Genomic DNA, 72,089 nt, shown 5'->3' with positions numbered 1-72,089 from the left:
ACTAGGGTTGTACTTTAGCATATTATTATTATTATTATTACTTACTCAGCCACAACCCTAGTTGGAAAAGCAGGATGCTATAAGCCCAGGGGCTCCAACAGGGAAAATAGCCCAGTAAGGAAAAGAAAAAGGAAAAAGGAAAAATAAAATATTTTAAGAAGAGTAACATTAAAATAAATATCTGCTATATAAACTATATAAACTTTAACAAAAATAAGAGGAAGAGAAGTTAGATAGAATAGTGTGCCCGAGTGTACCATCAAGCAAGAGAACTCTAACCCAAATAGTAACTTATCATTGCTAGTTGTAAAAGTATTGAAAAAATATAATAATTCACATTTCACGTCTTTTGTTATAAAACTCACAAAAAGAATCAAATAGAGGTTAATATAATCACTCTACCTTACAATATTCTCTGCAGGTTTATTTTTTATTTTTTTTTTTTATCTTTTATTATGAAAATACAATTACATTTTCTTAACATACATTTTTTTCCTTTTATAAAGAAATATTTCCTTAACAAATTATATTTTACATTTTTGTATATACATTATAACATCTAATATATGATAGAATTACATTTTTATTTTATTATTTTCTAAATATGTTTTCAAGTTAGAAACATACTGATTTGTGAAAATATTTTTAACATGATTCTTATATCCAATAATATTGACATTAAATGTATTTAACAGTTTAATCTTTATACACTTAATAATTTTCTGTTCAGCACTTATTCCCAATTGTCTTTTATTAAGAATAACGTGATGGCCGTTTCCTAGTCTTGTCTTGTGTGGTTGTGTGGCTTCCTGTGTCTTTAGGTTCGTTTTGAGAAGCCTCAAAATCTCAGGTAGATGAAGTCTAGAGATTTCACGGGTCAAAGGGAAATCTGGAAGGATTTGAAGAAGAGAATTTTTGAAAGTCCTCAGAATTTAGTGTGTTTTGGTGAACAGAATTTTTTAAATTTATAGAATCTAGAGTGCTTGGATGAACAATTTTTAAAATCTTCAAAATCTAGACTGCTTCGAAGAACAGATTTTTTTTTTTTTAATCCTCAGAATCTAGAGTGCTTTGAAGATAATTTTATAAAACTTCAGAATATAAAGCGCTTTGAAGAACAAGTTTTGAAAATCCTCAGAATCTAGAGTGCTTCGAAGAACATAATTTTTTTGTAATCCCTAGAAACTAGAGCCATTTGAAGAACAGAATTTCTGGACAAGAGAGAGGACTCAAACTTGATTAATTGGACCGTCTCTAAATCACAGACGCACTCACAAACCACACTGAGTGGACGGAGAACCGCGTGTGTGCGTCTGTGCGTGAGCCAGATAATGTTCAAGACGAAGTTAAAAGGTGGGGACAGGGCAAGAAGAATGCGCTCTGTAAGTGGTTGGGGAGTGTAACATGAGATAACAAATCCTTTTTGGGTGAGGAAGAGAGAAGAAAAGAGAAGAGGGAACGAGTAGCCATCGCTTCACACATGAAGAATGGGACTAGAGATTTGCACTTTGCTAGGGGGAATGTGACGGGTTAGCTCTCACCGTAAATCTTATATTCTAGTTTCGGATTTTTAGTCCTATAACCTTCTTCGGGTAAGGTTGGAAAAGTATAGATGGTGTTAGACAAAGGAAAATGTATTAAGCTATTTACCTTGATTAGAAGACGGCTTCAGAAAATAAGATAGAAAACATTTTACCGCTTCTTGACACACACACACACACACACACACACATATATATATATATATATATATAACAAATGCAACCGTTAATAGTCAACTGCTGGTCAAAGACCTCAGACATGTCCCTAGTACAGGTAATGTCTGTGTTTTGGCCATTTTCATGTTTATTTATTTCCTTATTTCCCTTCCTCACTGGGCTATTTTTCCTGCCGGAAGCCCTTAGGCTTATAGCATCCTACTTCTCCAACTAGGGTTGTAGTTTAGGTAATAATAATAATAATAATAATAATAATAAATTTCTCCTAACAACGTTCATTTTGGAATCAGAATACTGTACAGCACTTAGCGTCAGCTTAAAGTTACAATCCCACTGCAGATAGCAACTGAAGCCGTTCCTACAATCGTAAAATCACGCTAAATTAAGTGCCAACTAACATATTGTGTAGTGTGTGATTTTGGGGCATACACGTGTTTACTAGCGTGGTATATAAACGGAACTCTATTGGCCTTGCTATCTGTAGTATTATGGCTTTGACAATTTATCCTCTGTGCTTACTGGACCTGTTATTAACCTGAAACTTGGGAAGGATCATGGACAGGCAGAGAATTATGTTAAATGGTAATATTGATATAAGGGTTGTGGTGCCCGATGTGGTAACGTCTCTGACTGGTGAACGTTAGACTGGGGTTCGAGTCCCGCTCAAACTCGTTAGTTTCTTTGGCCTCTGCAATCTCGCCATCCTTGTGAGCTAAGGATGGGGCGTTTTGGGGAGCCTATAGGTCTATCTGCTGAGTCGTCAGCAGCCATTGCCTGACCCTCCTTGGAAGAAGCTTGGATGGATAGGGGCTTGGGTGCTGATCATATGTATATATAGTCAGTCGCTAGGGCATCGTCCTGCTTAATAAGGCAGTGTCACTGTACCTTGCCTCTGCCATTCATGAGCGGCCTAACCTTTAAGAGAAATATACTACCTAATTTCTCTTCCTCTTGTTTTGTTAAAGTGTTTATAATTTGTATGGGAAATATTTAATAATGTTACTGCTCTTAGAATCTTTTATTTTTCCTTGTTTCCCTTTCCTCACTGGGCTATTTTCCCTGTTGGAGCCCCTGGGCTTATAGCATCCTGCTTTTCCAATTATGGTTGTATCTTAGCAAGTAATAATAATAATAATAATAATAATAATAATAATAACAAAATAGGTAAAAGTTTATAATTTTTATTAATATCCTGTTAATTTTACAATGTCGAAATGTGCATAAATCATTGTATTTTTTAAAGTATTTATTTGCCTAAAATAGTAAGTGAAATAATATGTATATATTTGCCTAAAATGGTAAGTGAAATAATACGTATATATTTGTCTAAAATAGTAAAGGAAATAACTATAGATAAATAAATAAAAGGCCAAGTTTTGCGTTAACAAGCAGTTTGAAGACCAGTCTAGTAGGTGACTTTAGGCAAACGCTCAGTCAACAGTTCACTCTACAGTAGGCAGTCGTTCAGTCCACTTCTCAGTTTCCAGTTTACAGTGCGTTTAAATTTTTTCCCAAATATATTGACGATTCATCTGCTGTCTGTTAAACGCATCATCACTTCAAGGAACAATTGAAAAGACTGTATCAGATAAGTATGGTTTTCATTTCCGAAATACATGTTGGCCGAGATTGATTGGTAATATTTCGGTAGAGTCCCACCCAGCACCATTGCCGCTTGCCAATACATAGCTTTTAATTTTTTATTTTTTCGCGAACGAAGAGTGCATAGCTGAGCAAAATACATTACTCAATGGAAATATTACTGAAATGTAGTGGTTTTTGCTCCGCCGTTCACTTGCATCGCTCGCTAAAAAAAAAAAAAAAAAATCAAACTCCTATATACTGGTAAGCGGTAATGGAACTGGGTGGGATTCTACCGAAATATTATCAAAAAGTTTTTCTCCAGGTGATATCTCCTTGTTTATGAAGCATACGAGATCGGAGTAACTTTTTGTATTATATGCAAAATACCATGTTTGTTCCTCTCTAAGTGTGGTTGGCAGACCAAGCAGTTAATTTTGTAACTGCGATATAAGATTTATTTCTTACGTTGTAATTTGGCGAATATTGAATCGCAACAATCCATTGTGTGTACTTCGTACTTTGGTTGACTGAATTTAGGTTACTGCGCAAGCGTAGTTTGCATTAGTTTTTGGCAACTGTGCTGTTTTATTGAATATTGTGATCATGGCAGGCTTTTTAACCAACTAAAGGATGAAAAGTATTTTTTGTATTAAGTTCCCAGATTGTATTACAAAGTCTGTTATCTATTTCCTTCGCAAAGTTGGTTAGTTGCAGTACGAGTAGGCTAGGTGCTAGTGGAACTGCACTTTTGATTTTCAACTAGAATTTCCCCAGAATATTGTTGGCATTTTGTTCCTTATATCATTTTTAGAATTGTTAAATTTATAGGCATGAGATGTTACTCACACACAAAAAAAAATCTTACTAAAAATGGTTCAAAACTTTTTAAAACCCAAAACTCCTATTTGAGAAGGAATAAATCCTAGCCTTATCTTCATTAACCCTAGTCACGTTCTGACCTAGCCTTGCATACAGTAAATTGTAAAGATGGAAATAGATTTTTCAAGACTATTTCAATTCACAAGTTTTCTTGCATTTATTGTCTTAAATATTATTTTGAGGAATTTATTCGAAATTTATTTTCCTTTAGTTAAATGAAGATAGATCTACTGTCAATATAAAAGACAGGGTAATATTGCTTTTTAGATAGTCGGTTGTTGCTGGAGGTTGAAACACTCTAGACCAATATGCCATACAAGGATGCATTTCACTATAGGCCTACACATTTCCCTACCCAAAAATTTTCCATGTTTATTAAGAGACAGGTCTGTATAGTAGCTGAAAGGGTAAATATTGTATGTCAAAATATTAAGTTTTAAACAAAGCGATGAAAGTAAATAACAGGAATATATAGTAATTGGAGAAGACACACTTGTCTTTCAACTGTTATCCCATGCAAATACAACAGCAACTAGCATAGCCTGAACCAGTGTGTGTTATTTGATCACGTGTGCGCTATCTGTGAATGACATTAATGCATCCTAGAGCATATTGGCCTCAGGGAAACGACACATTGTCAATCGAGGGACATTGGTGAGCATGGTAATACTGTCACTGGCTGGGTTCCGTAGATAGAGGGAACCGGCCATTGAAGAGGACTCTCTCTCTCTCTCTCTCTCGACAGAAAGGGATTTCGGCAAAGGGGTTAACCGACCCTCTGCCAATAATCCCCTTTCTTTCGGACAAAACATTTAATTATCACCGAAACCCCAAATGCTTTGGACAAACGTCGGTATCACCGGCATAGCTGACTTAATAGGGGGGGGGGTGTAGAGCGAGTTTGAGAAGGGAGGGACAGAATGCGAACTAATCTCATCCCGTAGACGGGGATTTCAATGTGTTCTCACTCCTGTCAGGCAGTTGACAGGAAGACGCCAGGAGGACGTGAGACTATCTCATTGTTTCCCCACTGTCTCATCCTCCTTGCGTTTCCCTATGTCCATCGACGCCTCTGTCCTTTTTCCCATCGATGGTGTGAAAACTAATTACCTTTCGGTTCTGCAGTGGCTGACAAAGGCCTCCGTCCCTCTGCTGGCTCTCACCTGCCCATCAGTTCATCCTGCAAGCTTTCCTTTTTTCGAATTTAGGATTCCATTACCCCTCGCAATCAACATCCCCTTTTTAACTATTCCCATCATCTGTGATATACCGCAGTTTCTCTCTCTCTCTCTCTCTCTCTCTCCTCTCTCTCTCTCTCTCTTATTTCTTTCTTTTTTTCTCTTTCTTTCTCTCACTTTCTTTCTTTCTCTTTCTTTCTTTCTCTCTTTCTCTATTTCTCTCTCTTTCTCTATTTCTCTCTCTTTCTTTCTCTTCTTAATTTCTTTTTCTCTCTTTCTTTCTATTTCTCTTTCTTTTTTTCTCTTTCTTTCTTTTTCTCTTTCTTTCTTTTTCTTTCTTTCTCTTTCTTTTTCTTTTTTTTTCTTTTTCTCTCTTTCTCTCTCTTTCTTACTTTCTCTTTCTCTCTTTTTCTCTTTAATTTCTCTTTCTTTCTTTTTCTCTTTCTTTCTCTCTTTCTTTCTTTTTCTCTCTTTTTCTCTCTTTCTTTCTTTTTCTCTTTCTTTCTCTCTCTTTCTTTCTTTCTCTCTCTCTCTTTCTCTCTCTCTCTTTCTTTCTTTCTCTCTCTCTCTCTTTCTCTTTTTTTCTCTCTCTCTCTCTCTCTCTCTCTCTCTCTCTCTCTCTCTCTCTCTCTCTCTCTCTCTCTCTCTCTCTCTCTCTCTCTCCAGCAGATTTTTTCAAAAGTAACACGGTAAACGAATTAAAGTTATGATTATAATAACTCTTAAGCAAAACTAATTCGCTCTACCTAAGACCAAATGTAGTCTCCCCTGGATGTTTTACTCTCTCTCTCACTCTCTCTCTCTCTCTCTCTCTCTCTCTCTCTCTCTCTCTCAGTGGATTTTTAATTAACACTAAACGAATTGATATTTGACAAGATCGTAAAAACTAAAATTCGCTCTACCCACCTAGACCGTGGCTGTACATAAGTCCACTGGTTATATTTGTCTTTTGGACATTAAATCTCTCTCTCTCTCTCTCTCTCTCTCTCTCTCTCTCTCTCTCTCTCTCTCACATTATTTGGTCAGCACTTATCACCGAACCCTCTCTTCCCGCGTTGTGGGCCCCACCTCACCTAACCCACTCGGCTGTTCCATTTATTTGGAGGGAAAAGGTGCTATTCATTACCGTTAATTGATTAAAAGGCAATTCACAGAGAAATCCCCTTGCCGTGCACAGAGGTGGGTGGGTGGGCGGCGGGCGTGGGGTGAGTGGATGCGAGTGATTAAGAGGTGTGTGTTTGGGGGAGAGCAGTTCACAATTATTTGGATGAAATGCTCAATTATGCTAACTCTCTCTCTCTCTCTCTCTCTCTCTCTCTCTCTCTCTCTCTCTCTCTCTCTCTCTCTCTCTCTCTCATTTATCTTAATCTTACTATTACTCTCACTCATTCTTTCTTTCAATATTACAGTTTCTCTCAATCTTCCTTTTTGTCTTGCTTTCACTCTCTCTTCCTCTTATTTTTTCTTTCTTAATAAATAACATTTATCACGACGTGCAAGGGGTGACTTGCCTGTTATATATCACTAATTGTTTGGACAGCATGATTGAAGCAAGGTAACTGGAACAGAGTTTAAGTGGGCGTTGTTGATCATGATAGTGTACATATTAGAATATGCTTCTGTTCTTTACAAAATTGCTGCTCTGAAAGACCGAAATTTTCCGTTTTTTTTTTTTTTTTTTTTTTTTTTTTTTTTATTAATCTGACCACTTTCTACGTAGTAGGAATGTCCAAGTAGATTTATCATGTTTCCTTTATAATCCTGTTTTCGTTGTCCACTAAACTTCTAATGTTCTTGTATATTATCTTTTCATTTAGGTACTTAATGTTGGAAATTAATGTTTTACTTTTAACATGGTCTTAAAATCCACGGAAAGAAATTTGTTTGAACAAGTAGTTAACGATTTGAAAATGCTGTCCCCTAATAAAGGTTTGTATCGTGTGGTTATGTAGTACTTTGAGCTGGAACAGATATTCAATATTACTAAGGTAAAGTAATAAATTATATTTCTTGGGGGTGTCAACTGACTGATTTGTTGTAATAGCGTTTTAAGTTTTCAACCGCGAGACATATCTTGCTTAAACAAGCGACCAATGGACAACTAGCAGTAGTAAGTTTACAAACTTAGTCATACATTTGAACACAGCTGTTTAATTTTAACAAGGATAAATAGTAAATATTTCTTGGTTTGTCGACTAACTGATTTATTGTAATATCCCCCTTTCTAGTCTTCAACCTCCAGACATTTCTAGTAACAAGCGACCATTGGTAAACCAGCAGTAGTAGCTATAGTCTTACTTTCGAAGTGTTTCGAAGGTTTTCGGATCTGTAGACTGTATCAATTGTCAGTTCAGCTTTCGTTATGTTCTCGGCAATATTCTTTGTCTAATACCTTTGGTATAATGAATAGCTTTTAATTCTTATCTTATGAAAGTAACATGTTCATAAATATAAGTAAGAACGCTTCATGACAAGTCTAGACTGAGTAGAATTTAAGTTTTATCTGTTCAATGCAGCTGTGACCATACACACACTTTAAGGGCCGTTTTCATCGTCGTATTGGCTTATCAACTAAGCACTACAGGACCTACAAGATCTGTTTGTTGTATACATGATTGTATATTTAGTTCCACACAGCATATACCACGTCAGTTCCCAAGCCCACATTACCGAATCCTTTAATAAGCCAGAAAGTCTACGGTTTCTTCTTATGAAAGCCTAAATATCTTCAGTCTTTCGGGCGTCTAGTGGGAGCTTGTTCAATTTCATGAACTATGTTGTCAAGAATGCAAATGGGCAGAATATTTGAGTAGTTCGATATAAAAGGCATTAGGGTGAAAATACCAGACAAAATCTGGCTAGAATTTTTTAGGGTTATGGTGGCCAATGTCGAGACGTCCCTGGCGGGTGAACGTCAGACTGGGGTTAGTTTCTTTGGTCGCTGCAACCTCACCATCCATGTGAGCTAAGGATAGGGGTTTTGAGGGAGTTCATAGGTTTGTCTGCCGAGTCATCATCAGGCAATGCCTGGCACTCCTTAGTTCTGGCTTGGGTGGAGATAGGCTTGGACGCTGAATCATATGTATATATGCTTAGTCTCTATGGCATAATGCTTGATAGGGCAGTGTCAATGTCCCTTGCCTCTGTCATTCACGAGCGGCCTTTAAAAGGACACTTGGAACAGTAGATATATATTTTAGATTCGAGGAACGGCAATATCACAAGAGGAATAGCAATGGAAACCAAAGTAGTCCATTAAGTAAAAACACAACTTAAAGCTTACGTATTTGATATGACTCGCTACTTAAGATGCTATTATAAAAGATTGGTTAGAATAAGTTTGGAAGTGCTGTACTATTATTGTTAGCTGTTTTTCTCTGTTGGAGTCCTTGGGCTTATAGCATCATGCTTTTCTAACTAAGGTTGTAGCTTAATAAGATACACATAAATAACCCAAATACAGCTTCTCAAATTATATTGAAAAGGGGTCGCTATGTTCAGTGGAAAAAAATAGCCTTTGGTCGCCCAATTAAATTTTTAATTACTTCTCTTATAGTTTGTTTTTTCCTTTCCTCACTGGACTATTTTTCCCTGCTGGAGCCCTTGAGCGCACAGCATCCTGCTTTTTCTAACTAGGGTTGTAGCTTAGCTAATAATAATTAATAATAATACCTGCTTATTTCTACTAGGGTTGTAGCTTAGCAAATAAAAATGATGATGATAATATATAATGATAATGATTATATAATAATATGCAGTACTGTCTAATCATGCATACGAGAATAAGTTAACCGCTCTCCCATTCACGCGCTCGTGCGCGCTCACAAAGGCCTAACGAGGCCTATGTTTTCCTCATTGTCCTCTACATTTGCTTCGAGCGTCAATCCTTCTTTCCCCTCCAAATTAAGAGGGGAAACGAACGACGAAATTTTTGGTCTCGGTTGATAAGCATTCGTAGTTTACCTTGCGGCAAATAACTTTTATTATTCGCTGCGATTTTTTATCTTTTTTTCTGGCTGACGGTCATAGCCAGAGGCTGAGTTTGCTGACACACCGGGAGGTATCGTCCCAGTCACCATTGTTACCGGATTGTGGGATTCACAAGTTCCTCTTGAGACTGGTGTAAATAAACTTAAGAGTTTAAATAAATAAAAAAAATAATTAGAAATACTAGTGTAAGACTTATTTTCAATGATAATTTATATATGGTGTAGCATAATTTGTATCAAACCTGATTAAAAACGCTAATCATAGTTTGGAAAGATAGCCGCTGAAATTATCCAATCTGGCAACACTGCCCGTCACCCGTTAGGACGAAACCAGGAGTCATGGAGTCACCCTCTGGCTAGAGAAGATATCCCCCTTCTCTGCCGGCCGTGTATGGGAATGAGGATAGAAGATGGAGGGGAAGGGGAGGGGCTGCAAATTAATGGGGGGAGGGGATGGTAAGGTATGAAGGGGAAATAGAAATGGGGGCGTGAGCCATAGGCGTACGAGGAGGGCGTGATGATTGGTCTAAGGGAATGGCGGTATGGCGTTCTATGCCTAAGGGAGTTCAAGCTGTATTCAGTTACCTCAATTTCCTCAAAGTCGGATAGTTGATGATAATCTAACTCTCTCTCTCTCTCTCTCTCTCTCTCTCTCTCTCTCTCGAGAGAGAGAGAGAGAGAGAGAGAGAGAGAGAGAGAGAGAGAGAGAGAGAGAGAGAGATGGATATTACTAAAAAACCGGAAACTTCACTTACTGTGGGTTGACTAGATGTGGATTTGTGGTATCCCAGACTTTTTAAGGAAATGATTTTCTAGGACTTTCATTCATTGTCTTCGCCAAAATCTAGGATATTTGGAAGGATGTTGTTGTGATAAAGTTTACACTAAAACTACTGTATCAATATTGACCAAACTTGGTACTCATGATAGGTATGACCCAAGGATGAATCTAACATTTTGGGTGTAGTACAGCATAAGTATGCAGCAATACTTTGAAAATAATCGCAATGTTGAGTAAAGAAATATTTTTTTTGTGAACATTATGCACAAAAGTATTTAAACTATTTCAATGAAACTTAGACGTGTAGAGTAGGGCCCTAGAACAAATCAATTAGATTCTGAATGAAATTAATCAGTTGAAGTAAGCAGTGGTTAGGAGTAAAATAAGACAGCTTAGCGTGATGAGGGCATGGTTTAAGTGCAATGGCAATAAAATTATGGAGTAGTAATGTACCTTTTAATATTTTTTTTTTATTATTAACTCTTCAAATAGTTTCCTTAGTATTTTATATAACCAGGGATATGGAAGCTCTGTAGATAATTCTGTAGTAAAGATAATTACCACTTAACGAATACCATGAAAAGTTATATTCAGTGTTTTAGTTTATTTTTCGACGCCATTCAATCCCTCTCCACTGGGCAGATTATCCTCGAAACCTCTCCTGTTAACAGGTTTAGTGCCAAGAGAACCTCAAAGGTATAGCCCTTGAGAACCTCCGAAGGGAAAAAAGGTACCGGTGTATACCGTTGACGGTTTGTTTGTTGTCTCGTCGTCGCCATCAACGTCTACGTAAATACACGGATCTTTTGTCTGAAACTTTCACCGAAAACGGCATTATTGATGTCTCGGCTCGCAAGGCGGTTTGTTGTTTTGTGTAGAAAGTCTCTTGTTATATACAGAATGTATGTATGTACATATGAACTTCTCTTGATAGAGAAGAAGCTTTATATTTAGTATGCTTTTTCTTTTGATGAAGAATAAACTATATTTAGTACTTCTCTTTTGAGGAAGAACCTGTATATATATAGTACGACTTCTCTTTTGAAGAACCTGTATATTTAGTACGACTTCTCTTTTGAAGAAGAAACTGTATATTTAGTACGATTTCTCTTTTGAAGAAGAAACTATATTTAGTACGACTTCTCTTTTGGAGAAGAAACTGTATATTTTGTACGGTTTATCTTTTGAGGAAGAACCTGTATATTTAGTACGACTTTTCTTTTGAAGAAGAAACTATGTTTAGTACGCCTTCTCTTTTGAGGAAGAACCTGTATATTTAGTACGATTTCTCTTTTGAAGAAGAAACTATATTTAGTACGACTTCTCTTTTGGAGAAGAAACTGTATATTTTGTACGGTTTATCTTTTGAGGAAGAACCTGTATATTTAGTACGACTTTTCTTTTGAAGAAGAAACTATGTTTAGTACGCCTTCTCTTTTGAGGAAGAACCTGTATATTTAGTACGATTTCTCTTTTGAAGAAGAAACTATATTTAGTACGACTTCTCTTTTGGAGAAGAAACTGTATATTTTGTACGGTTTATCTTTTGAGGAAGAACCTGTATATTTAGTACGACTTTTCTTTTGAAGAAGAAACTATGTTTAGTACGCCTTCTCTTTTGAGGAAGAACCTGTATATTTAGTACGATTTCTCTTTTGAAGAAGAAACTATATTTAGTACGACTTCTCTTTTGGAGAAGAAACTGTATATTTTGTACGGTTTATCTTTTGAGGAAGAACCTGTATATTTAGTACGACTTTTCTTTTGAAGAAGAAACTATGTTTAGTACGCCTTCTCTTTTGAGGAAGAACCTGTATATTTAGTACGATTTCTCTTTTGAAGAAGAAACTATATTTAGTACGACTTCTCTTTTGGAGAAGAAACTGTATATTTTGTACGGTTTATCTTTTGAGGAAGAACCTGTATATTTAGTACGACTTTTCTTTTGAAGAAGAAACTATGTTTAGTACGCCTTCTCTTTTGAGGAAGAACCTGTATATTTAGTAAGACTTCTCTTTTGAAGAAGAAACTATGTTTAGTACGACTTCTCTTTTGAGGAAGAACCTGTTTATTTAGTACGACTTCTCTTTTGAAGAAGAAACTGTATATTTAGTACGACTTCTCTTTTGGAGAAGAAACTGTATATTTAGTACGGTTTATCTTTTGAGGAAGAACCTGTATATTTAGTAAGACTTCTCTTTTGAAGAAGAAACTATGTTTAGTACGCCTTCTCTTTTGAGGAAGAACCTGTATATTTAGTAAGACTTCTCTTTTGAAGAAGAAACTATGTTTAGTACGACTTCTCTTTTGAGGAAGAACCTGTATATTTAGTACGACTTCTCTTTTGGAGAAGAAACTGTATATTTTGTACGGTTTATCTTTTGAGGAAGAACCTGTATATTTAGTACGACTTTTCTTTTGAAGAAGAAACTATGTTTAGTACGCCTTCTCTTTTGAGGAAGAACCTGTATATTTAGTACGATTTCTCTTTTGAAGAAGAAACTATATTTAGTACGACTTCTCTTTTGGAGAAGAAACTGTATATTTTGTACGGTTTATCTTTTGAGGAAGAACCTGTATATTTAGTACGACTTTTCTTTTGAAGAAGAAACTATGTTTAGTACGCCTTCTCTTTTGAGGAAGAACCTGTATATTTAGTACGATTTCTCTTTTGAAGAAGAAACTATATTTAGTACGACTTCTCTTTTGGAGAAGAAACTGTATATTTTGTACGGTTTATCTTTTGAGGAAGAACCTGTATATTTAGTACGACTTTTCTTTTGAAGAAGAAACTATGTTTAGTACGCCTTCTCTTTTGAGGAAGAACCTGTATATTTAGTAAGACTTCTCTTTTGAAGAAGAAACTATGTTTAGTACGACTTCTCTTTTGAGGAAGAACCTGTTTATTTAGTACGACTTCTCTTTTGAAGAAGAAACTGTATATTTAGTACGACTTCTCTTTTGGAGAAGAAACTGTATATTTAGTACGGTTTATCTTTTGAGGAAGAACCTGTATATTTAGTAAGACTTCTCTTTTGAAGAAGAAACTATGTTTAGTACGACTTCTCTTTTGAGGAAGAACCTGTATATTTAGTAAGATTTCTCTTCTGGAAAAGAAACTGTATAATTAGTACGGTTTATCTTTTGAGGAAGAACCTGTATATTTAGTAAGACTTCTCTTTTGGAGAAGAAACTATGTTTTGTACGACTTCTCTTTTGAGGAAGAACCTGTATATTTAGTAAGACTTCTCTTTTGGAGAAGAAATTGTATATTTAGTACGGTTTATCTTTTGAGGAAGAACCTGTATATTTAGTACGACTTCTCTTTTGGAGAAGAAACTATGTTTTAGTACGACTTCTCTTTTGAGGAAGAACCTGTATATTTAGTAAGACTTCTCTTTTGGAGAAGAAATTGTATATTTAGTACGGTTTATCTTTTGAGGAAGAACCTGTATATTTAGTACGACTTCTCTTTTGAAGAAGAAACTATGTTTTAGTACGACTTCTCTTTTGAGGAAGAACCCTTAAATCTGCACTCTTTGGTGTAGATGCAACAGTTCCTCCTTTACTTAAACCAGATGGCTCAGTCACTCACTGTCCAAAGGAAAAGGCAACCCTTTTGGCTGATGTTTTTGACAGTAAACAGAGTAATGAAAAACTTGAACTTCCTCATTCCTGTTTTCCTGAGGCTAAACTAACTAGTTTAGCTTTTCGATCTCGTGAGATTAAAGCTCTGTTGATGGACCTTGATGCTTATGGAGGTGTAGACCCAAATGGTATTTTTCCTTTGTTTTTTATAAAGACAGCAGATTTCTTAGCTCCAAAGTTATCTGTTATTTTGCGCAAGTTAGCAAGAAGAGGAGCTTTTAGCACTAGTTGGAGAATTGGTAATGTTACTCCTCTATGTAAATGTGTTTGTGGTAGCTCAAGTCCCACTGATTACCGCCCAATTTCCATAACTCCCATATTATCTAAAGTTTTTGAACGTCTTCTGGCAAAACGTCTTAATAGGTTTGCTGAAGGTAATCATCTACTCCCTAGTTTGCAATTTGGTTTTCGTAAAGGCCTTGGAGCATGTGATGCCCTTCTTACAATCTCCAATGCTGTACAGAAATCCCTTGATTGTGGTCGGGAAGTTCGTATGATTGGCCTTGATTTTAGTGCTGCCTTTGACCGTGTTAATCATGAGGCCCTTGTTTTCAAACTGAAACAGTTGGGAGTGGGTGGGTTGTTTCTTAGCATTATTATTGATTTTTTAAGTAATAGATCTCAAAGAGTTGTTGTTGATGGGCACCATAGTGATTATAGGAATGTGATATCCGGTGTTCCACAGGGTAGTGTTCTTGGCCCATTACTTTTCATACTATATACACATGACATGTGGTTTGGCCTAGAAAACAAGCTTGTTGCATATGCAGATGATGCTACTCTCTTTGCATCAATTCCATCCCCTGAATGTAGATCTAGGGTTGGTGAATCCCTTAATAGAGATTTAGCTAGAATTAGTGCATGGTGCAAATTATGGGGTATGAAGTTGAATCCTAACAAAACTCAAAGTATGATTGTAAGTAGGTCAAGGACGGTGGCTCCTCAACATCCGGATCTCATGATTGATAATGTTTCTTTAAATATGTATGACTCTTTCAAAATTTTAGGTGTGATTCTCGACAGTAAATTTACTTTTGAGAAACATATAAGGTCTCTGTCTTCTTCAATTGCACAAAAAATAGGCTTATTGAGAAAGTCTTTCAAGATTTTCGGTGATCAATCTATTCTGAAGAAGTGTTTTAATTCTTTCATTCTACCTTGTTTTGAGTATTGTTCTCCTGTTTGGTCTTCAGCTGCTGATTCTCATCTTAATTTGTTGGACAGAAACTTACGGTCTATTAAATTTCTTATTCCTGATCTAGATATTAATCTCTGGCACCGTCGTTCAATTAGTTCATTATGCATGTTGCATAAGATTTTTCATAACTCTGACCATCCTTTACATTCAGATCTCCCTGGACAATTCTATCCTGTTCGTAATACTAGGCAGGCAGTTAATTCTAATAGCCAGGCCTTCTCCATCACGAGACTCAATACTACGCAGTACTCTAGAAGTTTTATTCCAGCTGTTACCAAGTTGTGGAATGATCTTCCTAATCGGGTGGTTGAATCAGTAGAACTTCAAAAGTTCAAAGTTGGAGCAAATGCTTTTTTGTTGACCAGGCGGACATGAGTCTTTTTATAGTTTATTTATGACATATTTGTTTTTGATGTTGTTAATAGTTTATATATGACATGTCTGTTTTGACGTTGTTACTGTTTTTAGAATGATTTATTGTTAATTTGTTCTCTTCATTTATTTATTTCCTTATTTCCTTTCCTCACTGGGCTATTTTTCCCTGTTGGAGCCCCTGGGCTTATAGCATCTTGCTTTTCCAACTAGGGTTGTAGCTTGGATAGTAATAATAATAATAATAATTAGTACGACTTCTCTTTTGAAGAAGAAACTATGTTTAGTACGACTTCTCTTTTGAGGAAGAACCTGTATATTTAGTACGACTTCTCATTTGAAGAAGAAACTATGTTTAGTACGACTTCTTTTTTGAGGAAGAACCTGTATATTTAGTACGACTTCTCTTTTGAAGAAGAAACTATGTTTAGTACGACTTCTCTTTTGAGGAAGAACCTGTATATTTAGTACGACTTCTCTTTTGAAGAAGAAACTGTATATTTAGTACGGTTTATCTTTTGAGGAAGAACCTGTATATTTAGTAAGACTTCTCTTTTGAAGAAGAAACTGTATATTTAGTACGGTTTATCTTTTGAGGAAAAACCTGTATATTTAGTACGACTTCTCTTTTGAAGAAGAAACTGTATATTTAGTACGACTTCTCTTTTGAGGAAAAACCTGTATATTTAGTACGACTTCTCTTTTGAAGAAGAAACTGTATATTTAGTACGACTTCTCTTTAGAAGAAGAAACTGTATATTTAGTACGACTTCTCTTTTGAAGAAGAAACTGTATATTTAGTACGACTTCTCTTTTGAAGAAGAAACTGTATATTTAGTAAGACTTCTCTTTTGAAGAAGAAACTGTATATTTAGTACTTCTCCTTTTGAAGGAAAATAAACTATATTTATTACTTAACTTTTGAAGAAGAAACTGTATATTTAGTAAGACTTCTCTTTTGAAGAAGAAACTGTATATTTAGTAAGACTTCTCTTTTGAAGAAGAAACTGTATATTTAGTACTTCTCCTTTTGAAGGAAACGAAACTATATTTAGTACTTAACTTTTGAAGAAGAAACTGTACTTAGTACGACTTTTCTTTTGAAGGTAAAGAAGCTAGACCTAGCTTTTGAAGGAAAAGAAACTATATATTTAGCAAAACTTATGTTTTAAAGGAAAAGAAACTATTTATTAAGACTTGCATATTTTCAGAATATTGACATGAATTTAAGTGTTGAATACCTAGGTCCCTAGGAGCTCTATTAGCATATGTTGTGGTCGAATTGGGCTATTTTGAGCACCCATTCGTTCGATAAACTTTAATATATTCAAGGAATTTATCAACCTTGAAAACATGGTGTGGTGTCATGTTCTTGCTTAGTAAAATACTTAACGAAATTTATAGACAGTTGATTGGAATTCAGAAGAAAATTTAATGAAACACTCTAGTTTATCGGAAGAATTTAGGGAATGTATGAAAGTTAGTGAATATAGAAGCAGCATTTATGAAAATAATTATTTCGTTTGGTAACGGACTATTTACATCGTCCGGATTAGTTTTGTGTTTTGTACTTCTTGGTTAAGCGATGCCTTCTCTTTAACGGTAAAGGGGCTAGCCAGGCCCAATGAGTGGGCCTTGTGTGCTAGATATCAGATATGCTTTCGTTCTTGGAAAAAATGTGGACTTCAGTTTGTCTACTTTTGAATTACCGTTGATTCTCTCTCTCTCTCTCTCTCTCTCTCTCTCTCTCTCTCTCTCTCTCTCTCTCTCTCTCTCTCTCTCTTGCTTGCAAAAATGTGGACTTCAGTTTGTCTACTTTTGAATTACCGTTGACTCTCTCTCTCTCTCTCTCTCTCTCTCTCTCTCTCTCTCTCTCTCACTCTCTCTCTCTCTCTCTCTCGCGCGCAAAAATGTAGAATTCAGTTTGTCTACTTTTGAATTACCGTTTCTCTCTCTCTCTCTCTCTCTCTCTCTCTCTCTCTCTCTCATTACTAGTGTATTTCCATAAACTATTCCACATACATTAATTATTTTGTAATTTTTAATGAAACTTCGTGTTCATGTTAATTGTTTTTATAATCAAACCTTTGTTCCATAATTGGCTATTTGAGTTTTATCGAGTTGTCATTTGGAATTTTAATTTCCTCGAAACATAAGGATTATTTTAAGTCTTGCTATGTTATACTTTCAACCATTTTTAATTAATTTTTACTTACGCACTTAAATGTTTATCTGCAAATATATTACTTGCTACTTACATGAAGAAATGTACTACATAGTACTTTATAGCACGGGTTTTATTTAGACTGCTTAAGGTTAGCAGTTTTAAGATTTAACGACGAAGTCTTATGTAAATAGCAGCTTAAAAGTTCTCTTGTTTAATGGTACATTCGGGCGCGCTAATGTGTAGCCTATTTTCCTTCGTCATTGGGCTATTTTTCTTGTTGGAAGCCCTTGGGTTCATAGCATGCTTTTCAACTATGGTTGTAGCTTGGCTAGTATTAATAACAATAAATAATAATAATAATTATAATAATAATGACAGGTCGCCATTTTCATTAGCCTACTGTGTTTGCCTGTACGTTGTTCCTTATTTACTTTCCTCCTTGGGCTATTTTTCCCTGTTGGAGCCCTCGGGCTTATAGCACCTGGCTTTTCGAACTAGGGTTGTAGCTTAGCTAATAATAATAATGATTATAATAATAATAATAATTAGGTCGCTGTTTTTATTTGGCTAAGTTGTCTCCTGTTTTTGCTTCGACGTTGATAATCAGTTTTAAGAATAGTCTATGGCTTAACTTAGCTTGTAGTAATAATAATAATAATAATAATAATAATAATAATAATAATAATAATTGTCTGAACTGACGAATGTAAATTTGAGATAGTGTGCAACTTGTAGCTCTGGGTTTTTTACTTTCATCAAGTCATTGTAAGATGAAAGTACGGGATGTTTTTTAAATATTTGTGCATGAAAGTACTGTTATTAGCATTTACTCCCTATTATCCATCGTTAATAGTTTTATTTATCCCCATTGCCATTTCTGTAAGATTCCTGTTGACGAATACAGAAGAATAAACTGATGAAATGGAAATAATTATTGGTGTCGTTGATGCAAAACTTTTCGACAATACTAAAGAATATTACTCTGACGATCAAACTATTACAGATGGATTGTGGGAAATTTCACACCTGTCCTAGAGAGAGAGAGAGAGAGAGAGAGAGAGAGAGAGAGAGAGAGACTGGTGTATTGTTCCTCGACATCACAGAATTTAATATAGTGTGCAAAGTGGGTCGTGGACATTGATTCTTGATAACACCTTTTGGCAATTTGACTTTGAAGGTGCTTGTGATCATCGCAATCATAATATCTAAAGCCTTCTGTAAACTAATTGTTCTGCTCTCTCTCTCTCTCTCTCTCTCTCTCTCTCTCTCTCTCTCTCTCTCTCTCTCTCTCTCTCTCTCTCAGCTGAATTGGCTGTTATACGTAACCGGTGATTGATTTTCATTTTGTCCAGAATAACTATTTAGTCATAATTATCAGCTTATTGACAAGGTTTTTACTTTTAACTACTTAATAACTCCACAAGCTTATTGTTGCTTTTCGTTCAATTGTTCTCTCTCTCTCTCTCTCTCTCTCTCTCTCTCTCTCTCTCTCTCTCTCTCTCTCTCTCTCTCTCTCTCTCCTAACTTGCACCGTATTAGTGCCTTAGTACTAAACATATTCTGCTCGCCTGTTGTAGAACTAATCTAATTGAACAATAGCAATATTCGTGTACGTAAAACTCCAGTTCTTTAGAAAATCTTGGTACAATACTGAATTGTTAATGAATGGTAGATGCGAAAATATATTGGAAGATGTTGTGCCTTGCTGACCCGTTAAAATTGTGAGCCAGAGAGTCCGTGTCGACCTATGTCGACCTATATTGGAAGGTTGTTTGTTGGAAAGTTAAAATGTGGTTCAGATAGCATATCTTTATGGTAGTTTCTTTCACTTAAATCATTTTTACTTTATCGTGTAAGTAAAATATATAAGTTCAGTTTTGTTAAGTAGAGTTTTTGCTCTTAAAATTTATCCCACTTTAATTCTGATTATAAATGTACCCGTGACTTTCGTCTTATACTTGTGACAGCGAGATCTTCCAAGTGAGTTTCCATCGTTTTAAAGAGGTCTCTGTCCCTTCAGTTAATAGATGGAGGATTAAACAATCGAATTTAGATTAATATTGCATTTAGGATAAGCTATGAGGAGAGAACACTCGTGAATAGCTTACAAAATTCAGTAGTTTCTAGTCCACTGCAGGAGAAAGGTATCAGACATGTCAATTTTATACTTGGTATGGCCATTTCGGATTGGTGATCGTGGGAGATTTTTGTCATAGCTTACAGCAAACCAATCTAGTATGGGTGTCGCTAACTAGTACAGCTTTGCTGATCTTGGTGATACACAAACCCTTTGTTTTGAGGTATCCCCATTCAAAGGAAAATTGCTTTCACCCATTTGTTAATATCGAGGAAACACGATAATATATAAAATAAGCATTTAGAATGTAAAAGTTTTCCATTGAGTTCCTGAGGTTGTTAGAATCCAGAAGAAATGTATATAATTAATAAATGTTCCTAGAAAGTAGTTTAAACATGCTAGGCGGACCAAACTGACTACTTTATGGAATTGTCTAAAATTGTTGCTCCTCTTGAAAAAATATAGGTAATTAAGTACCTCATTACCGCTTACCAAAGTTTATAACTTTAGCTTTCCAGCATTACTTGCTCAATTACATAAGCTGATTTCAAAAGCAATAACAGCCAATATCATAGGCCATATTGAAATGAATGCAGTATCTTATTACGTACTGTAGTTTCTAGGGATTTATTTATTATTATTCTATATAATACGATAGTGTTATTTATTGTCCCTCTTTAAAGAAAACTGAAATAATTTCATGGTATACTCTTACAAATTAACTTTAGACTGATTACTTAACCAAAGCACATCTTAGTTTTCTAAATTTTGTCTTTAGCACCTGACTTTTTTTTTTAAATATTAGACAAGAAAATTGAGTTCTATCAAATTCCATAACCTAAATTATAGAATTAATCTCGGGACATTTTATTCAAACATGTATTGGTTATGATTAAGATAATTAGTACTGAAAATAATTTCGTTTAATTCACGGGTTCAGTTAGTTATTATTTTTATTAGTTGTTATTAGATATTATTATCTAACTACAACCCTAGTTGGAGAATCTGTAAGCTATAAGGGTTCCAACAAGGGTAATAGCCCAGTGAGGAAAGGAAATAAACGGTATACTAGAAGTATTGAATAAGAAATATAAGATATCGTAAATTCAGCAATAAATTTAAATTCTTCTGTATATAAACCACCGAGAGGCACCTTGTTAACCTGTTCAATTATATTCGAAACTACTCATAAAACAACTTATACGGATGAAATACCAGTGATCGTTCTGTATAACTAGAATCACGCCCTGCTAAATACGAGGAAAAATAACATATGGCAGTATTTTTTTATTATTCTTTTCATACCCTATTTACCACGCATGATTGCTGCTCTACGGCTCAAATAAAAACCGTGAAGGTGTTGACAGTGTAAGTATTTGGTGCCATGACTGAGGTGAGTCTTTGTGAGATTCCCAACCACCCTTGGTTTCTCCCTCCCCCTCTTTCTCCCTCCTCCTCCCCCTCTTTTCAGTGTACGGTTTTGGGGTTTGGCTAAAGTTACCCCTTGCAAAATCGCTTGATTCTCCTTTGTCAAAAGAAAATGATCCGTTTGCTTTATTTGCCCAGGAGGTTTTGAGGGAAGAGATGAAGGGTGGATGCCGGCGATAATGATAGCCTTGAGGGAGATCGGAGTGCGAAAGGTAGGGAGAGAAAGGGAGAAGGGGTGTTTCTTTGAGAGAGAGAGAGAGAGAGAGAGAGAGAGAGAGAGAGAGAGAGATTGATACTGTGGCCGGTTTGCAATTTTCTAGCCGAACCAAAAAGGCGAATTTGAATGGTCCAGTTAGGGGGGAGGAAATGAGGTGCTGACGTTATAAAGGGTAGGGGGATCTGTGGGAGAGGTAGGGAGAGCTGAGGGGGAGAGGTAGGTGAGAGGAAGGGGGGTCAATATAGTTGTAAGTGAAGCACACTTTATAAATTGACACCATTCAAACCCAACGATAAATCACCGCGTAGTTCTCACGGTGGACGAGGCTATAAGGTCCTATCTTTCGTAGGATACATATAGGAAAATCGTCCTTATGGATCATGATTGAGTACCAGGGATCATATGACCCACGTTATTATGGTAATGTCAGTGATACACTTCAACTCTATGGGGGTAGCAGGCCTTGGGGGGTCCAAAAATTGGGGGAACGAGCGAATATAATTTAGCCATTAATCACGTGTCACTGTATGTATCTCTATTTTAAATGTTATTAATAATCATAATGGTATTTTTCATTCGGGTAATTGATATGTTAACGTATTTAGGAGCAGATGGGAGATTTTTTTTAGTAGAGTGAATTTCTTATAGGATCGGTTAAACTTTAGGACTAGATGTATTTTTAAGTTTCTATACCATTTAACTTCACAATTCCAACATTTCTAACTTTTTTTTTTAAGTTAGCGATTGAAGACTTTAAATATTCAGCTGAATAAGAAAATACTAGCCGATTAACATTTTCCACACTAATTTATAAAATGTCTGATTTCCGCTTACGGTTTTAGCTGGATGGAAGTGTTTAATTCATTTCAGTCCTTAACCAGATAGATAAATATATTAAAGGTTAGTTGTGGTTAATTTATTTTAGAAATAGTTGAGAACTGAAGTTTTCAAAGTTTACATGTTTGGCCTGCGTTAATTTTTATTAGTTTAATCTGTCAAACCATCAAAATGTCATTTAAACAAATGATTTGTTCTTAAAGGATTTAAGTCTTAATCATATGCGTACTCGTAGGCTATATTCGAATGTGTAATTATATATCTCTAGGCCTATTTGTTTACGTGTGGAAGAAGCTCAGCTCCAATAGCTGGCGGGTACTGTGTGTGTGTGTGTGTGTGTGTGTGTGTGTAGAGCTGTCGGTTGCCAGTGTGTAATTAGTAATGAAAAATTTCGTCCTGTTGAGAAACAGGACAATGACGGTAGATAATGAATGGCAGGAAATAATGACCCCCGATAGTTAGGACAACAGAATATATATCATTTCCAATTCTCTGTGAATACCATGAATTGTACCATTTGTATTTGGAGTAAATGTGGCTATTTTGGATATGCTGAATCGGCAATATGTAGGCTTATGGCGTTTATTTACCTTTCTCTCTCTCTCTCTCTCTCTCTCTCTCTCTCTGGTTGCATGATTCTTTACTCGGATATTAGTGGTAAATGTTATTATTATTATAATTATCAACTGCTAAGCTACAACCCTAGTTGGAAAAGCAGGATGCTATAAGCCCAGGGGCTCCAACAGGAAAAATAGCCCAGTGAGGAAAGGAAACATGGAAAAATAGAATATTTCCAGAACAGCAACATTAAAATAAAAACCTCCTATATAAACTATAAAAACTTTTAACAAAATAAGAGGAAGAGAAATATGATAGAATAGTGAGCCCGAGTGTACCCGCAAGCAAGAGAATTCTAACCCAAGACAGTGGAAGACAATGGTACAGAGGCTATGACACCACCCAAGACTAGAGAACAATGGTTTGATTTTGGAGTGTCCTTCTCCTAAAAGAGCTGCTTACCATAGCTAAAGTGTCTCTTCTATCCTTACTAAGAGGAAAGTGGCCACTGAACAATTACATTGGGGTAACCCCTTAGGAGAAGAATTTAATGGTAATCCTAGTGTGTTGTCAGGTGTTTGAGGACAGAGGAAAATATGTAAAGAATATGCCAGACTATTCGATGGGTGTGTGGGCAAATGGAAAATGGACCGTAACCAGAGGGAAGGATCCAATTTAGTACTGTCTGGCCAGTCAAAGGACCCCATAACTCTCTAGCGGTAGTATCTCAACGGGTGGCTGGTGCCCTGGCCAACCTACTACCTATAAAGACTTTAGTGAAGACATTAAGTTTAGATATTTCAACTTCCGTACTGACACGTCGGTTGTGCGCATGCGCGCACAGTCGCACAGCGTGAATACACAGACTGCATTGTTGGTAGCTCTTATGAAGGGTGGGAAACTTCACAATGGAAGAGCAATTTATAAAAATGACATATTGAAAGGCGGCTGAAGTAATTGGGGACGGATGGAGAGACACGACGGTGGGACAAAGAGGAAAGTAAAGGGAGAGGGAAGGGAGAGACGGGGAATATAAAAAGACGAACGAACTGGTGGAAATGTCAAAAAGCGATGTGAAACTTTAGAACAAAATACTAGATTGTGATAACTTTAGTATTTTCTCGATTGTGATAACTTTAGAATGTTCTATATTGTGATAACTTTAGTATTTTCTTGATTGTGATAACTTTAGAATGTTCTATAGTGTGATAACTTTAGTAGTTTAATGTGTAACTTTTCTTATATTAAATTTAGGAAGATTTATGTATTTATATTTAAATTCTCTCTCTCTCTCTCTCTCTCTCTCTCTCTCTCTCTCTCTCTCTCTCTCTCTCTCTATATATATATATATATATATATATATATATATATATATATATATATATATATATATATATATATATATATATATTGCACATTTTTGCTTTTGTAATTGGAATATTAGTACAAGAAATTATGTAAAATCTGTTAGTCCTTCAGTATCTGTGTTTTTGGGCTGAGAATAATGATGGGCCATTTCGCAAAAAAAAAAAAAAAAAAAAAAAAATCCCCCTAATCTGATTTCAAAAACCTTAATTGAATCTGTTTATTAAAGCCACGTAGAAATTGCCTTACGAATGACGAAATATGGTAGTTACCATCTGCAGAATAATTTGGTTTGTTTCGCTATTTATACCAGAAAATTACGGGTGTTAGGAATAAACTCGGCCCGCCACGCTAATTATATTGTTATTGTCTGTATTTGTCAGCAAGGAAAAAATTATTCGCCGACAAGCTATATTGCGTGTGAATGTGTTGGCGTAATTAAGTTTGTGTATTTTTTTAAACTAATTTTAATATAATTAACCCATATATTTAATTGCTTAAAGGAACTGTTTCCTTTGTCCTGTCACACACGTAAAAGCAGGATCTGGTTTTTGTATGAAGCATAAAATGCATTTAACGTTAATTGTCGAATTCAAACAAGCGGAGCTCTAACGAACAAGGGCTATTACTTGAAAGCCTCTTTACAGGCTGTCATCAAATTTTACTTTGAAACAATCATGGGGCCGCATATTTTATAGGTCTAGAACCCACAGCCGAGGTAAACACATTTTTTGTAATGCAATAACTACTCCCACATTAAAATACAAAAACTCATTCCATATTTATTTCTTAAGTTTTTAAAGCTGTAATATAAAATTTTTCACGGGTTATTCACCCTTAGACCTATATTTGAATGAAATAAATTTATACAGAATGATTTATACGTTTTCAGATGTTTTACGATGAGACTAATTTAAAATAAAATGTTTAAAAACGCAAGTTTAGGATTTCCCTGGTCATTTATTGTTTTATTCGTGATATAAAATGCTCTTTTCAACGGTAATTGAGCCATTTGTGTATTTTGTTAATTATGGCTGAACATTAATTAGTTCTAAGAACGAGTCGTTACAATAGAGAGTTGTTACAATAGAAAATGTTGCATATAACATTTTTCAATGCAAAGTAGCTTTCATTAAATCTCTCTCTCTCTCTCTCTCTCTCTCTCTCTCTCTCTCTCTCTCTTGCATTTATTTGGCATTTAAAGACGAATGAGCACTGTAGTGTGTGACAGTAATGCTATGAGAAGTGTCTTCAAAATTTGTGTGGAAGTTTCCTTTAACTATTTTGGAAATTTTTGATTGATTACATGTAACCTACGAAATACGTATTTCGTGGGCTATTTAGTTTAATCAAAACCAGTGCATACCCTGAACAAACTATAATTAAAACTTTTATTATTACTACTACTACTACTGCTAGCCAAGCTAAACCCCCCAGTTGGAAAAGCAGAATGCTATAAGCCCAAGTGCTCATACTGGGAAAAAAGTTCAAAAGACCGAATAAACAATGGTTTGATTTTTGAGTGCCCATCTCATAGAGACGCTGTTTGCCATAGCTAAATGGTCTCTTCTACCCTTACCAAGTGGATAGTAGCCACTGAACAATTACAGCGCAGTAGTCAAACACCTCGAGTAACTGTAGTTATAGTAAATCATTGGCCATAAAAACCAACTAAATATCAGGATTTTTATTTAGTAAAGGGAGGTATTATAATTCTTCATTCTAAAGTCTCTGTGAAATTTTACTCAATTTATATTCTAGTCAACTCTAATTTGCAATATTTGTTAAACCAGTAAACGAAATTTTAAGTGATTGTTTTACTCTGATTGGTAATAATAATTTGTGTAAAGGCCTACTAGGAAACTCTTATGCAAGATTTAAAAAATTTAAAAGATATAACAGTAATTGTTTATTACTCATTGGTAATACTTTATGTATAGGCCTACTAGTCGCCTCATGTGCACAATTTTGTTAAAACAATCTACGAAATTTAACATTTTGTTTATTACTCTGATTGGTGACCAGATCTGTAAGGCATATAATTGGAAAGAAATCCTGTTCGTATCCTAAAATTCCTTGACCCCATCCAAGGGGAAAGTTTTTCTTTAACCAGCAGAAGAATGGCCAAAAGAAATAACAAATGAGAACGTAACATTCTTTTTGAAGTGGCTACGATTTCAGATTATAAAATGAGAGCATTTTCCCCGGAAAGTTTTCTGGCAAGTTAGTTTTTCTTTGAGGTCAAATGAAATTCTCACGAAAAACATCGCAATCTAATTTGTACGACAAGTGAAGGAAATTTCATTCTCCCCTCCACAATTTTCTTAAGCTGTTGCTGCTTACATTTTATGAGGATTTTAACCCAGTGAATTTTGGATGGCGAGATGAAGACAAATGGGTGTTTGGCTACATCGGTTTTTTTTTTTTTTTTTTTTTTTTTTTTTTTTTTTTTTTTTTTTTTTTTTTTTTACTAAATATGTTTCAAAGCATTTTCCTTAAAGAATATAATTTTTATGTATTTTGTTTATATGTAACACGAAATTAACTATCTTGACACGTGTAACCCTAAAAGTATGTAGCAAAGATTAACAATGAAAGTACTATATACAGTATATTCTACGAGACGAACACTTCAAAATCAAACCATTGTTCTCTAGTCTTGGATAGTGCCATAGCCTCTATATCATGGTCTTCCACTGTCTTTGGGTTAGAGTTCTCTTGCTTGAGGGTACATTAATCTATCTTTTGTCTTTTCCTCTTATTTTTTTTATAGTTTATATAAATATCTATTTTAATATTACTGTTCTTATGATATTTTTTCATTGTCTCTTTTCCTCCCTGGGCTATTCTTTTACTCTTGTTTTTTTTAGTACCTACATTTTATGAGATTTATTTAAATGTTACTGTTCTTGAAAATAGTTTTTCCTTGACTCTTTCTTAACTGGGCTATTTTCCCTGTTGGAGCCCCTAGGCCTATGGCATCCTGCTTTTCCAATTAGGGTTGTAGCTTAGCAACTAGTAATAATAATAATAACAATAATTATAATAATAATGAAAATGTGGCATCCACTCCCCACACTAAACCAAACGATCTAGTCATCAATATCCTCTTCTCTTCGACTTGATAATGAAGGAGAGAAGAACGCAAGACAGACGCGGGTACTCATTATAGCTTCCCCATACGATAAATCAACTGCCTCATAACATGGGGGCTTTTTGCTCCCTTGTATATTGCCCTCTTGCCCCATTACGGTAACGTCTTTCGATTGATGCTTCTCCAGGAGCAGCTCCGTTTATTGTTTCAACTCCTGCCACATTCTCCTACCCCCTAATACCCTTTGCTCAGTGGCAGAGAGAGTGAAGGTGTTTACATGTTTGTTGCCTCTGTCTGCTAATTTTATAAATACAGTATTTTAGAAGTACTGTAAAAATACAATATTTTAGAAGTACTATATTTGTATATTATACACACATGTATATATGTATATACGTGTATGTATATGCACATGTGTGTATATGCCTCCACGTCTCCTAATCTTCTAAATACAATATTTTAGAAGTACTGTATTTGTACATGAGTGTGTACGTACATAAGTATACTGTATATATAAAGTTATGTATAAACAAACTTAGGAATTCTTGACATTTTCTGGTTGAGCTGTATCATTACAATTAGACATATATTTTACCTTTTTAATTTTGTATTTATATAATAAAATAAATTTATGAATTAATTTTTTATTTTTAATTCAGTATCATGGCATTTATTAATGTTATTATTTTGCAGGTTTGGCTGTTCGAACGCCCTCCATAAGTTGGATCACAAAGGAGCAAGTCGTTGACATCGGCTCGAGTATTCAGCTGGAATGTTCGGTGCAATATTCGCAGGATTACCCTGTCCTCTGGGTCAAGAGAGGATCAGGCAGCGTGCAGGACCTGCCCATCTCGTCGGGTCCTTCCCTTATCCTCAGGGACTCCAGATATGCTCTTCGACATGACGAAGGATCTGCTACTTATATCCTACAGGTAGGAGAATGTGGTTTAAGTGCATTCAAGGAAGAGATTAGATCTGTATTTTTCAGACAAGCAGTGATTGGTTTCATGCCTTTGGCTTAAATAAAAGACTGAAATAGTTTTTTATGTTCCCAGTGTTTAATCTAGTATCGTTAAAGCAAAGTTCTTATACATACCACTTTAAAGTCTTAATATATTTTGATGAACCAAAATTTTTAATTCCATATTTTTGCTGAGCACTTGTTGAGCCATTGGAAGTAGACTTATTTTGATTATCATTAATTTTATATAAAAAAAATAATCTTTAGCATTCATGATACTGTTTTGTGATTTGTATTTAGTTTGTATCCAGAAAACTTATTTTTTCATCCGAACAACTATTTGGTAAAAAAAAAAAAAAAAAATTCTCATCTCCGTAATCTAAATTATGTTTGAGAATTATGCATAATCATTCCTTGTAATTTTAATATTTTGTGCAATTTTTCTCATACAATAATTCATTCGTCCCTGGTCCCATTCAATCCCTCATCAATTATGCTAATTTACCACTTCGACAGTATTGATTACTGTGAGCTGATTTTCATAGTCTTGCTTGGTGGAACTGAGCTGATTTTCATTGTCCTGCTTGGTGGAGCGGAAACAAAGGATCCATTTAATGTTCATCCCATAACTCTCCAACATAACGAAGGATACCTCCCCTTCCTATTAAACTTCAGGGCACAAATCCATTTTAATTATGTTCATCCTTCAGAAAACCATTTTCGTCTTGATATTGCATTTTCTTGGTAGGGATCCCTCCCCACTTGAGCTAATGACAGTCTGGGATTCTTTGTTGTCCATGATACTCTACTCAAGTTTTTTACTTGACTGGTTTACAATAGCCAATTTCCAATTAAGAGGTAGAAAATTAAGTGATATTGAGAGAGATTGTCTTGGCTGTAATTGATATTACAGTAAATGGTTCTTACGATTTTGTGAATAATTTGGGAGTATGTATATTGATTTATTGGGAGTAGAGGTTTATTTTTTGTATAACAGAATGTCGCTAGATTTATTCTTGACTGTAATATTTAAGACCAAAAGGGCACTTGAAATAAACCCTAAAACTGTGGTGTATGTCTTATTTCATTGTTTATGTATTTTCCTATATTTCTGATAACGGTTTTTTATATAACTTTGTCCATTTTCATTCTATTCTCAAATCACAAAGTAGTTTTGCTTTCATATTAATCAAATATAAAGATTTTGATCAATTTTATTGCCAATTTTGTGCTACTGTTATTTTATTCAAGGCTGTAAATATAATTTTGCTGAATATTTAGCTGTCAAAAATAACCTCCAAGTGATACAATATTTAATTTTATAAATTATCAAGGACATTTTGACTGGCCAATTTGACCAAATTTTTAGGAAGTGTCAAAGAAAAAAAAAACACAAAATTACATTTTATAAAGAATTATTAAGCACATTTTGACTCTCTAAGCTACTAATGTAGTTCATCATTCATTAATGCATCGTTGTGTTTCAGATTAAGGATATCCAGGAAAGCGATGGAGGTAATTACATGTGTCAAGTCTTGATTGGCATAAATAACAGAATCACAGCCAATGTCGAACTGTTGGTGCGTAGGCCACCAGTCATTTCCGATAATTCTACCAGGTGAGTAAATATATCCAGTTTATGTGGTTTTTAAATGTCAAGATAAAAAGCATGATGGTGTACTTTTCCTTATTCTGTGTAGGCTATATATTATAAGGCTTGGTAGTTTACTAATGCCTTTTGTGTGCGTATGTGTACCAATTGTAGACTGTTAGATATAAGCAAGATGCTATAAGCCCAAGGGCCCAAACTGGGAACAATAGCCCAGTGAGGAAAGGAAATAAGATAAGAGTAGTATTTATGAACAATTAGAATAGAATATCTTTAAGAACAGTAACTACATTAAAACAGATATTTCATATATAAACTATAAAAATACTTGTCGGCCTGTTCATAAAAATGCTGCAAATTTGAACTTTTGAAGTTCTACTGATTCTACTACCTGATTAGGAAGATTATTCCACAACTTGGTCACATCTGGAATAAGACTTCTAGAATGTGTAGTATTGAACTTCATGATGGAGAAGGCCCGACTATAAAATTAATTACAGTACAGGCCTATTATGATGAGGATGGAACTGTCCGGGAAGATTCATGTAAAGGATGTTCAGAATTTTGGAAAAGCTTATGCAGCATGCATAACTAATTAATTGAACGACATTGCCAGAGATAAATGTCTGGATCAGTAATAAGAAATTTAAGACCGCAAGTCCATGTCCAAATTATAACGAGAATTGGCAGCTGAAGACTAGACAGGAGAAAAATACTCTTCACAAGGTAGAATGAAAGAATTAAAACTCTTCAGAATAGACTTTTTCAACAAGCTTCCGCAATTGCGGAAAACACAACTACTGTTTCTCAAAAGTAATTTTCTGTCTAGAATCACACCTAAAATCTATGTTATACAGAGTTAAAGGAACATTATCGCTGCTTTTGATCCATATGTTGAGGAGCCTCTGTTCTTGACCTACTTATAATCATACTGGTTTTATTAAAATTGAACTTCATGCCCCATAATTTGCACCATGTTCTAATTTTAAATATTTAACTTAGCCGTTGAATATATAATAGCTGCAACTCTGTTGCTCGACAGACAAAAAACAGTAAAAACTCGCCAGCGATCGCTATACAGGTTGCGGGTGTGCCCACCAGCGCCAACTGTCGGCCAGATACCACTCTCGATGTAAACAAAGACTCGATTTCTTCTCTGTCGACGTGTCAACAAGACGTACTTTTACTCGCTGTAGAACCTGGAGTTTTCTCAACATATTTGGTGAAGTACTTCATTTTGGTTTGAGCTTTCGCAGTGCAGGTGTTTTATCTTCATCTTAAATCTTGAACTCGTTTTTGGATAGATTTAATTTTTGATGACAAAGAGAGTATGGACTTTCTTTGACTTTTAAATGGCCGACCCTTCCCTTAGACGGAAGTGTGTTTAGGCTTTTAGCAATTATCTTATCACGTTATAAATTAATTATAGATTTTCCTCTATATATTTTATATCTCACCGCCTTTATTAGGCCTCTTCGATTAACTTTCCATTTATAATAAACATAAAGATAAATTTTAATAATTTGTTTATATGCGACCTTTCCTGAGAGTAGGCGGTCCTAACTTGGAAACCGAAGTTAAACAACGTTGAGCCCTTTTCAATCGTAATAGCTTTTAAAGAGCTAATGATTTAAAACTTTTTAAATGAATATTTTTAATAAATATTTTATGAAAGATTTTCTTTGAATAGTCTTCGTACTGTTTTCAAAGATGAACTAACGTTTAGTTTATTTATGCTACGCAGTTTGCGCTCTATCGTTACGATAGAGAGAGAGAGTATCACGGTTTCACTTTGCAGAAAGAGTAAATCGATTCTGACGTTTTGTTCATTCTTCTTTCAAAGCTTAAATGTTTTAAATTCTATTTTAAAGGAACTTTTTAATTGAAAAACCTTTCAGTTTTTTCCTTTGGTCAAATAACATGTTTTTTTGACGAAACGTAATTGGGCTCTTCTCTTAGGTGCGAAATCAAGAGAGAGAGAGAGAGAGAGATAGAGACGGAGGGAGAGAGAGGAGAAAACGTTCCGTTCAAGCGGGTAACGTTGTTCTCGAGTTACTCTCGTCCCTAGTCTCTGTACGGGGAGTAAGGATAAAACGTTTTTAGTTTTATTCTCGTCCCCAGGCAATGTACGGTGAGAGATTGAAAACATAGTTTTGAATGAACTAGTGTTTAGTCTCTTCCCCAGCCACTGAATTTTTTATCTTAAAAGATGTTTACTGTGTTTTGCTGGTATTAATGTGCTTGCATTATACGACTGATTTCGCATTTACTACCTTTTTGATGAGGGTAGAATTGCGTGCTTCAGGTAGAAATCAGTAAAAGTTTCGATTTCAGTGAAATAAGTGCAAACAGAAAATCGTAGTGATAAAGTGATATTGCGCAAAGTGTTACAGTGTTGCGTAACCGAGGGTTCGTCTGTTCGTGCCTGTCGTTCACCTAGTCCGGGACCTCTTGCAAGCTCCCAAGCCCAGGGGAGAAGTAATGTCGTACGACTTATGGGTTCGAGAGGCCTTGATCAGCGAGCAGACGTTCCCTCTATGGTATTGGGTGTATCTTACCAAGATCTCCCCTACCATAAGGCGAGAGAGACAATTTTCTCCTCGTCATCCGAAGGCTTTTCGCATAAGAAACCTGAAACAAGGTTTCGAGGCCCTTAAGCAAAGTCAGTCCTTTCAGGACAGGTCCAGCGTCCTGGTTGTAGCCATTATGACATCTCTGACCCTATGCAGTCATCGGAAAACTGCTCGCCGCCTAACAAAAGCGTAACACAGACTCCGAGAGTCTTTTTGTTGGCAAGGTTTTGCGGTCACAGACGTTACCCTCGTCTCTTACCGCAACCATTTCCGTTGATCCTAAATGGGTTGTACGGCAAGACATGCAGAATAAGCTTGCCTCCCTTATGGAAGACTATTCTGCCGATTAGTACGTGGAGCCTAGCCGTTTATCTCATCGAGACCCTGGCTTTCAGCCAACCTAACGTTCCTTTGTGCGTCCTGGTGACGTTGGCGTAGCTAAGTCACGTCAGTCAGGTTGTTTAGAACCACACTCGATGCGGTCTCGTGTGGATTTTCAGCCACATTTGGACGTTAGGCCACTTGCTGATGCTCCTGTTGACGTTCAGGACGTTCGCTAACAATCGGAGTTGACTTGTTTTGACGCTGTGCGTCAACCTCCGCATTCTAGAGTTGTTTTGACAGCTCAATCTAGGCGTTCAAAGCAGTCTCGAGTGGACGCTGTGCGTCCTCACGCACCTGTTGTTGTTGACAGTTCACAGACTGTCAAGCAGTTACATGACGTTGCGTCCTGGTCTCTCTCACCTGTTGTTGTTGACAGTTCACAGACTGTCAAGCAGTTACATGACGTTGCGTCCTGGTCCGCTACTAATGCACCAGTGCGTGTGGACTCTGCTTGTAAAGCATTGCCACCACGGTAGGTCTCTCCCTTGCTTGAGACTCGGCTATTATCGGACAAGGTTCCTTTAGATGAGGAAGTTGCTGTTCCCCCTCCTACTGATATTCCCTTGAGGACTCTGTCAGACGGAGAGGAGCCTAAAGCTGCTTAGCCCTCTATGGACTTTAATTAAATCATGCTGATTTTTAAGGATCTTTGTCCGGATCTTCTTGTAACTGCTGCTCCTCGTTCGCCTAAACGTCAGAGCTTACACTAGGCCTAGCTACTTCGAAGCCGTTGTTTTATAAGCTAGTGCTCTCTCGCTCTCCTAGAGAGCTTTACGTTTGCTAGGCGACTGGTTTATCACCAGGAGGAGTTTGGGGGATACAGCCTTTGCTTTCCCTTCTTTTAAACTGGCTTATAGAGCGAGAGTCTGATATGACACGAGAGAAGTTCTCGGCTTGGGAGTTCCTGCCTCTGCCCAGATAGACTTCTAAAATCTCGTAGACTCTCCCTGGCGCCTGGCCAGGAGACGCTCCAAGATTTTACAGGTCAACTTCACAGCTGTTTTCGAGCCTTTGAAGTTTTGCTGTACAATTATGTCATGCATAAACAAGGCTTTCAGGGATGGCTCCAATGATCTGACAGCCACGTTCTCTGCAGAGACAAGTCCCTCAGGGATGGCTCCATGATTTGGCAGCCATGTTCACTGCAGGAGTACGTAAGAGGCAAGTGCGCTCAATGTGTTCATTGTCAAGACAAACTTCGCGATGAAGTCTACCAGGCTGTCTTGACAGCATTTATGGAAGGCGACTGGATGGTCTCTCTCAACCTTCAGGAGGCATACTTCCACATTCCTAGACACCCGGATTCCCAACCGTTTCTGAGGGTTGTTTACAGGAATGTGGGGTACCAGTTTCGAGCTATCGGAGATCAAAGCCTCCCTGTACTTGGACGACTGGCTTCTCAGAGCCTCTTCCAGTCATCGCTGTCTGAAGGATCTCAATTGGACTCTAGATCTGGCCAAGGAATTGGGACTCCTAGTCAATTTGGAAAAGTCACAGCTGGTCCCATCCCAAACTATTCTGTATTTAGGGATGGAGATTCACAGTCAAGTTTTTCTGGCTTTTCCGTCGGCCCCCAGAATAGATCAAGCCCTGCTCTCCATCCAGAAGATGCTGAAGAAAGAACGCTGCTCAGTCAGGCTGTGGATGAGTCTGGTAGGGACGCTGTCATCCCTGGAGCAATTTGTATCATTAGGAAGATTACACCTCCGTCCTCTTCAATTCCATCTGGCTTTTCACTGGAAAAAGGACAAGACGCTAGAGGCGGTCTCGATCCCGATTTCCGAAAAGATAAAGTCTTGTCTGACTTGGTGGAAGGACAATATCAGCCTAAGAGAGGGTCTTCCCCTGGCAGTTCAGACTCCCAACCACGTTCTCTTCTCGGACGCATTGGACTTGGGCTGGGGCGCGACGCTGGACGGTCGGGAATGCTCAGGTCTGTGGAACTCGAGTCAGAGGAGCATGCATATCAACTGCAAGGAGCTTTTGGCGGTTCATCTGGCCTTGAGAAGCTTCGAGTATCTCCTTCGAGGCAAAGTGGTGGAAGTAAACTCGGACAACACCACGGCCTTGGCGTACATCTCCAAACAGGGAGGTACCCACTCACTGACGTTGTACGAGATCGCAAGGGACCTGCTCATCTGGTCAAAAGATCGAGGCATCTCCCTAGTAACGAGGTTCATCCAGGGCGACTTGAACGTCCTAGCAGATTGTCTCAGTCGGAAAGGTCGAGTAATTCCAACCGAATGGACCCTCCACAAGGATGTGTGCAAGAGACTTTGGGCGACTTGGGGTCAACCCACCATAGATCTCTTTGCAACCTCGCTGACCAAGAGGCTTCCAATCTATTGCTCTCCAGTCCCAGACCCAGCAGCAATACATATAGATGCCTTCCTCCTAGATTGGTCACATCTGGATCTTTACGCATTCCCACCATTCAAGATTGTCAACAAGGTACTGCAGAAGTTTGCCTCTCACGAAGGGACAAGGTTGACGTTAGTTGCTCCCCTCTGGCCCGCGAGAGAATGGTTCACCGAGGTACTTCGATGGTTAGTAGACGTTCCCAGAAGTCTTCCTCTAAGAGTAGACCTTCTACGTCAGCCACACGTAAAGAAGGTACACCAAAGCCTCCACGCTCTTCGTCTGACTGCCTTCAGTCTATCGAAAGACTCTCGAGAGCTAGAGGCTTTTCGAAGGAGGCAGCCAGTGCGATTGCTAGAGCAAGGAGAGCGTCTACCATTAGAGTCTACCAATCGAAGTGGGAAGTCTTCCGAGACTGGTGCAAGTCAGTTTCTGTATCCTCGACCAGTACCTCTGTAGCCCAAATAGCTGATTTTCTCTTATACCTGAGAAAAGGACGATCCCTTTCAGCTCCCACTATCAAGGGCTATAGAAGCATGTTGGCATCGGTCTTCCGGCATAGAGGCTTAGATCTTTCCAACAATAAAGATCTGCAAGACCTCCTTAAGTCTTTCGAGACCACTAAGGAGCGTCGTTTGGCTACTCCTGAGTGGAATTTAGACGTGGTCCTAAGATTCCTCATGTCAGACAGGTTTGAGCCTTATAGTCAGCCTCCCTAAAAGATCTCACTCTTAAGACTCTTTTCCTGGTATGCTTAGCCTTGGCTAAAAGAGTCAGTGAGATTCATGCCTTCAGCAAGAACATAGGATTTTCGTCAGAAAAAGCTACTTGTTCTCTGCAACTTGGTTTTCTAGCCAAAAATGAGCTACCTTCTCGTCCTTGGCCTAAATCTTTCGATATTCCCTGCTTATCGGAGATCGTAGGCAATGAACTAGAAAGAGTCTTATGCCCTGTTAGAGCTCTTAAGTTCTACTTAGCTCGTACTAAACCTTTACGAGGCCAATCTGAAGCGTTCGGTTAAGAAACCGGTTAAGAAACCATCCTTGCCTATGTCAAAGAATGCTTTGTCATGTTTTATCAGATTGTTAATACGAGAAGCTCATTCACACTTGAGTGAGGAAGACCGATCTTTGCTTAAGGTTAAGACGCACGAGGTTAGAGCTGTAGCAACTTCCGTGGCCTTTAAGCAAAATAGATCTCTGCAAAGTATCATGAACGCAACCTATTGGAGAAGCAAGTCAGTGTTCGCGTCATTTTTACTTAAAAGATGTCCAGTCTCTTTACGAGAACTGCTACACACTGGGACCATTCGTAGCAGCGAGTGCAGTAGTGGGTGAGGGCTCAACCACTACAATTCCCTAATTCCATATCCTTTCAATCTGTCTCTTGAAATGTTTTAATGTTTTTATGGGTTGTCCGGAAGGCTAAGAAGCCTTTCGCAATCTGATTGATTTGGCGGGTGGTCAAAGTCATTTCTTGAGAGCGCCCAGATTAGGGGTTTAATGAGGTCCTGTTGTATGGGTTGCAGCCCTTGATACTTCAGCTCCTGGGGGTCTGTCAGCATCCTAAGAGGATCGCTGGGCTCCGTAAGGAAGACGTACTTACAAGGCAGAGTAATCGTCTAAGTCGACTTCCTTACCAGGTACCTATTTATTTTGGTTTTGTTATATTGATAACTGCCAAAATGAAATAAAAAACTCTTAGCTTATACGATGTAAACATATTTAACTCTGGTCTCTACCCACCTCCTTGGGTGTGAATCAGCTATTATAGATTCACCGGCTAAGTTAAATATTTAAAATGATATTTTAATTATAAAATAAATTTTTGAATATACTTACCCGGTGAATATATAAATTAAACGACCCTCCCTTCCTCCCCAATAGAGACGCAGTGGGATGAGAAGAAATTGAGTCTTTGTTTACATCGAGAGTGGTATCTGGCCGACAGTTGGCGCTGGTGGGCACACCCGCAACCTGTATAGCGATCGCTGGCGAGTTTTTACTGTTTTTTGTCTGTCGAGCAACAGAGTTGCAGCTATTATATATTCACCGGGTAAGTATATTCAAAAATTTATTTTATAATTAAAATATCATTTTTAGTTAATCTCTATTAAAGGATTCAGCAACCTCGGATTTACATTGATGCAAAGAGTTGCTTCAGCTGCATATGCAAAAAAGCTTTTTTTTCCTAGGTTAAAGCACATATCATGTGTGTAGAATGAAGAGTAATGGGTCAAGAAAACTACCCTGAGGAACACCAGATATCACATTTCTATACTCGTTATGGTGCCCATCAACACCTCTCTGCAATCTATTACTTGGAAATTCAATAATGATTCAAGGAAATGACCCATCCACTCGCTACTGTTTGAGTTTGGAAAAAAAGGGCTTCATGATTAACACGGTCAGAGGCAGCACTGAAATAATGGCCAATCACACGAACTTCCTGACCACAAAAGGATTTCTGTACAGCATTGGAGATGAGGGAATCGCATGCTCCAAGGCCTTTATGAAAACCAAATTGCAAACTAGGGAACAGATGATTACTTTCAGCAAACCTAATGAGACTTTTTGCCAAAAGACATTAAAAGTTATTTAGGTATGGGAGTTATGGAAATTGGCGAGTACTGTAATTGGTTGGACTGGAGCTACCCCAAACACATTTATATAGTGAAGTAATGTTACCAATTCTCCCAAGTGCAAAAAGCTCCTATTCTTGCCAACTTGCGCAAAATGACAATGTTGGAGCTAAGCATTCTGCAGTCTTTATAAAAAGCAAATCAAGGTCCATCAAGGAAGCTTTAATTTCATGAGCAAAAAGCTAAGCTAGGCAGTTTACTCTCGGGAAAATAGGAATAAGGAAGATGGTTTCTCATTACTCTCCTTACTGTCAAACACATCAGCCAAAAAAGTGTTTTTTTTTTTCAGAGCCATCTGGATTAAGTAAAGAAGGAACTGATGCATCTACACCAATGGCTGGTGATTTTAGGGTAGCTCATCACTCATGGGTTTTTCCAGAAAGGGCTTTTATGGTTAAATTGTATTCATATTCAGTTGAAGTATAAACTCTTGAACAAAAGCTTTAAGCAGAGTATAGTTATTCAAAAGATAAATTCTGTACGCCTATTTTACTTTTACAGTACTATATACTGTATGGTTATTCCAATTACTAGACAATAGTGTGAAAAAGGTTTAATAAGACTTTATATTTGTAAGTGCCTTGCAAATTGATGTTTGTGAAAAAAGCAAAACAAAGCCTATCAGAGTAGGCAAATCATCATGGGTAAGTATGCAGATGCACAAATGGCACAAGTTATCATAAAGCCTCTGAAACCTGTATACCACTACAGTTTTACTGCAAAAGGAAATTTGATGCAGGTATTTGCCATTGACAACATGGCACTTCTGCAGAATGTGGTTGTAATTTGAGAAGGGATAAGAAAGCGTGTTTTGGTCTACTGGATGATCTCATAAAGTGAGTGAGATTGGTACTCTCCAGATGACCATTAAAACAATATCAAATAGAAAATTAATAGCCTATGTATCAATAGAACTTTGATAGCATATGTATCGTAGTGTTTGTCTATGTCCTTTAACTGTTTTTTTCAAAATTTAGTATTTTGCTTTTAACAGTTAACTGTGTCAATCATAATTGCATGACTTTTTATTCTTGATATTGTTCTTGTATTTCAATATACTGTATGGTATAGGAATTAACTTCTTCGGAAGTTTGCTCGAAAAATGTTCTTTGCTTGTACTAAAAGACTCTATTTACATTGGGTAGGGTTCCTACATTATAGTCATTATGTCAAAGGTTAATCATATACTATTGAATTTAGCTGTTGATGGTAGGGTTTCTTGCTGATAATCCTTTTACTGAGGAGGCACCCCATCAATGGAGATATAAACCTAATGATAAAGTATGGCTGAGGACAGACAATTTTGATGCATATTCCAGTTAGGAGCAAAGGTTGGGACGGTGGTGTAAACAGCAGTAAAATAAATTTAGAAATCGCCTCAAAAGTCCTATATCCTATACAATACTTCTATATTTTTCAGGTCTGTTGTAGCCAGTGAAGGCGAGAGTGTAGAGCTATCCTGCTATGCTGGTGGTATGCCCATCCCAGATATCTCCTGGAGAAGAGAAAACAATGCCATTCTCCCCACTGGAGGATCCATCTACAGGTAATTTTGTAAATCGGTTTGCAAATCAGTCTGGGGAAAAAAGCAACAAATAAAATTACGAGATTATAGGCATTTTGCAACTAACTGCTGCCTTGTACAGTAGCAGAAAAATAAATTTTGCTTTTCTACTTTAGAAAGGAATGTATCATAAAGTTTTGATACTCTTTCATGAAGTCTTAAATGTGAATATCTTGACTTGGGGAACTTTTGAAGTCTTTATTTACATATAGCTTAACTGTTCAATACAGTTTGTAATTGAAATGAGGATTTTGGTTTTAAAGCCTGGTAGGTCATTCAGTACTGGTATTGTTTAGGTCAGGGCTAATAGTTTTTATATAAAAGCAGTTTGTACACAGTGACTGGAATTAATAAGCTTCCTTTTGCCTGCCAGTCTTTTATATAAACTTCAATCCTTCATATAGAACATTTTCCCACGCAGTTGGATAGTAGAATAGCACAGACTAACTCAGTTGAGCAAGAAAGGAATATTGTTTCTTATAAAGAAAAAAAAGGGTAACAAAGTAAAGTAGATGGTTAGTTCACCCATTTTAATTAAGGAGCTTTGACAAAGGGAAAATTTTTTGTAGAAGCGCTGTATGGTCTTCAAGGATTTTCTTGTGAAATGTTAGAGCAGGGAATCAAATTTTTGGAAGTCTAGAACATGAAATCCAATGTGACAATTGGAGTCTCTCTTTTAGCCTTAAACAGGAAAGACCTTGAAGACCAAACGGCACTTTATCCCAAAAATTTATATTTCCTAATCTCAAAGTAGCTTAGTTAAAATTGCCCAGTTGGGCTGTAAGACAATTGTAAACAAAATATTTATTAACTAATTTTTTATAGTTTGGGGATTAAAGTATGGTTTGTATGGTAAAGTAATGTTGGTTGAAGGTTTTTATTTAACTGTGTTTTGAGATATATTTACCAGTGTAGAATTCCAATATCTGGTTCACATGATGTCAACAGTTCTTTTCTTGAATTACAAATGTTACTTCTAGTTTAGTGGTGCATAACATGAATAAAACGTTGTATAATTGACTTTCGAAATAAGTGACCTTAGCATTAAAATATTTATTCTGAACGTTTTGAAAGCATTTGGTTACACTGTTCTAAAATTTTGTAATTGCTGATCTTGTTATAAGGTACTGTATACCATCAGAAACTTTATCCTTTATCAATATTTTTATTGCTCACAATGTAATGCCCTTTTCAACAGGGGCAACGTCCTTCAGATTGCTAATGTCCGCAAGGAGGATAGAGGTACTTACTACTGTATTGCAGAAAACCAAGTAGGAAGAGGTGCTCGCAGGAACATTAACGTTGAAGTGGAGTTTGCACCAGTTGTTTCAGCTATTCGTCCCAGAGTATATCAGGTAAAGGATGTCTCGTGAATGTTGGACTACCTTTAGAAAGTGCATTTGAATTACATACTTTACCTTTAATATTATGTTTACTCCTGAATTGTTTTCCATAATTGTGAAATATGCATATTTGATTTTTTTTATTTAATTTTATGTCCTATCAAACATTTTAATTATAATAGTACAATAGATTAAATTTTTTAATTGGGTCAAAATGCCCATGGCTGGGATTAGGGTGTTCACTATGACATTTCAAAGTACTGTAAAAATTAGTAACTGGACAGAAAGGAAGAAATTGGGAGAAGAATTATGGAAGGATAAATGAGTACAGCTAGGGCCTTTAAAGGATACTGCAAAGACCTGAGTAATGCTTAGAGTGCAGCGAAGAAGTTCACTGGTAGTATCACACCCTTCAGGACTTGGGGAAAGATTCCCATATGGGATTAGTGCTAACAATGAACCTCATCTGGTGCACTGTAAGCATTAATTTGAGTCTTTGCAGCATCCCATATGACCCTTAAATGCTTATTTCCTAATTCTGTCCGGCTATCTTAATCCTTTTGACTTCTACTTCCTGATGCAGCAGATGTTCCTCTGGTTGCACTTGGTGCAAAATGGCATCCCTGACCTGTCAAACCATAGGGCCAGTTTCCATAAATCCACAGTATTATTTGTACTAGTTATATTTTAACCTTGTCGATAATTTTTTTTTTTCATCCCTGCTCTTGAAAATGGCTTCTAATGAAATTTATTAATATAATAACCCCTGTCTTAGGCTCTCCAATATGACATGGATCTTGAGTGCCACGTTGAAGCTTATCCTCCAGCAGCCATCACATGGATCCACAAGCAGGAAGCTTTAGTAAACAATCAGCATTATAGGTAAAGCCCTGCAATATTCTTTGTTTCTGAAGGTTTATGAAAACACACACTTATTGCAATAAAATTTCATAGTCTTTCTAACTTGTTAATGCCTCTATATTGCATTGTTGGCCACTCGGTCCACTTTTTCCATTCATATGTTGCATCTTTTTCCCCCTCTCCCACTATATCCATAATCCTCTTCTTCACCTCCAACACCCCACACAATTCCTGTCCCTGGCATGTTCTTAGCTCTTGGTTGGTTGAACCTCTTTTATTAAGTGGCTGTCTTATCTCTATTGAGCTTCCCTAGCCTTCTTTACATTACATATACTAACATTCTTTTGTATCTCATGAATCTCCTAGTTTCTAAACAAATTTCTTATAATTTAATTAACTATTGTAGATATTTTTACCTGCATTATTTTTAGATATAAAATTTTTATATAGAGGAGTAAAAGTTTTTATAGACTAAACAGTACTAGTGTATCCAAGGCCACTTAATCATAGTATACAGTACATAATTATTTCTATCTAAACCATACAATAGTTTACAATACTGCAAGTTTATTTTGGCATTTCATATGTGTTTCAGTATCTTGAAGGACTTTCACTTCTAAATTAATGGCCTAGTAGGGCTATTGTTCATATTTTATGAAACTTAACTCTACAGTATCTGGTGTTCTAAAACCATCGTAGCCTTCTGTCAGTGGATTTTGATCAAAAGTAAGAGTTTGCAACTTCAGACATTTTCTTTATAGGAATTTTCTAATTTCATTGAGTCTGATAAAACTTTTCATACTAACCTTGTTTTACTTGCAATATTTCAGAGTATCACAGTTTGCTACTGCTGACGAATTTACAGATACCACACTCAGGGTTCTTACCATCGAGAAACGACAATTTGGAAATTACACATGTATGGCTACCAACAAATTGGGTCAATCTGAAGCTACTGTTACTCTTATTGGTAAGATATCTCATAATTAAAGTTTCATCTCTAGTAATTCATGTCATTGTCATCACTCTAATTAGTCAAGGTAATCTAATATGCATCTTTACTTTCATAGCGATGAAAATTTTTCCTGCAAACTGCACATCTTAAAGAAGGGAAATTTCTAAAGGTAGATGGCACCTTTCTTAGAAAAATTTAAGAAATTGCATGCTACAGCTTAGTATTTTCAATTCAGTCATAGAAGACTGCTTAATGAATAAAGGCCTAAAGTTCTGAACATCTGAATTAAATATTGAATTGGTAGCAGGATAATAGTTGCATTCAAGCTTTAAAAATATAAGTAATGGAACTGTTGAGAAAAAAACAGTACTTGAACAGCAAAATTTTCTTTAAAAAAAAAAAAATTAAACCAAATTTGCTTTACTGAATTTTTCTGTACAGTATGGCCTTCCTATATAGGTGGTTAATGTGAGGAAGTTTTTTTTTTTTTTTTTAAACAATGCTTTAAATTCATTTGTTATGTTAGGTTGTAGAACTACAATGAGTTTGCCTGTCATCGTCAGCGACTCCAAATATATGGTTTAAATTGCTGAGAGGTTGAGTTTTGTACTCTTATTCTAATTTAAATAAAGATGGTTACCAATGGACCAACGAATGAATTGTAAAACCAAATTTATTTTGAGGGGGGCCCACCAGCAGAATTCATTTTACAGAAATATTTATACTGAATGCTTTTTCATAATACTCTACCTTGATTGTTTTGAAATTATGAATTGAAACTAGTGTACGTGTATTATGTTAGTTGTATTAAGCTATTACAATTAATCTAGACATTGACATTTGATATCTAGAATGCATCATCCTAGAAAGCAAGTCTAGTTGATGGTATTACAGTAATTATGAAAGGAATCAAATTGTTGTTAAACATTTCTGTAGGAAATGCATGTCTTTGACAAAAATAGGGAATAATTGCTGCATGAATTAATTGAACTACATATAAGCCTTGAAATGCTGTTCTGTACAGTAATTTCAGTCTAGCATTCTAATGCACTGTTTAACTTAATCATATGAGGGTATTCTTTCTTTTGAATGGAAATAATTCTCTACTCTTTGCCTCCAAATCTTAAATTGCATTTTCATGTTCTGTCATTAAGCTGTTTATGGTATGCTGTGGTAATCACACCAAGAGTATTAGGTCATATGCATTTCAAGTCTGCATACTACTGCCAACATTGAACTAATGAAATTTGCTCCCATTTTCCAATTTCCAAATTGCTTAATTTTAAAATTTTCAGTTTCCAGAAGTAACCATTTTCTTTCCTGTAAGAGGAATGTCTTGATTTAAAAGCTAACCTTGCCAAACCTGGTAACTTATCTTCAACAGGGAATATTAAGCTTCCATATTCAAAATTAGTTTAAAATATTTATTTTAAAGCTGCAGGTATAATTAAAGTTTAGCATACAAAAATTTGTCAGTGCTTGAACTGAATGAGCAAAGTATAAGTGATGATCAGGTTGGAAAGAAAAATAAGCCATTTGCAAAGTAGGCCTTAAATTTGCTTAAATATCATTGGAAATTCAAAATCAGTTTAGTTTTAACTGCAACTTTCAGAATTATAGTAAACAGCATGTTACAAATACAGAATATTCATTAAAAAGCATGGCTGTTAAAATGAACCAATCAAAAGGATGTAGCTCTGCAATGTGTGAGAAATAGTTAATTGAAATCGTAAAATTTGAGAGCAATGTACACTTGATATATCACTAATATCTGGTGTGCATTTCTATAAATTTGATGGAAATTGATCTAACAATATTTACACAAATACACACTGCATACACAATACTTTACATGACCCTACTGTTAATTTGGCAGTGAGGCCAGAATTTCTATTCTTTCATTTGTTTGAAAATGTAATGGCAATGTCAGGGGAATTACATCCATGGTATAAGAAATTTTAACCCAAGTCTTTGCTGCTGCTGCTCCTTGACTGCCAATTGCCTTGCCCCTTGTGACTGTATTATTTCTGGTCATTGTAGAGACTACCACGCCCGTGTGCCCGCCCGCGTGTGGCTCCCTCAGCTATTCTGCTACCTACACGCCCACGCCCTCTACCAAGGCAATCCTCGCCCTCTTAGCTGCCATCTTCTTCAGGAACTGAGAGAGGTAGGCAGCATTTGGAATTCCTGTCTCTTGGGAATTCATTGTGTATGCTAGTCTTCTTCTTCCTTTAACTTCTTAGTTTTATTATCTTCTCTTACAGCTGCAGAGCATGAGCGTTGCACGAAAGGCACTTGGCACCTTGAATATGCATTATGAGTATTGTACCATCAGATAAAATTTTGTAATGTAGCTTCAAAGAAATTAATGTAGAATTGTAAAAATAGGTGCAGTATGGTAAGAAAAAGTAAAGCTAAAATTTCATGGAGCTTATTTTCCAGTTATGGAACATGATAAAAAAAAAATAACGTTCAAATATTCAATTTTTGTTCTTACATGTGTACAAATATAATTTTTAGTAAAGTGTTCTACATGAAAACCAAAGAAAAAAAATTGTGCTATCTTGGACAATCATATTGGCTGAAATTAAATATCTGCAAAAACAAATACTTTTAAAAGTTATTACAGTATACTGTTAAAACTATTTGATTGTCAAATTTTGTGTTTTATGTAATCGGTGATATTTTTTTGTCATATAGATGGCAAATAAATTTGCAATTTTAATTAGAATTAAGTTAATTTTGGTTGTTCCTACAAAATACAAACCATCATCCTTTATAGATTGAGATAAAAAACTGCAAAAGCTGCAACAACCAACAGGGTTATTACCTACTAGCATTGAGGAAGGAACAGACCCCTGTTGGCTCACTGACAACCCTGAGAAATTCACCATCAGTGAGGACAGATGTTATTGAGAAGCTTTCTGTAACTTTAATTTTTCATTTCTCAGTTTTCAGCATAATTGTTTTTATGATTTTCAGAATGACGTGAGCGTCATCTTCTATCCTTTCCTGTAGTGGATGTGATGGCAGGTAAAGACACAGGTGATACTGTGTGTTGTTGTCCTTTGGTTAGACGGGGATTCGTTATCCTATTGCTGTTGGTCATCCTTCTAGGGAAGCAGTTCTGAAGAGCAAAGGATCCTCTTTAAATGATATGACTAGTTATTGGATCCTTGACTGGCTAGACAGTACTAAACTGGATCCCTATCTCTGGCTAAAGCTTATTTTTCCTTTGCCTACACATGCATCGAATAGTCTGGACTATTTCTTTCCACATTCTCCTCTATCCTAATATACCTGCCATCACTGAGATTACCTAAAATATCTTCTCTGGTCAAGGAGTTAACTACTACACTGTAATTGATCAGTGACTACTAGTAAAGATAGAGAGACTTAAGCTGTGGTAAGCAGCTCTTCTAGGAGACTCCCAACTCAAACCTTTGTGCTCTAATCTTGTTTAATGCCATAGCTTCTGTACCATGCTCTTCCACTGTCTTAGAGTGGAGTTCTCTTGTCTTGCTTGAGAGTACACAAATTCTACCTTATTTATCTTCCTCTTACTGTGTTTTTTATAATAGTTTTTATAGTTTATATATGAAAGATATATTTAAATTTTGCTGTTCTAAAAATATTTTTTGATTGCTTTATTACTAATTTTTAAGTTTATTTCCTTTACTCACTGGGCTATTTTTCACTGTTGGAGCCATTGGTCTTATAGCATCCTGCTTATCCAGTAAGATCGTTGCATTTCCAACCAGGTCTGTAGTTTGGCTAGTATTTTATTAATATATATGTTTGAGATTTCTTTTAACCTCACTGCCTTGAGTAGTCTCCTCCAGAGGCCAATTGGGAGAGAATAGTTTCTTTATCCACTTTCGAACATAGGGATAAAGAAGGCTTCCTCCTGAAGGGTGTCTTTCTCTGCTAAGATGGAGTTTACAATATGGTAGATTCGAAGCAGAAGATCTAGAAGCACAGATTATCCAACCTGGAGTTGCTTTTGGATTTTATAGGTTTCTCTGCTGATTACGCAGGAAGTGTAGTGTTTACAGGAGTTATCAGTCCTTATGCCAAAGGACATTAGGATTACAGGAGTTATCAGTCCTTATGCCAAAGGACATTAGGGATCGCAGACGGCTCCCTTCCTACAGCCAAGGACGTATTGGAAGTCCACCTCACTAGGTGTTGCCCTTCAGGAGCTTCTCCAGAGCACTTGCTCTTTGGAGCATGCTCGGAAGGTTGCTTGTCAACCTTGTTTTGGTAATTATTCTTTGGGGGAGGATCATTGAAGCCCCTGGCATCCTTCATCCCAATTTTAAGTGTGAATTCTAAATCTTGCAAGCAACTTTTAGTACTACCTCTGCTGCAGTCCCAGGTTTTGCCCAGGACCTAGCACTTAGCTTTTAGGAATGTCCTCACAAGGTTGCTTGAAAGCAATGCCCTGATCCTTCTTCAGAGATTCTCAACACAAATCTTCACGGAACTTGTAGAGCCTGCGTATGATGACGAGGACCTTGTCGGCTGCAGAGCCAGTCTTTACCCTTAAGAGGTCCTCCTTTAGAGTACTAGCCCCTTAGGGCATGATTTCAAGATTGCCTGACAACATATTCTGGTCTTCCTTCCTCGGAGGAGGATTTTGGACATCTGGCATTTTTTATCCTAGTCTACTTGGACCATCTGAACTAAGAGACTTTCAGTAAGCTACAAGGATTATCTTCTGTTGGGGTGTCCCCCCCCCCCCAGAGAGAAGTGCCCTTTGGATCAGTTTGTTGGTGGTTCCAGTCCCTCCTACAAACTTAGTTACCCCACGTGTTTTTGGAGTGCCCTGGTTGGTTTCCAGCCACCTGTGGAGTGAATTGCTTCCAGGTGCCCTTCAGTTCTTGTTCTCCAGTGGAGGATCTTCCTCTAGTGCCGATTTCAAAGATTTCTCTTGTAGAGGTCATCCTTGTCTCATTCTGTTTCTTTGGAAGATGATAGGGGGCACAAATTATGGAGCAGTCTTTCATCAGACCTTCGGGAAACCTCTTGCCACCATCACACACCAGTACGAGGTTTTGGGTCTTTCAGCAGTCTTGTCTCTCCCAACATGCATTCCAGACGATAGGGGGCACAAATTGTGGAGCAGTCTTCATCAGACCTTCAGGAGACTTCTTGCCAGCATCACACACCAATATGAGGAGTTAATCTTTCAGCAGTCTCATCTCTTCTAATATGCATTCCAGACGATAGGGGGCACAAATTGTGGAGCAGTCTTCATCAGACCTTCAGGAAACTTCTTGCCAGCATCACACACCAGTAGGAAGAGTTAATCTTTCAACAGTCTCGTCTCTCCTAATATGCATTCCAGATGATAGGGGACACAAATTGTGGAGCAGTCTTCATCAGACCTTCAGGAAACTTCTTGCCAGCATCACACACCAGTACGAAGAGTTAGTCTTTCAGCAGTCTTGTCTCTCCCAACATGGATTCCAGACGATATGGGGGCACAAATTGTGGAGCAGTCTTCATCAGACCTTCAGGAAACTTCTTGCCAGCATCACACACCAGTACGAAGAGTTAATCTTTCAGCAGTCTCGTCTCTCCTAATATGCATTCCAAATGATAGGGGGCACAAATTGTGGAGCAGTCTTCATCAGACCTTCAGGAAACTTCTTGCCAGCATCACACACCAGTACGAAGAGTTAGTCTTTCAGCAGTCTCGTCTCTCCTAATATGCATTCCAAATGATAGGGGGCACAAATTGTGGAGCAGTCTTCATCAGACCTTCAGGAAACTTCTTGCCAGCATCACACACCAATACGAAGAGTTAATCTTTCAGCAGTCTCGTCTCTCCTAATATGCATTCCAAATGATAGGGGGCACAAATTGTGGAGCAGTCTTCATCAGACCTTCAGGAAACTTCTTGCCAGCATCACACACCAGTACGAAGAGTTAGTCTTTCAGCAGTCTTGTCTCTCCCAACATGGATTCCAGACAATAGGGGGCACAAATTGTGGAGCAGTCTTCATCAGATCTAAAGGAAACTTCTTGCCAGCACTTGCCAGCATCACACACCAGTACGAACAGTTAGTCTTTCAGCAGTCTCGTCTCTCCTAATATGCATTCCAGATGATAGGGGGCACAAATTGTGGAGCAGTCTTCATCAGACCTTCAGGAAACTTCTTGCCAGCATCACACACCAGTACGAAGAGTTAGTCTTTCAGCAGTCTTATGTCTCCCAACATGGATTCCAGACGATAGGGGGCACAAATTGTGGAGCAGTCTTCATCAGACCTTCAGGAAACTTCTTGCCAGCATCACACACCAGTTCGAAGAGTTAATCTTTCAGCAGTCTCGTCTCTCCCAACATGGATTCCAGACGATAGGGGGCACAAATTGTGGAGCAGTCTTCATCAAATCTTCAAGAAACTTCTTGCCAGCATCAAACACCAGTACGAAGTTAATCTTTCAGCAGTCTCGTCTCTCCTAATATGCATTCCAGATGATAGGGGGCACAAATTGTGGAGCAGTTTTCATCAGACCTTCAGGAAACTTCTTGCCAGCATCACACACCAGTACGAAGAGTTAGTCTTTCAGCAGTCTTGTCTCTTATAACATGGATTCCAGACGATAGGGGGCACAAATTGTGAAGCAGTCTTCATCAGACCTTCAGGAAACTTCTTGCCAGCATCACACACCAGTACAAAGAGTTAATCTTTCAGCAGTCTCGTCTCCTAATATGCATTCCAGCTGATAGGGGGCATAAATTGTGGAGCAATCTTCATCAGACCTTCAGGAAACTTCTTGCCAGCATCACACACCAGTACGAAGAGTTAGTCTTTCAGCAGTCTCGTCTCTCCTAATATGCATTCCAAATGATAGGGGGCACAAATTGTGGATCAGACCTTCAGGAAACTTCTAGCCAGCATCACACACCAGTACGAAGAGTTAGTCTTTCAGCAGTCTCGTCTCTCCTAATATGCATTCCAAATGATAGGGGGCACAAATTGTGGAGCAGTCTTCATCAGACCTTCAGGAAACTTCTTGCCAGCATCACACACCATTACGAAGAGTTAATCTTTCAGCAGTCTCGTCTCTCCTAATATGCATTCCAGATGATAGGGGGCACAAATTATGGAGCAGTCTTCATCAGACCTTCGGGAAACTTCTTGCCAGCATCACACACCAGTACGAAGAGTTAGTCTTTCAGCAGTCTTGTCTCTCCCAACATGGATTCCAGACAATAGGGGACACAAATTGTGGAGCAGTCTTCATCAGACCTAAAGGAAACTTCTTGCCAGCATCACACACCAGTACGAACAGTTAGTCTTTCAGCAGTCTCGTCTCTCCTAATATGCATTCCAGATGATAGGGGGAACAAATTGTGGAGCAGTCTTCATCAGACCTTCAGGAAACTTCTTGCCAGCATCATACACCAGTACGAACAGTTAGTCTTTCAGCAGTCTCGTCTCTCCTAATATGCATTCCAGATGATAGGGGGAACAAATTGTGGAGCAGTCTTCATCAGACCTTCAGGAAACTTCTTGCCAGCATCACACACCAGTACGAACAGTTAGTCTTTCAGCAGTCTCGTCTCTCCTAATATGCATTCCAGATGATAGGGGGAACAAATTGTGGAGCAGTCTTCATCAGACCTTCAGGAAACTTCTTGCCAGCATCATACACCAGTACGAAGAGTTAATCTTTCAGCAGTCTCGTCTCTCCTAATATGCATTCCAAATGATAGGGGGCACAAATTGTGGAGCAGTCTTCATCAGACCTTCAGGAAACTTCTTGCCAGCATCACACACCAGTACGAAGAGTTAGTCTTTCAGCAGTCTTGTCTCTCCCAACATGGATTCCAGACAATAGGGGACACAAATTGTGGAGCAGTCTTCATCAGACCTAAAGGAAACTTCTTGCCAGCACTTGCCAGCATCACACACCAGTACGAACAGTTAGTCTTTCAGCAGTCTCGTCTCTCCTAATATGCATTCCAGATGATAGGGGGCACAAATTGTGGAGCAGTCTTCATCAGACCTTCAGGAAACTTCTTGCCAGCATCACACACCATTACGAAGAGTTAATCTTTCAGCAGTCTCGTCTCTCCTAATATGCATTCCAGATGATAGGGGGCACAAATTGTGGAGCAGTCTTCATCAGACCTTCAGGAAACTTCTTGCCAGCATCACACACCATTACGCAGAGTTAATCTTTCAGCAGTCTCGTCTCTCCTAATATGCATTCCAAATGATAGGGGGCACAAATTGTGGAGCAGTCTTCATCAGACCTTCAGGAAACTTCTTGCCAGCATCACACACCATTACGAAGAGTTAATCTTTCAGCAGTCTCGTCTCTCCTAATATGCATTCCAGATGATAGGGGGCACAAATTGTGGAGCAGTCTTCATCAGACCTTCAGGAAACTTCTTGCCAGCATCACACACCAGTACGAAGAGTTAGTCTTTCAGCAGTCTTGTCTCTCCCAACATGGATTCCAGACAATAGGGGGCACAAATTGTGGAGCAGTCTTCATCAGACCTTCAGGAAACTTCTTGCCAGCATCACACACCAGTACGAAGAGTTAATCTTTCAGCAGTGTCGTTTCTCCTAATATGCATTCCAGACGATAGGGGACACAAATTGTGGAGCAGTCTTCATCAGACCTTCAGGAGACTTCTTGCCAGCATCACACACCAATATGAGGAGTTAATCTTGAAGCAGTCTCGTTTCTCCCAACATGGATTCCAGACGATAGGGGGCACAAATTGTGGAGCAGTCTTCATCAGACCTTCAGGAGACCTCTTGCCAGCATCACACACCAATATGAGGAGTTAATCTTGAAGCAGTCTTGTCTCTCCCAACATGGATTCCAGACGATAGGAGGCACAAATTGTGGAGCAGTCTTCATCAGACCTTCAGGAGACCTCTTGCCAGCATCACACACCAATACGAAGAGTTAATCTTTCAGCAGTCTCGTCTCTCCTAACATGCATTCTAGATGATAGGGGGCACAAATTGTGGAGCAGTCTTCATCAGACCTTCAGGAGACTTCTTGCCAGCATCACACACCAATATGAGGAGTTAATCTTGAAGCAGTCTCGTCTCTCCCACCATGGTTTCCAGACGATAGGGGGCACAAATTGTGGAGCAGTCTTCATCAGACCTTCAGGAGACTTCTTGCCAGCATCACACACCAATATGAGGAGTTAATCTTGAAGCAGTCTCGTCTCTCCCACCATGGTTTCCAGACGATAGGGGGCACAAATTGTGGAGCAGTCTTAATCAGACCTTCAGGAGACTTTTTGCCAGCATCACACACCAATATGAGGAGTTATCTTGAAGCAGTCTCGTCTCTCCCAACATAGATTCCAGACAATAGAGGGCACAAATTGTGGAGCAGTCTTCATCAGACCTAAAGGAGACTTCTTGCCAGCATCACACACCAATATGAGGAGTTAATCTTATAGCAATCTCATGTCTCCTAACATGCATTCCAGATGATAGGAGACACAAATTGTGGAGCAGTTTTCCTCAGACCTTCAAGAAACTTCTTGCCAGCATCACATACCAGTACGAAGAGTTATTCTTTAAGCAGTCTCATCTCTCCTTACATGGATTCCAGATGATAGGTGGCACGAATTGTGGAGCAGTCTTCATCAGACCTTCAGGAGACTTCTTGCCAGCATCACACACCAATATGAGGAGTTAATCTTGAAGCAGTCTCGTCTCTCCCAACATGGATTCCAGACGATAGGGGGCACGAATTGTGGAGCAGTCTTCATCAGACCTTCAGGAGACTTCTTGCCAGCATCACACACCAATATGAGGAGTTAATCTTGAAGCAGTCTCGTCTCTCCCAACATGGATTCCAGACGATAGGGGGCACAAATTGTGGAGCAGTCTTCATCAGACCTTCAGGAGACTTCTTGCCAGCATCACACACCAATATTAGGAGTTAATCTTGAAGCAGTCTCGTCTCTCCCAACATTGATTCCAGACGATAGGGAACACAAATTGTGGAGCAGTCTTCATCAGACCTTCAGGAGACTTCTTGCCAGCATCAAACACCAATATGAGGAGTTAATCTTGAAGCAGTCTCGTCTCTCCCACCATGGTTTCCAGACGATAGGGGGCACAAATTGTGGAGCAGTCTTCATCAGACCTTCAGGAGACTTCTTGCCAGCATCACACACCAATATGAGGAGTTAATCTTGAAGCAGTCTCGTCTCTCCCACCATGGTTTCCAGACGATAGGGGGCACAAATTGTGGAGCAGTATTCATCAGACCTTCAGGAGACTTCTTGCCAGCATCACACACCAATATGAGGAGTTAATCTTGAAGCAGTCTCGTCTCTCCCACCATGGTTTCCAGACGATAGGGGGCACAAATTGTGGAGCATTCTTCATCAGATCTTCAGGAGACTTCTTGCCAGCATCACACACCAATATGAGGAGTTAATCTTGAAGCAGTCTCGTCTCTCCCACCATGGTTTCCAGACGATAGGGGGCACAAATTGTGGAGCAGTCTTCATCAGACCTTCAGGAGACTTCTTGCCAGCATCACACACCAATATGAGGAGTTAATCTTGAAGCAGTCTCGTCTCTCCCACCATGGTTTCCAGACGATAGGGGGCACAAATTGTGGAGCAGTCTTCATCAGACCTTCAGGAGACTTCTTGCCAGCATCACACACCAATATGAGGAGTTAATCTTGAAGCAGTCTCGTCTCTCCCACCATGGTTTCCAGACGATAGGGGGCACAAATTGTGGAGCAGTCTTCATCAGACCTTCAGGAGACTTCTTGCCAGCATCACACACCAATATGAGGAGTTAATCTTGAAGCAGTCTCGTCTCTCCCACCATGGTTTCCAGACGATAGGGGGCACAAATTGTGGAGCAGTCTTCATCAGACCTTCAGGAGACTTCTTGCCAGCATCACACACCAATATGAGGAGTTAATCTTGAAGCAGTCTCGTCTCTCCCACCATGGTTTCCAGACGATAGGGGGCACAAATTGTGGAGCAGTCTTCATCAGACCTTCAGGAGACTTCTTGCCAGCATCACACACCAATATGAGGAGTTAATCTTAAAGCAGTCTCGTCTCTCCCAACATGGATTCCAGACGATAGGGGGCACAAATTGTGGAGCAGTCTTCATCAGACCTTCAGGAGACTTCTTGCCAGCATCACACACCAATATGAGGAGATAATCTTGAAGCAGTCTCGTCTCTCCCAACATGGATTCCAGACGATAGGGGCCACAAATTGTGGAGCAGTCTTCATCAGACCTTCAGGAGACTTCTTGCCAGCATCACACACCAATATGAGGAGTTAATCTTGAAGCAGTCTCGTCTCTCCCAACATGGATTCCAGACGATAGGGGCCACAAATTGTGGAGCAGTCTTCATCAGACCTTCAGGAGACTTGCCAGCATCACACACCAATATGAGGAGTTAATCTTGAAGCAGTCTTGTATCTCCCAACATGGATTCCAGACGAAGGGGGCACAAATTGTGGAGCAGTCTTCATCAGACCTTCAGGAGACTTCTTGCCAGCATCGCACACCAATATGAGGAGTTAATCTTGAAGCAGTCTTGTCTCTCCCAACATGGATTCCAGACGATAGGGGGCACAAATTGTGGAGCAGTCTTCATCAGACCTTCAGGAGACCTCTTGCCAGCATCACAGACCAGTACGAAGAGTTAATCTTTCAGCAGTCTCGTCTCTCCTAACATGCATTCTAGATGATAGGGGGCACAAATTGTGGAGCAGTCTTCATCAGACCTTCAGGAGACTTCTTGCCAGCATCACACACCAATATGAGGAGTTAATCTTGAAGCAGTCTCGTCTCTCCCACCATGGTTTCCAGACGATAGGGGGCACAAATTGTGGAGCAGTCTTCATCAGACCTTCAGGAGACTTCTTGCCAGCATCACACACCAATATGAGGAGTTAATCTTGAAGCAGTCTTGTCTCTCCCAACATGGATTCCAGACGATAGGGGACACAAATTGTGGAGCAGTCTTCATCAGACCTTCAGGAGACTTCTTGCCAGCATCAAACACCAATATGAGGAGGTAATCTTGAAGCAGTCTCGTCTCTCCCAACATGGATTCCAGACGATAGGGGACACAAATTGTGGAGCAGTCTTCATCAGACCTTCAGGAGACTTCTTGCCAGCATCACACACCAATATGAGGAGTTAATCTTGAAGCAGTCTTGTCTCTCCCAACATGGATTCCAGACGATAGGGGGCACAAATTGTGGAGCAGTCTTAATCAGACCTTCAGGAGACTTTTTGCCAGCATCACACACCAATATGAGGAGTTAATCTTATAGCAATCTCATCTCTCCTAACATGCATTCCAGATGATAGGAGACACAAATTGTGGAGCAGTTTTCATCAGACCTTCAGGAAACTTCTTGCCAGCATCACACACCAGTACGAAGAGTTAATCTTTAAGCAGTCTCATCTCTCCTTACAGGGATTCCAGATGATAGGTGGCACGAATTGTGGAGCAGTCTTCATCAGACCTTCAGGAGACCTCTTGCCAGCATCACAGACCAGTACGAAGAGTTAATCTTTCAGCAGTCTCGTCTCTCCTAACATGCATTCTAGATGATAGGGGGCACAAATTGTGGAGCAGTCTTCATCAGACCTTCAGGAGACTTCTTGCCAGCATCACACACCAATATGAGGAGTTAATCTTGAAGCAGTCTCGTCTCTCCCAACATGGATTCCAGACGATAGGGGACACAAATTGTGGAGCAGTCTTCATCAGACCTTCAGGAGACTTCTTGCCAGCATCAAACACCAATATCAGGAGTTAATCTTTCAGCAGTCTCGTCTCTCCCAACATGGATTCCAGACGATAGGGGGCACAAATTGTGGAGCAGTCTTCATCAGACCTTCAGGAGACTTCTTGCCAGCATCACACACCAATATGAGGAGTTAATCTTGAAGCAGTCTCGTCTCTCCCAACATGGATTCCAGACGATAGGGGACACAAATTGTGGAGCAGTCTTCATCAGACCTTCAGGAGACTTCTTGCCAGCATCACACACCAATATGAGGAGTTAATCTTGAAGCAGTCTCGTCTCTCCCAACATAGATTCCAGAGAGGGCACAAATTGTGGAGCAGTCTTCATCAGACCTTCAGGAGACTTCTTGCCAGCATCACACACCAATATGAGGAGTTAATCTTGAAGCAGTCTCGTCTCTCCCAACATGGATTCCAGACGATAGGGGACACAAATTGTGGAGCAGTCTTCATCAGACCTTCAGGAGACTTCTTGCCAGCATCACACACCAATATGAGGAGTTAATCTTGAAGCAGTCTTGTCTCTCCCAACATAGATTCCAGAGAGGGCACAAATTGTGGAGCAGTCTTCATCAGACCTTCAGGAGACTTCTTGCCAGCATCACACACCAATATGAGGAGTTAATCTTGAAGCAGTCTCGTCTCTCCCAACATGGATTCCAGACGATAGGGGACACAAATTGTGGAGCAGTCTTCATCAGACCTTCAGGAGACTTCTTGCCAGCATCACACACCAATATGAGGAGTTAATCTTGAAGCAGTCTCGTCTCTCCCAACATGGATTCCAGACGATAGGGGGCACAAATTGTGGAGCAGTCTTCATCAGACCTTCAGGAGACCTCTTGCCAGCATCACACACCAATAAGAGGAGTTAATCTTGAAGCAGTCTCGTCTCTCCCAACATGGATTCCAGACGATAGGGGGCACAAATTGTGGAGCAGTCTTAATCAGACCTTCAGGAGACTTTTTGCCTACATCACACACCAATATGAGGAGTTATCTTGAAGCAGTCTCGTCTCTCCCAACATGGATTCCAGACGATAGGGGGCACAAATTGTGGAGCAGTCTGCATCAGACCTTCAGGAGACTTCTTGCCAGCATCACACACCAATATGAGGAGTTAATCTTGAAGCAGTCTCGTCTCTCCCAACATGGATTCCAGACGATAGGGGACACAAATTGTGGAGCAGTCTTCATCAGACCTTCAGGAGACTTCTTGCCAGCATCACACACCAATATGAGGAGTTAATCTTGAAGCAGTCTCGTCTCTCCCAACATGGATTCCAGACGATAGGGGACTCAAATGTGGAGCAGTCTTCATCAGACCTTCAGGAGACTTCTTGCCAGCATCACACACCAATATGAGCAGTTAATCTTGAAGCAGTCTCGTCTCTCCCAACATGGATTCCAGACGATAGGGGGTACAAATTGTGGAGCAGTCTTCATCAGACCTTCAGGAGACTTCTTGCCAGCATCACACACCAATATGAGGAGTTAATCTTGAAGCAGTCTTGTCTCTCCCAACATGGATTCCAGACGATAGGGGGCACAAATTGTGGAGCAGTCTTCATCAGACCTTCAGGAGACTTCTTGCCAGCATCACACACTAATATGAGGAGTTAATCTTGAAGCAGTCTCGTCTCCTTACATGGATTCCAGACGATAGGGGGCACAAATTGTGGAGCAGTCTTCATCAGACCTTCAAGAAACTTCTTGCCAGCATCACACACCAGTACGAAGAGTTAATCTTTCAGCAGTCTCATCTCTCCTAACATGCTTTGCAGATGATAGGTTGCACAAATTGTGGAGTAGTCTTCATCAGACCTTCAGGAGACTTCTTGCCAGCATCACACACCAGTACGAGGAGTTAATCGTGCAGCAGTGTCATTTCTCCTAACATGCTTTCTAGACGATAGGGGGTACATATTGTGGAGCAGTCTTTCGTCAGACCTTAACATGTTATGCCATGTTAACTGTTCTGTTGTAACCACACAGCGAGTGGGGATAAGCTAACTTTGCTCCTTTCACAGCACCATTTGCCATCGGATCAAGGCAAAAGTGACATAAGTCTGGTAGAAAAGGAAAGCCTGACTGATCCTATCTTTAATGATTTTTCCCTTTTGGTGGTACAGCTTTGAAACCATGCCAGCTGAACTAGATCTTGATGAACGTATGCCCCATTCAGCTTGCAGTAACCTTTGTACTCAAGTACAGAGGAGTTTTCCCAACACTCCTGACGAGGGAGTGGCAAGTACTAGGCACAACACTTGTTTCAGCAGTTAATCATTCTTTATACCAGGTCTATGACACAGATTTTCAGCTCGGAAACCAATCCTGACACAGGTAAAAGGAACCCTAACTCTGCTGCAAACATCACAGACGCAAGAGTTTCGAGTTCTCAAGGTCAAGTTTCCAGCCAGTTAGAATGGGCACTATAGCCCACCTAAGGAAGTCCTAAAGTGAACCAAGAGGGTTAAGTTACCAACCAGTTGGAATGGGCACTCTAGTCTACCTAAGGACAACTCTCTGATATTAAAGGACAATGATTTGTATTGTGTAGGAACAAATGACATTTTTAAAGTATTTGTACTTTACCTAACCATACGAACCAGCGTCTTTCACTCAAATTTGAATGCTTACACAAACCTCCCCACAAGTCCTAGGACTGCCACTTTCTAACTGGCTTATCGACAGATGGTTACCTGGCCGGTTGATAACTTGCTTAGTTCTAACTAGTGTTCCAGCTTCTGCTATTTCCATTGCTAAAAGGAATTCATGTTTGTATTAAAAATTTAGGAAAAACACAAGTAACATTTGTAATTTTGTTTGTGAACGTGTTGAAATGATTAATAATTCAAGACATATCAAAACATGGCAAAGATATTATATAGTTATTAAAAATTGAACAAGAACCATAAAAATACACAATCCCAGTACAGTATTAATACTCATGTTTTCTTTTCCAGAACATTCGGTACCTAATATCCGATATCCAGGACTATTGCTGTATACAGCAGGGGGTAATAATCCCAGTCTTCAGATAAACCACATCCTTATCATTTCACTGTTGGCCATTATTTCTTCACAAAACCAGCCATAGTCGGCCATTATGACGTTATGTCCGTATGTATTGAATCCTATAGTTTTCAGACCTTAATTATTTGAATATTTGTTAACATTGCTGTTATGTCAAATGAAATTGTAAAATATATGACCTTAAGTATAATAGGACATATGTTTGGGATTTGATATTTCATTGCAAATTAGTTGGTATGGGATTCAAATTTTGTGGCTTCTAATTAGTTTAATGTTGAATCAGGTTAATACCACTGAAGGATGTGCCTATATATGATAGATGTATTATAGTTAAAATTTTCATATGTAGGGTTTTTTTTTTATTCAACTACCATTTTTGATAGTGCAGGTGTCTTGGACCTCATTATTTTTTCTTTTTGCATTAGTGTTTTTTAACTAACAATGTAGCAGAATTAAATATTTATCCTTTAAGAAGCAGGAAAAGTACTTATTAATTGTAGGAAATATCAGTGTTGTTTACTGGGATGTAATGTAATTCATTTGAATGGCTTAAATTATTTTGGTTTTTCGAAAAGCTATGTATACCTTGAGAAAAGTACTGTAATTGTACTGTACAGTATACCCAAACCGTGGCCTTTTCTAGCTACTGTTTACCATTACATCACATAATCAAAATAAGCAAATTTGAAGTTTCACTTTTTCTTATAATGTTTGATTTGCTCATCAAGAATGACTAAAGGTAATCTGAGCTTCATGCAATGGATAATGTTTGCAAGGTATAGAGGGAAAACAAACAATAAATTTGTTTAGGACCAATTATGGTAGAAAGGGACAATACTATTTTAACCTCTGCATAGTCATTTAAGTACAGTAATGTGCATTAGGTATCAAATGCAAAGAAATTACTAAAATGAAAAGGATAAATTAGCAGTCATGTTTCACAGATGCAGAGGTAAATCAGAGATTCTTGATGCCTGACTTAGTGGTCACAAGCCTCATTAGCATGTACTGTATATAGTTTAAGTTTGTTTTATGTGATACTATCAGGATCATTAATAAATATGAATAGACAATATAAATATTAAATTGAAAGGGATAGGAATAATTTAACATTGTAATTTTATCAATGTTAAATGTTGCAAGTAACGAAGTAAATAGTTTTACAAAAGTGCAGATAATGGACTTCTTCAGCACAACCATTAACACTCAGGAAGCTGAACAATTGTGGTCCATTAAAAAAGGTACAAATATTGCAATTTGAAATATGTACTATGGATTTACCCTTTAACAATCTTTGAAGGTACAATTCGGACCTTAACGAGGCAATAAGTATTTAGGCTAATTATATTAATGGAATTCTTTTGTTAATTTTTGTCAACAACTGTAGGATATACACAATTTTTTCCCAAATTTCATAGCTTACAACCATAGGGTTTTCAGGAGACAGTACATGGGTTACTGTGGAATCCATAGGGTCTGTCATGCTGCATTTTATAAGTAAGGTATTTGTATAAAAATAGTTGTGCAATTTCAAGTGTATGTATGTATATAAGCTAGTGTGAGCATTCCTATATTACAATGTGTAAGAAGCATGAGAGTGAATGAAACTGATTTTAAAATCTTATATGTTGTGGTTTGAATTATACAATATTTTGTATGTTTTTCTGCCAATAAAAAAAGTCCTTGAAAGTTTGTATTTTATAACCCGTCTAGTGTTTGACCACTTTTCCATGAAGTTGGAGTCAGTCTTGACATATGAGGGATATGCTATTCAACTAGAAATGTTATCAATTTCTTAGTTTTTGAAATTATAAACTATTTTTTTCCTAACTTTACAACCCTTAGTTTTAAGGGTATGATTTCAAAGAAGTTGGAAATGGGTGTGATTTCGGGGAAGCAGGAAAATTCGGCTGTCAAGAAGATACTATTTGGTGTCTGTAGTTACAGGCAATGCAATGGTGTGAAATCTTCACTGGTTGGCTTTATTAGAGAACCTTGCCAAAAACTGGCAGGGTGCAAAAATAGAAAATTACTTTCTAAACTCGTTTGTTCCTACACAGATAGAAACACACTCCCTATTAAAGAACAAAGGTATGGACCAAGGAAGACAGGTCACCCAAAGCTTATTACCACTCAAGTGTGGAGCTGTGTCTTGTGAAGGAAGGGTTGTGCTTCTCTCCAGTGTCTCGACAAACTTTGAAAGGTTAACCATTCCACAATACAATGGTCTCCTAACATCATGCCCAGGCAAATGATCCTAGCTTTGTCTCTGGCCCTATAAATTGATAAAGCTTCCAGATCCATGACAAAGAAGCAAGTTAGTATGTCTGTTGGAGGAGCAGATTCCAAAAGGCAGATTGGACCAGGTATCATAGACGACTAACAGCTCTGTTGTTATCCCAACAAGAGTTGACACTTGAAACGCACAGGAATGGTATACAGTCCAAAATAGAAACTTGTAAACTCAATTTCAAGGATTTAGCTTAAAAACTTCCTTGAGAACTAATAGACTGGATGAGGCGGAGAAACTTCCTCTAGGTCCGATGTTCTGTGGTACTGGCACCTAGCCCATTAGCTCAATAAGTAATACCCTGGCCTGTGACAGTTGGAGGAGATTGCCTCTTCCCCCCTTCCAGGTTAACTGGGGATGAAAGGGCCTAAGACTCCTAGAGGAGAATGATGCTGGTGTAGACAACCTAATCTTAAGTGTCTAGCCTTTTTCACAGTCAATTTCGGTGGTGTTAGCAATCTAGTTTTTAAGGTTGATTTTGGAATGTCTTGACTTAAAAGCGACAGCATGTTCTTTCTTCACCGTGGCTTAAACTTCCTCGGGAGGAAAGTGCTAGAGTCTTGTTGGTTGGTGCATTTCTCATTGCTATGGCTTCTCAGCCATATTTTGCCCCCAGACATCCCTTCTTTTTAGCATTGTTGGTCCAATGGTTTTACAGACTGATGACCTAAGGTAGATAGGGAGTGAACAATTGACTTCTGGGTTTGGAGTGAATTACTCCATCCAGAGACTTGGTCGTTTGCACTGATTACAGCCTCTGGCTAGTTCCAGCAATGAGTTCCAGACAGCCTGATTAGGGCAATGCCTCAGGATTTTCCATTTCTGCCAGAGCAGTGCCTGCGTTTGTTGCTTCTAATGTTTCTTCCCTCCCATGCGGTGAGGTGTAGTCAAAAAGACTACTCCTCAGGGGTTCTATTTGGTTCAAGGACCGAGTGTGGACAGTAGTTCGCTGAGGTAGAAAGGGTTGAACTGCGCCTTGAGGTGTAATTCGTGTGTTTCCATGCTCTACATGAGCAACAGTCCTAAGGGACTGTACATCTGAATGGCTTACCCGTTCATGTTAGGATTGCTTTTGTACCGAGTCGTTCTTGGCACAAGTCATCTTGTTTAGAGCCGAGTTCCTTGCCTTGGCTCACTACCTCTCATTTTGATATCTGAATTCTTTGTGCTCCTGGGTTGGAGATATCTTGGGAGATGTAGTACATATCAGAGACCACCTACGAGGATGAGAGCACATGCTAGATGGAGACTGATCGTGCAAAAACTTAATTGTTCATCTACTTCATTGTCTTGGTCTTGGGATCTTCCCCCGAGGAACATGAGCCGTGATGAGCATGTGTTCTTGGTGATGAGTGTGTCAAGTCTGCGGACTGTTCTACCAAAAGGCTAGCTGAGCAATGCTGTTTGGGGTTGCCTTGGGGAGCATTCCTTTACATGTGATATACTGTACTTGTAAGTAGAGTTCTTACTACTCTAGGACATGTGGTTAGGCCCTTGCTCACACAGATAAACGTACTCCAAGAGGCATCAGCACCTTTGTTGTATGATGCCTGTGGGCAGGAGTGTGCTTGCTAACTTTTCTGGAAGAGGGTTTCTGATCCAGAGAATTCCCACTATGAGGGGGAAAAACCCTATGTCGAGTGCTCATTGGGCGAGAGGCACGTGTGTGCAAGAACTGAAGATCATGTTTGCTTGTGAGGTACACGTTTAGAGGAGCATTGGCTAACCACAGTGCATACATTGTCTGGGCATGGGTTCTGTAATGTACCAGATCCAATGAGTGAGTGCTGTAAATGGAGTGCTTGCAAACTGTTGATTGTTGAGTCAGTGGTAACACTGCAGCGTTTTGTGATTTTTTCAAATGATATCTTCCTAGAAGGCAACAAGCATGAATAATGTGATGATGGATCCTTGGAGAAAAACCTTGGACTAAGCGCTCTCATAGGTGACTGTGCGTGTCTAGAAGGGCAAGTCTACCTACAGATGATGAATCAACCTTCGGACAAGAGGGTGGTAACTAAAGACCGTGTACACTTACATTAAGTCTTAGTGCAAAGAAGAGCACACTTTCACTGTTAGAGAACACATGCATAGAACTTTAAATATCAAGTTCTACTTATAAATTACTACTGATGGTCGCACATGAACAATTGCGCCCGTCTCTACAGCATGAGGAACAATGTCCAGAGTTGGGCACTTGTCTGCCAGAATATAAGTGTTTCTACTTTAGAGCCTTCCCAAGGCAAAACTCACTTATATGATGCGGGCTCATAAACTGAAGAGCCATATGTACTTGAAGGAAAGAAGAGCCATGTGCACTTGAAGGAATGTGAGGTTATCAGAGACTGCAAGTGGTATCTTAAGGCAAGAGTACGCAAGTGGGTTTAGGCGACTGTGCATGTGAATTAACGAGTGTGCCTACGCACTAACAGGTATGAAATCCATTAGTGTAACCATTGGTTGCACATGAACGTGTTCCCTTTGGGGAAAGGGCACGTAAGATATAGAACTAACGTGTGCACTCAATGGAAAGCAGAGGCATCTTGAAGAATTTGCACTAATAAGAGCAGAGGATTCAATAGAGTGTAATTGCTTTGACACAAGTATGTCAAGATGTGAATGCCTAATAGCACGATCCAAGGAGAGAGCACTTCAAAGGTAGATCTTTATCAGGAGAATGCACACTCGAAGGTGACAGCTTGCCAGCAACGGTGCATATGCACACAGAACATCTCATCTTGGAATTATGACTGTAGAAAGAAAATCTTCAGAGAAGGGTGAAGGAACCTTTATTGGAGTAGATCACCTTGAGGAGTACTAAGGGTTCTCACTATTTTCAGCTTCAGGGAGGGGTGAACTAATCGACTAAGTCGAGGCCAAGGCTGAAGGTATTGGACTAGGTGGAAAGAAAGGCCAAAGGCCCAAACTACTCTTACTTGTCAAAAGTGCATCTTCAGCTGAAGGCAAAGTGACAGTGGAAGGTGAAGATCTATAATGAACTGCACCTTCCAAGGCCATGTTAGTCTTTCTCCTCTGCGAGGGTTGTAGGGGAAGGGGTGGCGCCACGACTGAGAAAGCTCTAGGCTTAACGGTAGCTAAGGCTAGCATAATCTTTTCCACTGATAGGATACCCTCCACCCCTAGGAGGGCGTAGTGTTTTGCCGGGTCATTATCTGAAATGGAAAAATCAAGCTCACTCCAAACTAACTGGGGGCAACCTGTCTCTCTAGGGAAGAAGGTAGGTGACCTCCCTCGGAGCTTGAGCTAAAATTAATTTCAAGTTGCCACCCTTCACAGTCAGCCCAAAATGGAGGTAAAGAAGATGGTTCGGAAGCCTAAGTACCAGAGAAGAGAGAGGGGAAGACCTTGAAAAAGTATCTCTCTTAGACTTCTTTTTCCTTACTCAAGTCATTGCAATGACGACTGTGATTTACATTCCTTGTAGGGGGATAACTCCTTATAATCATGGCCTCTCCAAGAAGAGCACAATGAATGGGTGATCCAATGAGGTCCTGCTCATGAATGTTACACACCTATGGCTAGGAACGCCACAGTAAGATCACATGCCAACATGTGGTTTCTCCATCCTAAAAAGTTAGCAATCACACTGAAAATGGAAAGGTAATAGCCAAGTTTAATTGCGCAAAGAATACAACTCGATGGCTAAAATCTACGTGGCTACATGGTGACCTGGCAAGGAGGCTGGGTTTCCCTGCTACATAATTACAGACACTTCGTTATATTAAGACATGTTAAAAGCTTCGTTGAATTCACACTCGTATTAAAAGATGAAGGTTTGTACCTGTGTAGGAACAAATAAGCTATTTTATAGAGCTGTCACAAACCCATTAGCTAGTCTTATTAGTGCCATGTTGAAAGTGGTGCCAATGAACCAATAGTACTAAAAATCTAGATAACTTAATCAAAGAACACAAAGACTACATTGCAAAATATTACCTGTACTTTGAAAATACTGGCAAAGACATTAGCAGTATTAATTTGCAAAACCAATTCTATTAAAATGTTTTAAAACAGTAATTCAAACCTTGACAGGTTGGTACAATAAAAATTGTACAGTAATCACTCAACTATCGTGGAAGTTCCATTCCAAGCAGTATGGGTTATGGGAAGAGTGCAAGGCATAGTAAAATACCGGAGTACGCAAGTACAGCAGTGAGCAGAGATGAACAGGTACACTGATCACAAACAACTGGAAGCAGGCCAGTCAAAAGGGCAAGGTTGGAGGTGAAAGAAATGTGGTCAAAAAGCAGGTAGTTGAAGGTCCGGGCTTAGACATCAATGCAACAGTTGCTAGAAGGTGGTCAGGAACCTCATCACAAGGACATAAAAAAATACCTGGTAGAAATTAATAAGAAAGTTAAGTCTTAATGAAGGAAACCACAAAAACTTTAAAAAATGTGTATTAGCTGCTAGTTCATAAAACTTATTTTATCAAATCATCACTCGTTTAATAAAAATATTTGTAACATCAAACAAATCTCACTGCATCAATTAACAATTAACATACAGCAAGGTGCAACTATAGCAACAAGAGAAAATTAATTCAGTAATAACAACCAAAAGCATATCTGAATGAAATAAAGCAGATTGTTAACACTTGGAAGATAAGCAAGTCTAGAAAAAAGTACAGTATGTATACATCAGTCATACCCTGCCCTATGTCATTAATCGCTTCCAAGAGACCTGACGTAAGTTGACTTTCAACAGGGTTGGCATTTATGAATATAAAATGACTTGTACGCTCTCTATATACATAAATATAAGTGAAAAGCAAATACAACCTGCTATCCTTCCACATACCTACATTGTATAGTACTGTACATACAGTGGTACCTCGGTATATAGGTTTAATATTTTCCAGGAGCAAGCTCGCAACTGAAAATGCTTGAAAACCAAAACAATTTTTCCCATAAGAAATAATAGGAATTCAATCAATGTGTAACATCAGCAATTAATACAAATTAATGTCTCAATAAAATATAGAAAAATTGACTAACTCAGAATTTATCTTAGACAAGTTTTGGCTGGGGTGCATTAGACGAGAGAGAACAAGTGTTTGTTTTACTGCTTGGAAGAAAAATCTTCCTCAATGAGATCTTTGGGAGTAAAATACCTTGCGATATCTCTTGAAGGACATTAATATCATTAACCAAATCACTTAATTTTTGCTTTATGGACACTTGGTTGTCTTTTTTTCTTAAACTTATATATTAAATTTTAACAAGAACCTATCTAGTTACAAATCTTTTGAATTTTCTTAAAAAAAAAACACACAAAAAAAGGGGATAAAAATAACACGAATGCAGCACGAAAAAACTGCTTGTGTTTCATCTCATTAATACTTGTCCACAAAAAATTAGCATACACAGGGAAATCTTTGTTTGCAAACTGATACAATGCTTGTACATCAATTTGAATTTTAATGTTCAAAAACAGAGTTACTATAGAGTAATTTAAATGAAATGTGTTTTTAACAGCAAGAGAAAGAGAAATAATGCAGTAAATGTTGCCACACAATATGCTGTACTAATATTAACACTTATAAAGGTCACTTTACCTAGAAGTTAGCATCTCTCCTGCTTATTGGACACGAGAGAAGAAGTTGTTAGAGGAGAATGACATACCTGATGACGAAGCTGCAAATATGACGTACTACATGTACTATAGTCTATTCTTTTTAGTGAGCCAGATTTGCACTGACTCGCAGCAGTGCCCGTTCAGCTTGGAAAAGTTTCCTGCTCGCTGATTGGTTAGAGAAGATAATTCTAACCAATCAGATAGCCGGAAACTTTTCCGAGCTGAAAGGGCACCGCTGCGAGTCAGTGCAAATGCGCCTCATCAAAAAAAATTTAGTATAGTTCCCACCTTTTTATTTTCTTTTCAACGGCAAAACCGACATTCTCAGAAAGCGGCTGCAATTCACTACAGTAATGTCTAGCCGAATGCAAAGCTAACAAAAAATGCTTTTCTGGGCTCGAACCTGTGCCGCCCAGTGAATAAGCTCCATTTAGCACTTATTCTTAGGTAATTTACTGCTAAATATACCAGAGAAAAAATGTAAAGGAGTGCTAGGTTAACTAGCTCGCTCACCTATTGGTGTCGGTATAAAATTGGGCGTATAGTCCAGAGGTCCCGCACTATTTAGATTTATCCACGACAGAAACCCCAATAGAGGAGAGCCGTTCAACCTCACTCGGTACTACTAACAATGCATCCGCTCAGAACCCAACTCCTTTTAGCACGACGAGTATAGTAACCCGCATTTTTGTTGTGCTCTCGATTTTGGTTTATTTTCCATTGATTTATGGCTTCTTCGTCGGTTTCCCAGGAGACACCGTCTAAGTTAAGTACCAAGCAGGGTTTTACTGTGTTTTGAGCAACCTAGATCGTTTAATATTTATTTTATAGGAGTTTATTCTCTTCGTTCATTTTGATCTTGCTTGATTTCACTACAGTTGGTACTCCTGTTTTTGAGAGCTTTTAAGTTTCACTTGCGGTGTTACTATGTGTTTTATTTTTATTATCAAATATTATTTGTTATTGTGAATATTCATTATTTAGCGTTTAGAATCCTCGTGGTTCAATTTTAGGGCCGATATCATTTACGTATCGTTATGGCTGCCGACCTTCGTGCTAGGCGGCAATGTTATTTTTAGCCATCAGGTGTGTCTTTTGTGATTTAATTATTATGTTGCATACCTTGCCCAAAAATTTTCTATGTGTTTATTCATATAATTTTTAACGCTATTATTATTATAATGAATATTTGTGCCATTACTCCGTTTGATCTGTCTGGTTGGGGATCGTCAGTTGGTAGCCCTGCTGCCTCGTATCACGTGATCCTCCCCCACGCACCCCCTCTAGCTAGGTGGGCGACTAGGCTTCTCTCCCCTCCACTAAGGGACCGTTGCCTTCCCTCCTTTTAGAGGGGGTAGTTCAGTGTTTATGGACTTTGTCCTCCGGGTGGCCCGGCGGGTTCGTCTCTGTCTAGTCTGGTTGGCCACCGGTCAACAGAGTTGGATCCCGGTGCACCCTATTTTATATTCACTTATCACACTGGTTTATGTTATATGAAACCCTCTGGGTTCCGTTGGCGGTTCTTATCTACAGTTCCGCCCCCCTATTTAATTTATAACAGTTCCTATGATGATTATATGACAGATCACTACCCCGGAGTTCCTATACGAATTGGTTTTGGATACTTTTATTTCCCGGCCCGGGTCTTAGCCTCGCCCCGGGAAATCAGACACCCTGTGTCTTAAATTTTCGTTGTTGTTGCATCCTTTTTTATACTCCCGGCTCGACCGGAATGGATGGCTATACTTTAGTCTAAGCTAGACTTTTGTTTAGGCCGGGTCCTCCGGACCCGCCCCTACTTAAGAATAGTACAGTTAAGCCCTAATCTTGTGTTAGGCTTATGTTAGGCCCGGGTCCTCCGGACCCGCCCCTACTTAAGAGAATTACAGTTTCTCATATACTATTTACTTTAGTCTTAAGCTAGACTTATGTTTAGGCCGGGTCCTCCGGACCCGCCCCTACTTAAGAGAATTACAGTTTCTCATATACTATTCACTTTAGTCTTAAGCTAGACTTAGGTTTAGGCCGGGTCCTCCGGACCCGCCCCTACTTAAGAGAATTACAGTTTCCCATATACTATTCACTTTAGTCCTAAGCTAGACTTAGGTTTAGGCCGGGTCCTCCGGACCCGCCCCTACTTAAGAGAATTACAGTTTCTCTTATACTATTTACTTTAGTCTTAAGCTAGACTTAGGTTTAGGCCGGGTCCTCCGGACCCGCCCCTACTTAAGAGAATTACAGTTTCTCATATACTATTCACTTTAGTCTTAAGCTAGACTTAGGTTTAGGCCGGGTCCTCCGGACCCGCCCCTACTTAAGAGAATTACAGTTTCTCATATACTATTCTTTTTATAGATGGTGCATTGTCAGACGACAGCCTGTGCAGCTGTTCTACATCAGCCCTGCGGCCATACTATCTGTCGGTCTCACGCCCTCTGCGGTGTGCAGCTGGAGGACGTCGTGGTATGGCACCCGGATAACTGTGTGGTCTGTTTTGACCTCGTTACCACCCTTGGATCTGACTCGGTGAGTCCCGTTGGCTATGTTGCCTTCTTATTTATCTTACCTTTTTTGGCATACATACACTATTTAGTAAGATATCTATGGTCTTGAAGGACCACTGGGAGTCTGCCCTTTTATAATTCCCACTATTATTTCAGGCATCCCCGGAGCAAAAGTCTGCGGCTCGGGCCACACTGAAAGTGTGGGTTGGTGGTTTTGCCCGGAACGTGAAGTCCAAGCGGCCGTACGTCCTCTCCGAGGACTACTGTTCCCTGATTTACCCCAACGCCAAGTCTTCAGCCGCTGTGGCTAGGCATGTTGCAGCTCCCATCATTGCCCACATTGATGCCACCATAGCGGGGTTTATTGATCTAGAGCAGGATCCGTCGAACGTCCCCGGAGATCTAGAAGACAATGTTGCCTCCATGAACCTGGACGTGGAACCCATGTTATTGGATGATCCAGATACAGGTAGGGTGGTAAGTGAGGCAGGTGTTTCTGGCGCTGAGATTCCTATCCTCAGCCCCTCTCTTTCTTCTTCTTCTGATCGCTCTTCCTTCCATGGTTTTTCTGGGGACCGTGATTCGTCCCAACGATTACACCCGGTTCCCCCCAAGAATAAGTCTAGAACCTTACCTAAAGTTTATAAGCCTCATAAGGCTTCTCATGGTTGTAAACAGGATACAAACCTGTCATCTAAGGCTTCTGGCTCCTCCTCTAAGTCTCGCGACCCGGGAGTTCATTCCGCCACACCTGCTGCTAGCCCGGGCCTTTCCGAATCAGCCATGCTTCGCATCGTGTCGGAGATGCAGGCTAAGTTTGTATCAGAGATACAGTCTAAGATGGACACGATGTTCTCTAACATCGGCCAGAGACTTGGGGCATTAGAGCAAGGTGCTCCGGAGCGGGTCCAAAGCTCTCTCATCCCGGATGCCTCTAAGCTCCCGCAGTTTGCCAAAAACAACCCTTGGCGTATGGCTCTTCATTCCCCGTTCTCAGACGGAATGTTAACTTTGGAGGGTCTTGGCACTCGTCCCCTAGAGGACTTTGAATTCTTTCCTCCTGGTCTGGCATTTCCATTTCATGGTTATGCCAGGCTTACCGAGGAAGCTTTGGTTCGGTTAGACAAGGTCCCCAAGGAAACAGTCATCTTCCCAAAAGAGCAGGCCCAATCTGTGTGGGCCAGATTCCTGAATGACATCGGCTGCACCAACACTATGTTGACGCCTTATAAGAGCTCTTTTACAATGTTCCTAATGGACAAAAACTCCGTGACTCCATGTGTCAATAAGGTAGCAGAGCTTGCCTTCCAATATGCTCTGGAGGAGAAGCCCTTGCCTCCTATCCGAGAGGTGGATCCAATCTCCCTCCTTCTTCCTTCAGGCATTGAGTGTTGGGACAACGTCCATACCACATTTACCTCTGGAAAGCTAGCAGCAGACTGTGCTTCGGTAATGTTTAATGAGCGGCTTCCCCGTCTCCCGGAATCCCTCATTAAACAGGAGTATGATTCTCGCCTACGCGTTGGCCGTACTCTGAACCTGGCCACTTCCACGGAGTCGATAGCTTTGACTTACGATACCGAGAGTATTTTTAAATCTCTCAACAAGGCTAAGTTGCAGTCATTATACTACGACCTGTATGACTTCGCTACTGCTAAACGCAAGTGTCGCAAACATGTCCTGGCAGAGGCGACTATTAGGCATGAACCTAATAAGCTGATCCGGTCCTCCTGTTGGGGTTCAAACCTCTTCCCTGAGGACCTTGTAGAGGAAGTCTTGGCGGAGGCCACTAGAGTCAACCAGAGCCTTATAGCCCGTTGGGGTTTGACTCCTAAACGTAAATCTGACCCTGCAATTTACCAAGCCCGGGGTAGGAAGAAGCTCCGTCCATATACTTCCATTCAGTATCATCTCCAAGGGACTGGGGTGGAGTTGGATTCAAGGACCTCCTCCTCCGAACAAATTTCGTCAACATTCCACTCCGGATCTGGTCGAATTTGTCCAGGATCCTTTACAAAAGAACGCCGTACTAGAAACGAAACACCTGAAGTTTCAAGGTCGGCTGTTCAGTGTCCCGAAGAAGGATTCAGACAAGAGAAGAGTGATTCTAGACCTATCCCTTCTCAACTTGTCCATTCAATGCGACAAGTTTCGAATGCTTACCGTCTCGCAGGTGCGGACCTTACTTCCCGTGGGGCCGTCACCACCTCTATCGATCTTACAGACGCCTATTATCACGTCCCGATAGCGAGACACTTCCGTCCGTACCTAGGCTTTCGCTTAGGGGACAAAAGTTACTCCTTCAAGGTGATGCCTTTCGGGCTCAACATCGCCCCAAGGATCTTCACAAAGTTAGCAGAAGTCGCTGTTCAGGAACTCAGGAATCAAGGGATTCAAGTAGTAGCCTATCTGGACGACTGGCTCATTTGGTCAGACACCTCCCAAAATTGCCTAAAAGCCACTCACAAAGTCATCCATTATCTTCAATCTCTAGGCTTCCAGATCAACTTCAAGAAGTCCCGTCTTCTTCCAAAATCGAAGTTCCAATGGCTCGGCCTGCAATGGGATCTTATATCTCATACTCTGTGTCTTCCCAGACCCAAGAGGTTAGAGATTGCAAGGAACACCAAACGCTTTCTCAAAGACAAAGTAAGTTCCAGACGACTCCAAGAGAGGATTCTGGAGTCCCTTCAGTTTGCCTCAGTGACGGATCTTCTTCTGAAGGCAAAATTGAAAGATTTCAATCGTGTCTGGCGTCCGAGGGTGAACCGGAAGCTCCGGGACAGGAAAGTCCGCCTTCCTCCCATTCTACGGGAAAGACTTCTTCCTTGGACAAGAGCAAACAGTCTGTCAAAGTCAGTTCCTCTTCGATTTCCGCCTCCGAAATTAATCATTCACACGGACGCATCCTTGTCAGGTTGGGGCGGTTATTCTCAGCTCAAGAAAGTTCAAGGTCTTTGGACTCCCTTGTTCCACCAATTTCACATCAATGTGCTAGAGGCCATGGCAGTTCTTTTATCCCTGAAACGTCTTGCTCTTCCCAAGAAACAACACCTTCGTCTGGTCCTCGACAGCGAAGTGGTGGTCCGCTGCCTCAACAGAGGCGGGTCAAAGTCAGGGCCTCTGAACCATGTTCTAGTAGCCATATTCTCCCTAGCAGCCTTGAACCATTGGCATCTTTTAGCTGTCCACCTGGCGGGAGTCCGGAATGTAGTGGCAGACGCCCTGTCCCGGACCTCCCCTCTAGAATCGGAATGGTCACTCGATCTAAAGTCATTTCGGTGGATTCTCTCTCAGGTTCCCGGTCTCCAAGTGGACCTCTTCGCCACGGAATCCAACCACAAATTGAGAGTATATGTGGCTCCCAATCTAGACCCTCAGGCTTACGCCACAGACGCCATGTCACAGAATTGGGACACCTGGGAAAAGATTTATCTCTTTCCCCGGTGAGTCTTTTGCTGAAAGTTCTAGACAAACTGAGATCCTTCAAGGGACAAGTAGCCTTGGTCGCACCCAAC

General features: G+C 39.0%; 1 protein-coding gene across 1 annotated transcript; it reads left to right on the top strand.

Annotated features, from left to right (window-relative positions):
* Nucleotides 1-27,773: 27,773 nt before the first annotated feature.
* On the top strand, nucleotides 27,774-59,868 carry LOC137646646 (lachesin-like; the record flags this gene model as incomplete). Its single annotated transcript, XM_068379751.1, has 8 exons — nucleotides 27,774-28,022; nucleotides 29,539-29,669; nucleotides 39,037-39,162; nucleotides 40,379-40,535; nucleotides 41,299-41,405; nucleotides 42,215-42,354; nucleotides 44,380-44,506; nucleotides 58,110-59,868. Coding segments are annotated over 7 exons (1,032 nt in total), but the record flags the coding sequence as incomplete, so codon positions are not given.
* Between the last annotated feature and the right edge of the window lie 12,221 nt (nucleotides 59,869-72,089).

This window comes from Palaemon carinicauda, chromosome 9 (assembly GCF_036898095.1).
Source record: "Palaemon carinicauda isolate YSFRI2023 chromosome 9, ASM3689809v2, whole genome shotgun sequence".
NCBI classification, from domain to species: Eukaryota; Metazoa; Arthropoda; class Malacostraca; order Decapoda; family Palaemonidae; genus Palaemon; species Palaemon carinicauda.
This window is presented reverse-complemented; position numbering and strand designations above follow the sequence as displayed.